The sequence below is a fragment of the Meriones unguiculatus genome, chromosome 5 (genome assembly GCF_030254825.1).
Source record: "Meriones unguiculatus strain TT.TT164.6M chromosome 5, Bangor_MerUng_6.1, whole genome shotgun sequence".
Classification (NCBI taxonomy): Eukaryota; Metazoa; Chordata; class Mammalia; order Rodentia; family Muridae; genus Meriones; species Meriones unguiculatus.
Window position 1 is genome coordinate 19,681,681 of NC_083353.1, and position 72,089 is coordinate 19,753,769.

The window sequence follows — 72,089 nt, forward strand, 5'->3', positions numbered from 1 at the left end:
ACCACAAACTCTGCCACCACTGCTGCAGCACATCTTACAGAGAATAGGTTGTGGCTAGAAGGTTTTGTGGCTGAGTTAGTGTCCCAGTCCCACAAGTGGGAACTTAACCTGTTTACCTGTTTATGTTCAGGTTCTATATACTCTATTACTAGGAGGGTTTTTTAGGTTCACCCTCATAGGTTCCCAGAAGATCCCATTGCACCAGGATTCTATGTTACCGCCTAAATGTTCAGAGACTCAAGTTGTCTCTCATTATACTCTCTCCCTCTGCCTCTTTCTCACTTTCTGTTTCTATCCCCACCATGCGCCCCATTACCTGTCTATCCTCAATATTTATTTTATTTCCACTTTCCAAAGATATCCATGCTATCCAACCTAGAACGCTTCCTTTTACTCAGCTTCTCTTATTGTGTGGATTGCAGTGTGATTATCCTACACTTGACAGCTAATATCTTCTTCTAAATACATATCATGTTTGTCTTTCTGTGTATGGGTTACCACATTCAGGATAATTTTTTTCCTAGTTTAATTCATTTGTGTGTGAATTTCATGGTCCTTATTTTATTCCACTAATTTATTTGTTCATTGTACATCACAATTGCAGGTCTACTACCTCTTCCCCATTCCAACCCTCCCATCCACTTTCACTATCCCCCTCCCCCTTCTTACTCAGAGAATGGAGTCTCCCTGCACAGCATACCAATCTGCATTGGCACATCAAGTCTCATCAGGACTAAGTGCCTCCTCTTCCCTTGAGGCAAGACAAGGCCCTGCTAGGGGAAAAGGATTCAAAGGCAGGCAACAGAGCCCAATTTAGAGATGCCCCACCTCTAGTTGCTAGAGAACCCACAGAAAGATCAAGCAGCCCATCAACTTTATATAATTCATAACTCAGGAAGATTTTTTTCAGTTCCATACATTTTCCTGCCTATTTCATGATCCTATTTTTTTTCTAAAACCTGAGTAATACTCCATTTTTAAAATATACCACATTTTCTTTATCCGTTCTTCCATTGAGGAATATCTAGGATATTTCCAGATTCTGGCTATTATGAATTAAAGCCATTATGAATATGGTTGAGCAAGTGTCCCTGTGGTAAGATGGAGTGTCTTTTGGCTATATGCCCAATAGTGGTATAGCTGTATCTTGAGGTCTCAATTACCAAAATTTCTAAGGAACCACCAAATTGATTTACATAGTGGTTGTAAAGTTTGCTTTCCCAACAAAAATGAATAGGTGTTTGCCTTTTTCTACATCTTTGCCTGTCACTTGTTTTGTTGATCTTGGCTGTTCTGACAGGTGCAAGATGGAATTTCAACTAGTTTTGATTGGCATTTCCCTGAAGGCTAAGGATGTTTCTTGTCCATTTAGATTTCTCTTCTGAGAATTCCCTGTTTATTTCTTTGCCCCATTTTTAATTGGATTGTTTAGTTACTGGTTGTCTAATTTATTGAGTTCTTTTTTAAAATTTGTATATTAGCCCTTCATTGCATGCACATTTGATGAAAATCTTTTGTAGGCTGCCATGTTTTCTAATTGATGGTGTCCTTTGCATTTCAGTATTCAAGGTACCATTTATTAATTGTTGATCTTAGTGCCTGCCTGATCAGTATTCTGTTTAAGAAATTGTCTCCTGTGTCAATGTGTTCAAGGCTGTTCCTTATTTGCTCTTCTGTCAGGTTCAATGTGTCTGTTTATATGTTGAGATTTTGTTCCACTTGGACATAAGTTTGTGCAAATATTGATCTCTTTGAATTCTTCTACATACATATATATATATATATATATATATATATATATATATATATCCAGTTATATCAGCAAAATTTCTTGAAGATGCTTTCTTTTCTCATTGTTTCTTTTTAGCTTCATAATAAAAAAGCAACTGTCCTTAGGTGTGTGGATTTATGTGTGGGTCAATGATTTAATTTTATTTAATTGACATGTCTGTTTTTATGCAAATGCCATGAGATTTTTATGACTATGACTTTGTAGTGCAATTTGAAATCAGGGAGGGCAATAACTCCATAAATTCTAATATTGCTCAGGAATGCATTTAGCTATCCTGTTTTTTTTTTTTTTGTTTTGTTTTGTTTTGTTTTTTGCTTTTCCATATGAAATTAAGTATTGACTTTCCAAGTTTTGAAAAGAATTGTGTTGAAGTTTTGATAGGAACTATGTTGAATCTATAGATTGCTTTTAGAAGGATGGCCATTTTTACTATGTTAATCCTATCCATTCATGAGCATGAGAGATCTTTCTGTCTTCTGATATTTCTTTAAATTTCATTTGCTAAAGATAAAGAAAAGTTCTGTAACATTTTTGTCATAGAAGTATTTTGCTTGCTTAGTTAGAGTTACCCCAAGATATTTTATATTATTTGTGGCTATTGTGAACAACTGTGTTGTTTTCCTGATATATTCCTCAGCCTATTTTTCATTTGTTTATAGGAGAGCTACTGGTTTTTGTTTTGTTTGTTTTTAGGTAATTTTGTACCCAGCCATTTAGCAGAAGGTATTTATCAACTGTAGGAGTTCCCTGACAGAATTTTTGGAATCTCTCATATATATTATCATATCTTTTGCAATTATTGATATTTTGACTACTATTTTTCCAATTTGTATTTCTTTGATCTCTTGCAGTTTTCTTACTGTCCAAGCTAGAACTACAAGTACAATATTAAATAGATATGGACAGAGGAGACAAACTTGTCTTGTTCCTGATTTTAGAGGAATTGCTTTGAGTTTCTCACCATTTAATTTGCTGTTGGCTATAGGCTTGCTGTAAATTTCCCTAATTATGTTTGTGTATACTCTGTGTATTTCTACTCTCCACAAGACTTTTATCATGAAGGGGCATTGGACTTTCTCAAAGCCTTTTTCAGCATATAATGATTTGATAATGTACTTTTTTTCTTTCAATATATTTACATGGTAGATTGCACTGACAGATTTTATATTTTGTACCACCCCTGAATTTCTGGGATGAAGCCTACTTGAATATGGTGAATAATCTTTTTTGATGTGTTTGTAAAATTGATTTGAAATTATTTTATTGAGTATATTTTATGTATATTTATAAGGGAAGATTTTTTATAATCCTCTGTCTTTATGTAATCTTTATGTAATCTTCGTGTAATCTTTGTGGTTTGAATATCAGGGTGACTCTGGCCTCATAAAAGAATTTGGAAATATACATTTGTAATATTTTGGAATAATTTGAGAAGTGTTGGTATTGGCTCTTCTTTGAATGTCTAATAAAATTCTGCACTAAAACCATGTGAATGTGCAAGTCTCTGGGTTTGGAAATTTTTGTGTTGAAATGTTTGTAGTTTATCCTCAGTTAAAAACAAACTCATGAAGGGACACATCATCTTGGCCAGCTGAAAACTGACACATGAGAGAGCCAGTGATGTTTTGCTAGAAGCTGTCCTGTGCAAGGGGCATGGCATGTTCAGGTTGTAAAACAGCTTTGTGTGGGCTATGATAAACAGAAGCCCACAGACAGGGAGACATGCATTTGTATTGCTACTCATTGCTGGTCTTCATTTTTCTAAACTTTTCAAAGAGAAACACTGCAGAGCAGACAACTTCTTGTAGCAATCCAGCTGAGTCTTGCAGCTTTTGCTGACTCTGTTTTTTTTGGGAGTCTTGTTTTCTTTGCTGAATTGTGCCAATTCATGTTGTTGTTGGGTGTTGTCTATTGGATAGGAATGCTGGTATCTGGAAAGCATAGAGTGTATTTGCCCCAAGGAAATACTGCTTAAAAAGGTCCACAAAATCCTTTATTCTAAGAACTTTCTTTCTCCCCTTCCTATGATCAGTGGGATAGAAGGTAGGTAGAAGAATTTAAAAACCCTAAATAAACTAGGGTTTTGGAAAATCAAAGGGTACAGATTTTAATGACTGCCTCTGTTACAGATTATAGATCTATTTAAATTTTGTGTGTGTGCGTGTGTGTGCATGTGTGTGTGTATGTGTGTGTGTGTCTGATTGAGACGTAGCTTTGGTAAATGGCATCTATTGGGAAATCTATCCATTTCTTTTATTTTTTTCAATTTTATGGTATACAATTTTTTAAAGTATGATCTGATTATTTTATGGATTTCTTCAGTGTCTGTTATGTCTTTTCATTTTTGATTTTGTTAATTTGTATATTCTCCCTTTGTCTTTTAGTTAGTTTGGATAAGGGTTTGTCCATCTTCTTGATTTTTTTTCAAAGAGCCAGGTTCTTGTTACCTTGATTTTCTTAAAAATAATGTTCTCGGGCGGAGCCAAGATGGCGACTAGCACACACAGTTTCTGAGCAGTGGGATACCTGATCTTCTGAGTTGGAGAATGGAAGGACCCCCAACCCAGGAAAACCACAGCGAGGCTTTCTGAACACCAGAGAACATCGCAGGAGGTGAAAACTTTGGCCTCCGGTCACCCGGAGACTTGCTTGGGGAGGGAGAGAAAAGATCCTTTGTTCTTGCTGCACTCCCTTCCCCCAGACCTCCTTCCTCCTGGGCACAGCGGCACAGCGGACTCATCTTTCTCAGCCGGACTCATCTTTCTCAGCGCAGACCTAACTGCCTGGGGTATACAACCGCTGAGACGGAGCCCCAATCACGTTAGCAGTAGACAAAAGCCAGCAGTATGTACCCCGGAGTCCCAGATTCGCGCAGCGGCTGCACCATCCTCCCAGGGCGCGAATCTGCTAGACACCATACTAGCTCCGCAGGATCGCCATCACTGACGGTACAACCCGCCCAATCCCACAGTGACAGAGAATACGCTATATACTCACCGAAACCAGGCAGAAACGTCATACAACCTGGACACACCAGGCACTGGGCCTCCCAAGCTTGGAGAGCACAACGAAGAAATCCCAGGACTTCCCAGAAAGCATTGGAACTAGCAAGCCAGTCTCCAGTTACAGCAGAACATGGCAGCGGAGCAGTACTGAACTGGCGGGGCACCACAGCCCTCCAGTTTAAGACTAACCAGGGCCAAACCAGAGAACAGAGAGCCTGATTACCCCATCCCTGCTGAAGTGACCACCCTGAAATCTCCAGCTGCAGCAAGACCTCAGAACCTGGCAGTGACAGCAGCACAGAACTGGCGGAACACATCAAAGAAGCAGGGCCAAACCAGAGAGCAGAGAGCCCCAGATACCACGATCTCGGCCAAGAGACCTGCCTGTAAGTGAGTGCACCCTTGAGAATCTGCAGTTCCCCAGATCCTGGGTCCTTCTAAATCAGAAGCCAGGCATCGAACCCCCCTCCCACCCACATACCCACTTTGGGAAACAGAGTGGCACTAGGGACATTGAAGTTCCTGCCCTGTGGGCCTGATTGAGGAGCTAAGACAGTTAATACCAGAAATTGCGCTGCGATCATCATTAGCGCCTGCGATATATACAGTACAGAGCCCCTCCCACACACTCAAGGGTTCAACATTAGCCATCACTCTGTCCCTCGAGAAACTCATCCACGCACACTTACACACACAGACACACACGTGCGCGCGCGCACACACACGCTTGCATTTGCCCCGTTTGCGCCTGTGTACTTTCCTCCCACAGGTACAGCTAGTCCTCAGCACACGCTGAGAGTGCTCAGCTTCCTGAAGAACTCTCCAGACACCAGAGAGAGACAGCACCAGTCTGATCTGCAGAATCCAAAAACAAAAAGTGAAGGTTTCAGATAAGCCAATGGCCAGAGGTAGGCGAAAGAACACTTTCAACATAAATCAGGACATCATGACTTCACCAGCAAAACCCAAAATCGATGGATACACCAATTCAGCAGAAGCACAGGAAAATGATTTTAAAGCCATGCTTGCCCAATTATTTGAGGCTCATAAGGAGGAAATGAACAAGTCTTTCAAAGAGATGGCCAGTCAATTGGAGGCAAAGAAAGAAGAAATAGACAATATCCTTAAAGAAACACAGGCAAACATAGCCAAACAAATAGATACACAAGTAGAGGAAAAATTAGTGGCATATAAGAAGGAAATGAAAAAAGAAATAGAGGCCATCGTAGAGAGACAGGAATCTAAATTCAAACACATGAAAGAAATGGTGCAAGGCATGAAAACAGAATTAGAATCAATAAAGAAAACACAAAATGAGAAAACCCTTGAGCTGGAGAACTTGGAGAAAAGATCAGGAACCACAAAAGTAAGCATCACCAACAGAATACAAGAGATGGAAGAGAGAATCTCTGGAGCTGAAGACATACTTGCAGAAATGGATACTTCTCTCAAAGAAAAAGTAAAATCAGAAAAGTTCCAATCACAAAATATCTAAGAAATCAAGGATGCTATGAAAAGACAAAATCTAAGAATAATAGGAATTCACGAAAAAGAAGACTCCAGACTCCAAGGTCCAGAAAATATTTTCAAGAAAATCATAGAAGAAAATTTTCCCAACTTAAAGAAAGAGATGTCCATAAATATACAAGAGGCCTACAGAACTCCAAATAGACTAGACCAGAAAAGAAACACATCACGTCATAGGCAAAACACTAAATCTACAGAACAAAGAAAAGATATTAAAAGCAGCAAGGGAAAAAGGCCAAGTAACATATGAAGGTAGACCTATCAGAATCACGCCGGACTTCTCATCAGAAACTATGAAAGCCAGAAGGGCCTGGGCAAGTATCATAGAGACTCTAAGAGATCACAAATGTCAACCCAGACTACTATACCCTGCAAAGCTTTCAATCAACATAGATGGAGAAAACAAAATATTCCATGACAAAACTAAATTTATACAATATCTACACAGCAAACCATCCCTACAGAAGATACTAGAAAGAAAACTCCAATCCAATGAAAACAAATTCACCCAAGAAAACAGGGCATACAGATAATGTCCCAACAAAAATGAAAAGAAAACAAGCAATGAATCAGGGTTAGATCATCGACTCCATTACAAAAGGAATTAACATGCATTGGTCACTATTATCTATCAATATCAATGGACTCAACTCACCAATAAAAAGACACAGGCTAACAGAATGGTTAAGGAAACAGGATCCAACATTCTGTTGCATCCAAGAAACACACCTATGCAACAAAGACAAACACTACCTCAGAGTAAAGGGCTGGAAAACTGTTTTTCAAGCAAACGGTTCCAGAAAACAAGCTGGAGTAGCCATCCTAATATCTAATAAAATAGACTTTCAACCCAAGTTAATCAAAAAAGATAAGGAGGGCCACTATATTCTCATCAAAGGAAAAATCCACCAAGAGGACATCACAATCTTGAATATCTATGCCCCAAATACAAGAGCACCGACATTCGTAAATGAAACATTATTAAAGCTTAAATCATACATTGATCCTAATACCTTAATAGTGGGAGACTTCAACACTCCACTCTCACCAAGGGACAGATCAACTAGACAGACACCAAATAGGGAAATAAAAGCACTCACAGAATCCCTAAATCAAATGGACCTAATAGATGTCTACAGATCATTTCACCCAAACTCAAAAGAGTACACCTTCTTTTCAGCACCCCATGGAACCTTTTCCAAAATAGACCATATAGTGGGCCACAAAGCAAGCCTCAACAGATACAAAAGGATTGAAATAATCCCTTGTATACTATCTGACCACCATGGACTAAAGCTCGACCTCAACAACAACAGAAACAACAAAAAGCCGACACGCACATGGAAACTAAACAACTTACTACTCAATGACAGCTGGGTTAAGGAAGAAATAAAGAAAGAAATTAAAGACTTCCTAGAATTCAATGAAAAGGAAGGCACAACATACCCAAATTTATGGGACACACTGAAAGCAGTGCTCAGAGGAAAATTTATAGCACTAAGTGCCTGCAAGAAGAAATTCGTAACATCACATACAAACAACTTAATGGCCCAACTGAAAACCCTAGAACAAAAAGAAGCAGATACACCCAAAAGGAGCAGACGGCTGGAAATAATCAAACTAAGGGCTGAAATCAATCAAATAGAAACAAATAAAACTATCCAAAGAATCAATGAAACAAAAAGCTGGTTCTTTGAGAAAATCAACAAGATAGACAAACCCTTAGCCAAACTAACTAAAAAGCAGAGAGAAACTATCCAGATCAGCAAAATCAGAAATGAAAATGGGGAAATAACCACAGACATTGAGGAAATCCAAACAATTATTAGGTCATACTACAAAAGCCTATATGCCACAAAATTTGAGAATCTAAATGAAATGGATAATTTTCTTGAAAGATTCCATCTACCAAAACTAAATCAAGATCAGGTAGAAAGACTGAATAGCCCTATATCTCCCAAGGAAATCGAAGCAGTCATTAACAGTCTCCCCTCCAAAAAAAGCCCTGGACCAGATGGCTTCAGCGCAGAATTCTACAAGACCTTCAAAGAAGTGCTAACTCCAATTCTCCTCAAGCTATTCCACAAAATAGAAACAGAAGGAACACTACCAAACTCATTCTATGAAGCCACAGTCACCTTAATACCTAAACCACACAAAGACCCAACGAAAAAAGAGAACTTTAGGCCTATCTCTCTTATAAACATTGACGCAAAAATACTCAATAAAATACTTGCAAACCGAATCCAAGAACACATCAAAGATATCATCCACCATGACCAAGTAGGCTTCATCCCAGGCATGCAAGGGTGGTTCAACATACGAAAATCCATCAATGTAATCCACTACATAAACAAACTGAAGGAGAAAAACCACATGATCATCTCCTTAGACGCCGAAAAAGCATTTGACAAAGTCCAACACCCATTCATGTTTAAAGTCTTGGAGAGATCAGGGATACAAGGCACATACCTAAACATAGTAAAGGCAGTATATAGCAAGCCTATAGCTAACATCAAACTCAATGGATTGAAACTTAAATCAATCCCACTGAAATCAGGGACAAGACAAGGCTGTCCATTGTCCCCATATCTCTTCAACATAGTACTTGAAGTCCTAGCCAGAGCAATAAGACAACTAAAGGAGATCAAGGGGATACAAATCGGAAAGGAAGAGGTCAAAGTGTCACTATTTGCAGATGATATGATAGTATACATGAGCGACCCCAAAAAATCAACCAGAGAACTCCTTCAGTTGATAAACACCTTCAGCAAAGTGGCAGGATACAAAATCAACTCAGAAAAATCAGAAGCCCTCCTATATATCAAAGACAAAAAGGCTGAGAAAGAAATTAGGGAAACAACACCCTTCACAATAGCCACTAATAACATAAAGTACCTTGGTGTGACCCTAACCAAGCAAGTGAAAGACCTGTTTGAGAAAAACTTCAAGTCTCTGAAGAAAGAAATCGAAGAAGATATCAGAAGATGGAAAGATCTCCCGTGCTCATGGATTGGTAGGATTAACATTGTGAAAATGGCCATACTGCCAAAAGCAGTCTACAGATTCAATGCAATTCCCATCAAAATACCAACTCAATTCTTTACAGACCTTGAAAAAAAGATTCTCAGCTTCATATGGAGAAACAAAAAACCCAGAATCTCCAAAACGATCCTGTACAACAACAGATCATCTGGAGGTATCTCCATTCCTGATCTCAAGCTGTACTACAGGGCAACAGTAATAAAAACTGCATGGTACTGGCATAGAAACAGAAAGGAGGATCAATGGAACCGCATAGAAGACCCAGAAATAAATCCACACACCTATGAATACTCGATATTCGACAAAGAAGCCAATTCCATTCAATGGAAAAAAGACAGCATCTTCAACAAATGGTGCTGGACCAACTGGATGTCTACATGCAGAAAAATGAAAATAGATCCATATTTATCACCCTGCACAAAACTAAAGTCAAAGTGGATGAAGGACCTCAACAAAAAATCAGATACCCTAAATCAATTGGAAAAAAAAGTGGGGAACAGCCTAGAACTCATTGGCACAGGACACAACTTCCTGAACAGAACACCAACAGCACAGGCTCTAAGAGCAACAATCAATAAATGGGACCTCATGAAACTGAAAAGTTTCTGTAAAGCAAAGGATACCGTCATCAAAACAAAACGACTGCCTACAGATTGGGAAAGAATCTTCACTAACCCTTTATCTGACAGAGGACTAATATCCAGTATATACAAAGAACTAAAGAAGCTGAAAAGCAGCAATCCAAGTAATCCACTTAAAAAATGGGGAACAGAGCTAAACAGAGAATTCTCGACAGAGGAATATCGAATGGCAGAAAAACACTTAAAGAAATGCTCATCCTCATTAGCCATCAGGGAAATGCAAATCAAAACGACCCTGAGATATCACCTTACACCCATCAGAATGGCCAAGATGAAAAACTCAAGCGATAACACATGCTGGAGAGGTTGTGGAGAAAGGGGAACCCTGCTCCACTGCTGGTGGGAATGTAAACTGCTACAACCACTCTGGAAAGCTATCTGGCGCTTTCTAAGACAAATAGGAATAGTGCTTCCTCAAGACCCAGCTATACCACTGCTAGGTATATACCCAAAGTTTGTTCAAGTACACAAAAAGGACACTTGCTCAACCATGTTTATAGCAGCTCTATTTGTAATAGCCAGAACCTGGAAACAACCCAGATGTCCATCACCGGTGGAATGGGTACAGAAATTGTGGTATTTTTATACAATGGAATACTACTCAGCAATCAAAAAGGAGGAAATCATGAAATTTGCAGGCAAATGGTGGGATCTAGAAAAGATCATTCTGAGTGAAATATCCCAGAAGGAGAAAGACAATCATGGGATATACTCACTTATATAGACCTATAAGATATGATAAACATAATGAAATCTATACACCTAAAAAAGATAATCAATTGAGCGGACATGGGGTAAGATGATCAATCCTCATTTAGAAAGACAGATGGGATTTGCATTGAACGTATGACAGGAGTCTACTGAGCGCATCTGAAAGACTCTAACTAGCAGTGTTTTCAAAGCAAAGACTCATGACCAAACCTTTGGCAGAGTACAGGGAATCATAAGAAAGAAGGGGAGTTAGTCTGATGGGGAAAGGATAGGAGCTCCACAAGGACCAAATATATCTGGGCACAGGATCTTTTCTGAGACTGACATTCAACCAAGGACCATGTATGGATATAACCTAGAACCTCCACTCAGATGTAGCCTGTGGTAGCTCAGTAACCAATTGGTTTCCCAAAGTGAGGGGAACAGGGACTATTTCTAACAGGAACTCGATGACTGGCTCTTTGGTCTCCCCACCCCCGAAGGGAGGAGCAGTCCTGTTAGGCCACAGAGGAGGGCTTTGCAGCCAGTCCTGAAGATACCTGATAAAACAGGATCAGATGAATGGGGAGGAGGTCCCCCCCATCAGTGGACTTGGAAAGGGTCATGGTGGAGATGAGGGAGGGAGGGAGGGAGGGAGGGACTGGGAGGGAATGAGGGATCCGGACACGGCTGGGATACAGAGTTAATAAAATGTAACTGATAAAAAAAATAAAATAAAATGGGGAAAAAATAAAAAATAAATAATAATAATGTTCTCTTTTTCCTATTCCTTTGGGTATGCTTGCTTCTTTAGTTCTATACTTTTCAGATGAGCTGTTTTTTTTTTTTTTTTTTTTTTTTTTTTTTTTTTTTTTTACGTAGTCACTTAATGATATTAAGTTTCTTTTTTGTACTACTTTCATTGGGTCCTATATGTAGGGTATGTCGTGCAGTCATTTTTATATTCTAGGAAATCTTTAATTTCTTTCTTTATTTCAATGTTGACCCAATATTCATTAAGAAGTGAGTGGTTCAGTTCCCATGAGTTTGTAGGCCTTTTGTTGTTTTGTTGTTGTTGAAATCTAGCTTTAATATGTGGTGACTAATTGGATACTGGAGGATATTTCAATTTTCCTTTATCCGTGGAAACTTCTTAAGCAAATGCATATGTGGTTAGTTTTGAATGAAGTTCCACAAGGTACTGAGAAGAAGGTATATTCTTTGGTGTTTGGGTGCAATGTTCTATGGAACTCCATTTGGTTTTTAATATATGTTAGCTCGAGTGTTGGTTGGTGAAGTTAGGGTGATAAAGTCTTCCACTACCAGTATGTAAGGATACATGTATGGTTTAAGGGTAAGTCATAATTTTGTTTTTGTTTTTGTTTTCAGATATGGGTATCCTTGCATTTGCAGCATAGATGTTCAGAACTGAGATACCTGCTTGCTGTATTTTTCCTTTGATGAATATGAAATGTATTTTCCAATTCCTTTTGGTTAATTTTGGTTTAAAGAGTATTGTGTTAGATATTAGTAAAGTTACACCAACTTAATTCTCAGGTCCACTTGGTTGGAAAATCTTTTTTCCAATCCCTTTTTGATATTGACGTGTGTTTCTTGTATGCACCAGAAGGATGGATCCTGTTTTCACATGCATTCTGATAGTCTGAAGTTTTTATTAGGGAATCGATGCCTTTTATATTGAGAGATATCTGTGACCAATGGTTGTTAATATCTGTAGTTTTGTTGTTGCTGGTAGTAGTTGAGGTGTGTGTGTGTGTGTGTGTGTGTGTGTGCATGTGTTTGTGTGTTTTTTTTTTATTTACGTTTTGCTGGTGTGAGATTATTTATTTCCTGTCTTTTTGTATGTATAGTTAACCTCCTTTGTTTAGAGTTTTTCTTCTGACACTTTCTGTAGGGCTGGATTTGTAGATAGATGTTTTTCTAATTGTGGAAGCTCTTATTTTCTCCATCTCTAGTGATTGAAAGTTTTGCTGGGTTTAGTAATCTTGGCCGGTATCTGTGGACTCTTTATTCTTTAGTACATCTTGCCCAAGGCTTTCTGCCTGTTACTGTTTCAGTTGAGAAGTTAGGTGTAATTTTCATAGGCCTATCTCCAGATGTTAGTTTTTTTTTTTTCTCTTGCATGTTTTAATGTTCTTTCTACATTTTGATTATTAGGTTGTGAGGAGACTTTGCTTTCTGGTTCAATCTAATTGGTGATCTGTATATCTTCTTGTATATTTATATATTTCTTTTTTTAGTTATGAAAATTTTCTTCTATGATTTTGTTAAAATCATTTCAGTGCCAATGAGCTTCTATTCTTCTCCTTTCTGTATTCCTATTATTCTTAGATATAGTCTTTGCATGATATCTAAGATTTTCTGGATTTTTTGTCATTGGAATTTTTTAGATTTAACATTTTCTTAGACCAACACATGTATTTGTTCCATAGTTTCTTCAGTGCCTTATAAGTACTGCCAATTGAACTCACCTGCTTTAGAAGTCCAAAAAGTACGTTTGATTCTCAAGACATATCTTTGGTTCTCTTATGTTTTTTTTTTCATGATCTACATATACATTGCTTTATTTTCATCTATCCATTTCAAACTGGTTAAACATGCATTCTCTTTTAGTAGTATCTTATTAATAGTTTAAACTGTGAGTATTCATATTTCTGGGAGATAAAAGCAGAGCTAGAGTGAATGCATAACTTTTTTAATGACTTCAGTGAGACCTTCAAATTTTTTAATTTTTTCTCTAACATTTTCATTTATTTAGTTGGTTGATTGGTTAATTTTTGTTTGTTCCTTAGTTTGTTTGTTTATTTGGTGGGGATGAGTAGGGACAAGGTCTTAACATACACCTCAGGTTGTCCTTGAACTCATTCCATAGCTTAGGCCTTCCTCCAACTCAATGAGATACATCTGCCTCTAACTCCTGAGTGCTAGGGATAAAGGCATGTGCCCAAATAACCTGCTTGCCCATGTTTTTTGTTTGTTTTGCTTTTTTGTAGTTAGTAATTGTTCATACAACTTCTCTGATGTGTACTCATTATGATTGATCTGTTGGTTTGTTTTTCTTTTTCTATGTCTATATGTCTGTTAAGAGGAACTTCCCTTGCAAAGCTCTATCCTATTCAAAGAGCACAGAAATGACAGGAATGAACCACCTCTTCTATTTCATGTCATAGAATAAGTATGGAAATCACCTGAATCATTTAAACTTAGTTGTAAAAGATGTATATATTCACAATATTGTCTGAATTATGCTTTCTGTTGGACACATCTTTGGGATATTTTAGGATGTAATGACCTATAATGATGTGCACATAAACTTCACTCTGGAAGACTGTGCTTTGCTGAATCCTTCCAGAAGAGTGTCCATGTAAATATCATGCTAGAGACCTACAGGAATCTCACTGCTATAGGTAAGACTTTGATTTTCTTCTACTTTTTAAATATGGGGGAAAGGTTTTCTTGATTATCAATGCTCTTCTATAATTTTGATTGTGAAAAAAGCAGAATGTGGTAAATAAAACAGGCATAGTTCTAAGGATCACTGAGGATAGTAACTTAAATTTTATGTAATTATCAGTCGTGTTCATTTTCTGGTAATTTATTTTAGGTTACAAATGGAAAGACTAAGATATTGAAGAACACTGTCAAAATTCTAAAATACATGGAAGGTGAGTTTCATGTGCAAGATGACATAAATGTGCTTATAAAGATATTTTAATGTGTTCTGGAAATTTTAAGGAAAAGCAACAGTGTAAAGGAGCACGGCTTTAAGTACATTGATGAGTAGTAAATATTTCATATACCTCAGGGTCAAGTAGCTGATTCATGTTTGCAAGGAACAAGACAAGGAATCAATGATTTAAGAGCTATCAACATTGTAATCATCACAACATAAGATCTACTCTGTAGAACTGCCAATTCATTTAGTTTGATGCTACTCAGATATTGCAGTAGACCTACACAAAAATTACATGTACAAAACCTTCTAGTGCTCAATTAGTTTATGCTGAGTCCCATGTTACTCATGTACTTGTAGTGGCTTATGAAAGTTTACTGAGATGGGCAGTTTATGAGATGCAAAAATGTTTTTGTGGAGAAACCTTAATCTTTATATTATATGTCTGTAATGAGTAATAAGTTAAACTGTATTAATCCAATGTGGATAGCACTTATTTGTTATTCTTGCTTTAATATGTATATCACAGGTCACATTAGATACAAGCAACATGAACATTAGGGATATGGAGAAAGGCAAGATTCCACTCTCTCTCCCAGAACAATTAGAAGATATGACATTGTCACCACTCTGAAAGATTTTGTAAATGTATAAAATTAATCGTGTTTCAGACTTTATTGGGAATACATTAACAAGCTCACACTGCAGTAAAACCCTGTTATTAAATTATGAAAATTCTTCCATTTGTGTTGTTCCAAATACAAATATAGTCTGAGTCGTATTATAGGAAAACATTATGAATGCAATCACTGTGGTAAAGCTGTGAGTTCTTCCAGTTCTCTTCAAAGATGTGAAAATACCTGCTTGGAAAATGGATGCTGTATATGTGAACCACATACAAAACGCTCTACTCTTCACAAATTTATTTTCAGACACACAAAAGACACCTAATAAGTAGGTACTTCATAAATGAAACAATGTAACAAAATCTTAAGGTCTGTTTCTTTTCTACAATTAGACAAAACTGTGAAATTACACAGTTAGACAGATTCATCAGTCTAAGCAATGTGGTAAAAGTTTACACATTCTATTTATCTTTCCAGGCACGAAATAATTCATTCTGGAAAGAAACCCTATGAATGTAGTCAATGTGGTAAAGCCTTCTTTAGTAATGGTAAACTTCAGAGTCATGAAATAATTCATTCTGGAGAGAAACCCTATGAATGCAGTCAATGTGGCAAAGCCTTGGCACATCGCTCTCATCTTCAAAGACATGAAAGAGTTCATATGGGAGAGAGATCCTATGAATGTAAACAATGTGGTAAAGCATTCAGCATTAATAGTAATCTTCAATGTCATGAAAGAATTCATACTGGAGAGAAACCCTATGAATGTAGTCAGTGTGGTAAAGCCTTTGCATGTCACAGCTATCTCCAAATTCATGAGAGAATTCATACTGGAGAGAAACCCTATGAATGTAGTCGATACGGTAAAGCCTTTGCACATCATACAAGTCTTCAAACTCATAAAAGAATTCATACCAGAGAGCAATCCTTGAAATGTTATCAATGTGGTAAAGCCTTTGTATGTCACACCTTTCTTCAAAAACATAAAAGAATCCATTTGGAGAGAAACCCTATGAATGTAACCAATGCGATAAAAACTTTGCACTTCACAGCCATCTTCAAAGTCATGAAAGAATTCAGACTGGAGAAAAATCCTATGAATATAGTCAATACGGTAAAGCTTTTTATACATCAGAATACTCTTCCAAATTGTGAAAAAAAATCAAACTGGAGTGCAACCCTATGAATGTAATCAATGTAGTAAAGCCTTTCCATGTTATATAAAATAATGCATACTGAAGGGAATCTATGACTACAAAATATTTAGTAAGATTGTTAGCCAACACACTTGTTTTAGTTACTTGGGATTATTTATTCTGTATTTAAAAGAATCTGACAAGTGTCAGTAATCTGTTCAAGCCTATGTCCATTTTTACTTCATGTGTACCTACAAACTCATGTGGATAAAACATTGTAAATTTACATGATGAGGTAGTTCATTCTGATTTCACATTTCTTTTATTTTTATATGCAATAACTCACCCAGGATGTATATTAATGCCTTTTCCATTGATGTGATAAAATATAATATCTAGGGCAACTTATCAAAGAGTTTAATTTGTTTTATGGTTCCAGAAGGACATGGAATCACCATCAAACAGGCGTCAGCTAAAGCAGCTAAGCAGTTCAAAGCTCACATCTTCAGGCCAGACAACTAGTCACTAGAAGTGGGGTCAGGATTTAAACTCAAAGCCCATCCCCTAGTGACATATTTCTCAATCAAAGTGGCAGTTACTAAATATTCACAAATTATATCACAAGCTGAAAAGGGTTGATTCTCTGATTTCAAGCCTTCCTGCCTGCTTTTTGTTATGTGAACCAGTTCATGGGAAGAAAAACCCTGTTGGTGAGCCACAAGGACACAGGCAGATAAGGTGAATGAATCTAGAGTTTATTCCTCCTGTAATGGAGGAAAAGCAATTTGCAGGCTGACTTGTCTGACAGAAGCAGAAATCTGCTTCCCTGCTACCTACGAAACCCTTAGTTAAGAGTCCTGAGTGTAGTGCTGATTCCAGAAGACATTGAGTTTGGCAGAGGTTGTTGAGGCTGAACTCGAAGTCTGGGGGTAATTGAGAATTTACAAAGAACTATGGAATATGGAGACAATTTTGAGTATACAAAACGTAAGACAAGAGGACAATTGCTGGAGTGTGTGCCAAAGGAATAGCAAACAGCTCTAGAATGCATGGAATGCAATCAACCAGTTAGCAGAGCCATGATGGGTTTGTCTCAGTTTGTGGCAGAGCTCAGAAGTACAAGGAAGTACAATTTCTAGGTCTTTCATGCTGTTATGGAACCATAGCTCTGCTTATTACCCTTGTAGCCTTATAATCCTCCTAATATACGAATCATATGAAAACTGTAATGGAAATTCCAGCCCCTGACTATGCAGCGTATCTGGCACTTAAAATTAAGAATGCTTGATCTCTTTTAGGCAAGGTTGTTGGAGACGTTAATGATTTAATTTTAACTACCACCTTTGAGGAGAACCTTCAGATGCAGATTGTTAGCAATGGCCATTAACTTTACAATGAGTTTGGAAAAATAGATTTATTTAGCAAGGTTAGGAAAAGATGCTTTTGCCAGTGGATATGATGTAGAAAATTTTAGGAAAAAACAGAGTGTTTAGCAAGGTTAAGTAAAGATATTTTTGTTAATGGCTGTGATGTAAATTATCTTAGAGAACATTCTGAAGTTCAGGAAAGTACACCTTAATAGTAAGGCCAGGGACTTTTAAAGGTTGGTGAGTGAGAACAATAGCCCAAGATAGCACTGGCTGAGGTGACATTCTCAACAAAACAATTGACTTCCTTATACTTGCTTTTGCTCTCAGCTTCCTGATAGTGAATTAAAACAAAATTATTAATGTGTAGATGTACACCTTAAAGATTTAAAGTAGAGATGGCTGGTTGGTTTTTATTATATAAAAGTTTAGATTTGTGATTCTTTTAAGACTTTTGTGAGAGATTACTTTGTAAGTTAATTCTTTCTTTGTAACTGTAAATTGCAGCCTGCTAGTAGAGAAAAGTAGCTAAGAAATTACCTTGTTTGCTCACCTTGTTAATTTATAACAAGTTGTTTAGTTACAAATGTATATGGATTCTTGAAAATAACTTGTTTTGCTTTTTGGTTTTTCACCCAGAATATGTAAAACCTTGATCATGTGAAGGTATTGGGGAATATATTTTTCTTACATATACTCATTGTAATTCACTTAAAGAAAAATAACATGTAATCAAATTGTAATTTTTATTTTGTTTAAAAGAATTTTCTTGGGTGTATAAACTGGGAGAAAGAAAAGCTAGAAAAGCTTGTTGAAACCTACCTGCTGGAGTCTGTCTTACTTCATCAGGTGTAAATGTGTGTGTGTGTGTGTGTGTATGTGTGTGTGGTCTTTTCTCTCCTTCCTTTTCTTTTTAAGACGATGCTTTGCCACTTTCAGTGGAGCACCAATGCTAGAGCCAATAGCCATCTCCGATGCTTACACGGTAGATGTAAGACCATGCTACGAAGCTACCAGCACTGGCCTGGCCTACACCAGTAATCTAATTCTGCCCCCTCAGTTTGCCACTGTCAGTGGAAGCCATAGTTGGTAACCATCAGTTGCAGCCTGAAAAATTAGCATCAGAAAAAGCCTGCTGGATTACCAACCAGGCAGCAACTGGGGATCTACACTCTGACTTAGTTTACCCCTTTGGTTTTGAAGCAGGACTTTGACAGAGAAACACAATGTGCAGTTTGTATCTTAGGACAAATTGGCTGATACTGTCTGCTCTATTATAAGCTTCCTTATGAGGTTCTAGGTATTACTCTAAGGTCCTATGGAAAAATAGTATGTGTTCAATCTTTTCAAACACTTCATCCTCTTCCTTATGCCTCCCAGAACCATCTGCTCAAAGGTGGCATTGTACACAATGGGCCGATTCCATGAACACCAAACATTGCTGAAGAGAATGACCCGGTAGATTTACATAAACACTAATCTGGTGGAGGCACTTCCTCAAAGGGGGCTCTCTCTTTCCACATGCTTGTAGCTTAAGTTAAGGAAAACAAACAAACAAACAAACAACAAAAAAAAAAAACCTAACCAACTAACCAGTACAGGACAGAACACAGTTCAGGCACACAAATAAGGTTACTTAAACTTTGCATTTTTGTAATAATGCTTTACATTAAGCAAATGTTACTCAATATATGCTGAAATGTTTTATACTATATTAGTGTTCTTAATGTAATGACAATAACTGAGTTATTTTTTTTTCTTTTTATAATACTGTAGGTTATGTAGGGGGATAAATTTGTACGGTTGTAAAAACATTTGTGTTAAATTTTCTTTCCACAGTGAAATTTACTAGAGATGCAAGCATCCCATCCATATCCATACACAAGGGATGTAGAGCTACTCAGTAATATGAATGTGCTATTATTTTATTAAGCCTTATCGGAAACAGCGTAAATAAATAAATAAGTGAATTAGAATGTTGGCTGCCACAAGGAGTGGCAATAGCACATTATCATTTTACAAATTTTGAACTGAATTCATATATTGGAAGTACAGGAACAATGAGGTCTGTTAGTTTAGACAAGCAAACTTGAGATACTCAATGTTTATGATAGGAGGTGACCTGTAGAGGCTGCTCCAAATGAAGTAGCAGGAGTTTGCACAAAGCATCTGGGGACACCATGACAAGTTGTGGATTAGAAGCTTTTTGAGCATATAGTAGAGTCCACAGAATCCTCAGGAATACTCACAGGGAATCTTCTTCCTGTAAGTACATCTACTTATCTACTTTCTTTGTCTTTTAAATTGCTTTGTGTTTGATTTTGCATTTTTTTTTTTAGATTTTCATGAAAACTTCCTTTATACTTTGCCAAAATCTCCATTTGACCATAATAAACTAAAGTGAATGTGCTTTCCTATTCTAGAAAATATTCCGGACACTATACGAACAAGAAACAATTATGGCCACCGAATTAGAATGTTATCTTAATTATCAAATCATGTTGGTATTAGATTTGTTTTCTAAAATGCAAGGCAAATGTTTCAAGGTTGACTAGTATAGATTCTTTGTCCCACTAGCATGACCTTTCCATTTACAAATGCTCCAAGGAAAGTGATCAAATGGAATGATGAAATCAATGCCTAATGATGAAATGCTGACATTGGCTAATTTTTTTTCCTGAGTGACATATAACACATAGAGGGATTATATTACCATTCTTAGTGTTCATCGATGGCACCCATGGAGAGACTAACATTGTTATGAGGTCCTATCTAAACACAATGACAGATACTTTTCAATTTTAATGTAACTCCCCTATGAAATGCATCAACTAATTTATTTTAGATATCCTGATTCATAACATTCTTTCTTTTGTTACTGCAGTTTAAAGGAAAAAGTTAAAAAAAAAACTTCTTGGGACTATTATATGGAACATGAAGTTTGGGTTATTATAGTATCTTACAAGACTATGGTAGACTATGGTCACATATATTAGGTCCTGTAACTGTTATGTTTTCAATGTAAAAAAAAAAATCCTCCTGAAAATTTCTGTTGAATATTGGATCCCAAGGTGGTGATGCTATTTTTCAGTTTGTAGTACCTCTAGGAAATGGAGTCTCCTTGGAGGAAATGAATTACTGTGGAGTATGTGAGGTTTTACACCTGTGGAAATTTCTATTTGCTTGTGAACCTGGCATTAGACCCAGTTCTGGAGGTATACTCCCAACACTGTCCTCATGTCTTTCCCAACATAAGGAAGTATTTCTGTTGGAGTTATAAGCTAAAATATAATTTAATTCCTTACATCACTTGTAGTCAGATATTTTTTTTGAGGAAGCAGGTGTGCAGTAGAACTGGCCTGAAAGACATTCTGTGTGTTACAAGTGACAGAGCCGCAGAAATGGGAACACCTTTGTTTCTTTCTTTGTGGAATGGCAATATTTAGTCTGTGGCATTGTATGTTGGAAGCATAACATTCTCACTTAAGTGTATGGTAGGGTTTGTGCAGATGAAAAGTATTAAAGAAATGTGTGGTGGTTTGAAAGAGAATGACTCCCTTAGATTCAATTGTTTGAATACTTCTTTCCAATTCGGTGGAAGCATTGGAGGTATGGCTGTCTTTAAGGATCTGTGTAACATGAGTAGGCTCTGAGGTTTCCAAAGACTGCACTATCCCAAGTGTACTCTCTCCTTCCTGCTTAGCTTTGGATTTGAACCATCAGTTATTCTTGCTGCCATACCTTTAGTCCCTCATCAGAAATTTCAACTCTCTAGAACATAAGTCCAATTTAATGCTTCCTTTTTAAGTTGCCTTGATTGTGGTGGTTTCCTCACAGTAACTGAGATACCCAAAACAGAATTGTCTTGTCGAAGTTGAGAAGGTGAAATGGTTCCTCTTTCAACTACAGAAACTGTGTAAGAATTTGTTCTGATATTATCTCTACAACAGATACCATAAATCTGTGCCCTTGAGGGTAGAAGCAAACCTGAGATTCACAAGTCTAGATGGCCATGAGAAAGCAACCTTGTTGAGAATGCTCTTCATTAGTTCCACTAGTACTGCCATCATATTGCTTGGAAACTTCCCCTTCTATGGATGACTGCCATTCTAGGATTCATGAGCCAAAGATAAATAATTATATATCAGTATTCATCTTAAAATATTTAATATATATTAAATATTATAGTTTACATAGTTCATCAGTGCAGCTCTACCTGCTGCCTGTATATCTGGATGTAGAACTCTCAGCTTTTATTAACCACATCTCTGACTCTGTGCCACCATGGTCTCCACCATGAAAACAATGGACTAAACATCTGAAACTGTAAGCAAGCCCCAATTAAATGCTTTCTTGTACAAGAGATCAATGGTCACAGTATCTCTTCACATCAATAGAAGACTGACTAAGACTTCAGAAGTTGGTGACAGGAACTGGGGTATTGCTGTGACAGGTCTGAATATGCTTTGGTTTTGAGGAATATAGAACATGTTGGAACACAGGACTAGATAAAGATTGGACATTTTATGAGGGCCTTAATGGCCCATCCTAGTTTGCACATGGCAGTCAGTAGGGCTGAGGGTGATGTGAACCATGAGGGTCAGTTTCAGGGGTAACAATATTAATATGTGGCCTAGAGTCCCTTGTTATAATACTCTGGCAAAAGATGTGGCTGATTTTTGCCATTGTCTAAAAACTCAGCCTGAGGCTAAACTAAAGACCCAAGGGCAAGAATTTGATTAATAGAATTAGCAGAGGACATTTCAAAGCAACCTAGTATTGAGTGTGCTGCAGCATTGTTAATGGCCAGTCTTATGCAGATCTATAATGAAAAAGGTTGAGCAAGGAAAAGTACAAAGTATACAGTTCCAGGAAAAAGAGGACCCAAGGTAATGTAATAGAACTAAGTTCTTCATTAAAGGACATAAACAGATGAAATAACATTCTATACTGTTAAATGGAATAAAGGGAGTGGTGATGTTAGCTCAAACTCCAAGTTTTATGAATACATAGCCTGGGGATGATGAAATGCTGACATTGCCACAGTAGTCATCTCGCTGCATTAATATTTCTCTACAGCATGCCAAAGCAATCAGCAAACTTTTAATAACTAACTTAGAATCGTTTGGGGCCCCTGGTGGGCTAAACTTCTAATATTTCTTGCAAATATTCCCTTGACCCGGTTCTCCAAATTCATAATCTGTTAATCTCTGTTACATTTTTTAATCTAGATATGAGTCATGTATGACAGCACTCAAGTTAAATTCCCAATTTTAGAGATGGATTTCTATAAGTCAGGCTGCCTGGGTTAGGGAATGCATGGTATAATTTACCATATGCTTTCTTAGACTAAGTACCTATAGGACATAGGATATAGGACACAGAAAAAACATAATATAATGGAGCAAGAAATTATATTAGCATGTTATTTTTTCTATAGTATGTTTATATCATAGCAACTAGAGATGAAGGCAAGAGCATGGGTTTGGAGGGCCTGTTGCAGCACACACTAGTAGGCAGTGAACTGGACCAAAGGAGTCCCAAGTATCTGAAAGAAAAAGAGGTTAGGAGAGTCCATGAGGAGGGTGGGGCTGGGACAGCACATGAGGACTCAGCACTGCCTGAGGCTACAGCCTCCAGCTGTCATGGCTACAGGGGCAACAGAGTGTCTGAAACCCACCAACCTATTATTTTGATTCCTGTTGGATGTTTGCTTCCCAAGACTGGCTCTGTGCTGATGCAAATTACCATGAGCCTTCCTAGTCAAAACATGTTAAGTTTCAGCATCCTTTGATTGTTATCTATCACTGGAGGCACATGACTAAGAAAATTCTTTAGTAACCTGTGAAAGTCAGAAAGTTTATCACAGAAAGCAAACCACCAAAAATAAAATACAGCATATATACACCCTGGAAATCTGGTGTCACCTTCTTAGTGGAAATGGGGTAACATCCTGATGGCTCAGTCACACCAGAAAGTTTATAGCTGTTCCCATTTTGGTTTATGTAAAAGTGGTTACATCACCCACATTGGGCTTGGCACTCCCTCATCATTCACTAATTAATAAAGTGCACTGCATGCTTGCGTAAAGCTACATGTTATGGAAGCCTTTTATTAAGAGTCCTTCCTCTCAGATGACTTCAGCTTATGTGAAGTTGACATAAAACTATTCAACACAATCACTGACTCAATGTTTTCTCAAAAATGTCAGCTCCTTATTTTTTAATTCTGCCTTTCTGTTTCTCAGGACATGGGCAGAATACAGACAGATTACAGGCAGAATACAGACATTAGAGAAACGACCTTTCTTGGTTTTTGTTTTTCTCCTGTGAGGAGACACCATTGCAAAGCAACACTTACAAGAAAGCTTTTTATTGGAGGCTTGCTTATACTTTCAGAGGATACTTCATTATCCTCATGGGAAAAAACAATGGCAGTAGGCAAGCAAGGAGCTGTTGCAGGATATTTGATTCCATTGTGAACCCTTATATTGTAAAGTATAAACCCCTGTTTCTAATTGTGGTATGGTTCAAACTTTAATCCTAGGGCTTTCTTTCTTCTGTAAATACTAACCCATGGAGCAGCTCACACCCCTCATCCAAGAGCCTTCTGTAAACAGGATTAAATACAGTTAGCCCTAGACCAAGAGTCAGACCAAGTAACCAGCTGATGCTGTGTCTCGACTTTTTGTTTTTAGCTGTCGGCTTTGGGCTTTGCCATCTGAGATGTAAGCTGAAGGTCAGCTAGTTGCTTTCTCTTTCCTCACTGAGCCAGCAAGTTCTCAAGCCAGCATCTAGCTCATGAGTTTGTATTGGTAAAATCGAACATCTGGGATTTTCTGATCATTAAATCAACATGGAGCTGAAAAGGTACATCTAGATCTGCAAGCAGCATGCAGAAAAAGAAACTCTGATCCTGGCATTGATTTTGAAGTTTCAAAACACGTTCACTGAAAGAGCTCCTCCAACACAGCATTTCTACTGATATTTCCAAATCTGTTCCACTAACTGAAAATTGAGTGTTCAAATATATGAGCAGATCTGGGCCATTCCAACCACATGGTCTCTAGTCTAATTGTTAATGTGCTCTTTTCCCCACTGAATCTTCCTCACTGTGACCACTATCTTCTTAAGCTCAACACTTTCATTTTCCAGTTTCTCCTTAAATGGCTCATTGCATGCATACTACAGTTCACAACACATGAGAAGAAACAGAAGCCATGGAACAAAACACTTCTCCAAGTAAGACAAACTCAGAAATAAGGCCTGAATCAATAATTACCTGGAACATTTATACAAAAGAAAAAAAAACAATGCGAGAATACAGTCTATAAAGAGATCCATGATGGCTGATGGTGTCACCAACCATGCAGAGATCTGAACAGCAGCTCAGGAGTGAGAGCACAGTGACCAGCAGGGAATACTGTGGCCCTCAAAACCTTTACATCTGTTCTTTGCAGGTGAGAGAAGAACCCACAGGGAAACTCAAGGGTCCACCTTCAGGCCACCCTGCTATTCCCTGGAATAGTTCCCAGGCTTCTGCCTGGCACAGCCAAAGTGATAGGCTTCCTGCCATAGCTCACTGTCTGGTACTGGTGGTTTGCAGCTCTTACTTCAGGTGCTTACTCTCACTGACCATGCAGTACATATCTTCCTTCCAGTACCTGGGTGAGGCTCCAGAGCAGAACACACACTCTCACTGTCCCATAAATACCTTCTGGGTATTCTGGTTTATGGCTCAAAACTCAGGTGCCTACTCTCAGTGTCCTTAAATGGGATACCTTACAGTACCAGGGACACCCAGCTCCAAACTCAGGGACCACTCTCACCATTCTGAGCACCTGGCTCCAACCATGGGCCTTCTGACACTTGGGACCCACAGAAGAAACTAAGACACTGCTCCAAGACACACTCAGTCTTCCTATGGAGACCAGCAGAACCTCTGAGCTCACAGGTTCTCTAGAAAGGCTACATACAGCAAGCACATTGTCTAAGCACAGTGACTGGGCTCACTAACTTAAGAGAAATAAAGGCAGTAGTAGAGTAGCTGACTCCAGGTCTTCCCTGTGAGAGGAGGATCCTTGAGTACCTGAGGAGTCCACATGTTCCCCAGGATCAAACATCTGATGATTCTGACTGGAAATTCCTTGAGAGCCACCCACCAGTCTCAGGTTATTTCCACCAAACTGAGAAGGGCTCCTGCAGGAATATCCAGTTTCTTGTCCAGGATTATTTCCACATCCCTGAGCACTTCAGTAGGCAACAGGATCTAATATCCAATGCCAGAGTCAGCCAGTTGGCTGAAGGTCAGTATAAAAACACAATCAACAAAAGCCAAAGCAATATGGCCTCCCCAGAACCCAGTGGTCCAAAGGGAAGTAACCATGAATGCCCAAATACAAATGAAACAGAAGAAAATAACCTTAAATCTATGCTTATGAAGATGATAACAAAGGGAACAAGTAAAATCCATAATGAAATACAGGAAGATAGAGAAAAAAAGTCTGAAACCTTTAGAGATAGAAATAAATTAATCACTGAAAGATCAGCAGGAGAATTCAAAGAGATGAAGAATATTGGACAGATCATCTAATAAAAAAAACAGGAAAATACAAACAAACAGGTGTAGGAAATTAACAATACTGTGCAAAAGCTGAAGATGGAAATGGCAACATTAAAGAAAGCACAAATTTAAGAAATCCTAGAGAGGGAGAACTTAGGGAAGAAAGCAGGAATTACAGAGGTAAGCATTAACAACAAAATACAAAAGATGGAGGAAAGAACCTCAGGTGTAGAAGACACAATGAAAGAAATTGATGCTCCCAAAGTGAGGGGAACAGGGACTATTTCTAACAGGAACTCAATGACTGGCTCTTTGGTCTCCCCACCCCCGAAGGGAGGAGCAGTCCTGTTAGGCCACAGAGGAGGGCTTTGCAGCCAGTCCTGAAGATACCTGGTAAAACAGGATCAGATGAATGGGGAGGAGGTCCCCCCTATCAGTGGACTTGGAAAGGGGCATGGTGGAGATGAGGGAGGGAGGGAGGGACTGGGAGGGAATGAGGGATCGGGACACAGCTGGGATACAGAGTTAATAAAATGTAACTGATAAAAAAAATAAAAAATAAAAAAAAATCTAAAAAGAAAAAGAAATTGATGCATCATCCAAACCAAAAATGTTAAATCCTAAGAAATCTGTGACAGAAAACATCAAAGAAATCAAGGACACTGTGAAAAGGAAAAACCTAAGAATATTATAAATAGAAGAAAGAAAAGATTCCCAGGTCCAAGGACCATAAAATATTTCCAACAAATTATAAAAGAAAAATTTCCCAAAGTTAAGAAAGAGATGCTTACAAGGATACAAGAGAACTACAATAAATTAGGCCAGAAGAGAAAATCATCTGGCCGCATAACAGCTAAATCACTAAATGAACAGAAGAGAAAATGAAAATTGAATGCTGAAAGGGAAAAGGGCCCAGAAAAAAATTTAAAAAAGGCAAACTTATCAGAATCACAAGTGACTTCTCTATAGAGCTCATAAATGAAAGAAGTGTCTGGGCAGATATCTTGAACACCACCCCCCAGAAAAAAAAATAAATAAAGGATACTGGTCCATACTACTATACCTAGCAAAACTTTCAACATATACGGAGAAAACATACATGGAGAAAAGAAGATATTACAGAACAGAACAAAATTTAAATAATATCTATGCAAATACCCAGTCGTACACATGATACTAAAAGGAAAACCACCACTCAAGGTTAACCATACCCTCCCCCCACCAAAAAAAAAACAAAAAAACGGACATAAATAACTTCACTATAGCAAAACCAAAAGTAGAAAAGGACACAAACACACTATTGCAACCAACACCAAACTGAAAGGAACTTACAGTCACTGGTCATTAATACCTCAAAATATCAATGAAGTCAACTCTCCAATAAAAAGACACAGACTAAAAGAATGGATGAGTGACCAAGCTTTCTGCTGCATATAAGAAACACAACTCAAACACATCTCCACCAAAGACAGATATTACCTGAGAGTAAATGTTCCCCAAACAAATGGACAACAAGAAGCAAGCTGCAGTAGCCATTCTAATATCTAATAAAATACTTTCAACCAAAATAAATCAAAATGAATGAAGAAAGACACTTCATGCTCAAAAGAGAAAAATTGTGCCAAGAAAAAATTCAATTTTGAACATCTATGCCCCAAATTCAAATGCAGCCACATTTGTAAAAGAAACATTAATAAAATTTAAACCACATATTAATCCCCATACATTAATAGTGGATGACTTCAACATCCCACTCTCATCAAAGGACAGGTCAAGGAAACAGAAACTAAACAGAGAATTAATAACACTAACAAATGTCATGAAACAAATGGATGTAACAGACATCTACAGAACTTTTCTCGCAAACACAAAAGAATATCACTTCTTCTCAGCACTGCATAAAACCTTCTCCAAAATAGATCACACAGTTGGTCACAAAGCAAGCTTCAACACATACAAAAAGACCAACATAATCAACATATACAAAAAGACTGAAATAATCCCTTGTACCTTTCAGACCACCATAGACTAAGCTGACTCTCAACAACAACAGAAATAGAAAAAAGTCGACATAAGCATAGAAACTGAACAACTCTCCACTCAATGACAGCTGGGTCAGGGAAGAAAGAAGAAAGAAATTAAAGACTTTCTACAAATCAATGAAAATGAAGGAACAGCATATCCACACTTATGGAAAACAATGAAATCAGTGATAAAAAGAAAATTCATAGCATGAAGTACATTCATAAAGAAATTAGAGACATCTCATACAAGCAACTTGATGTCACACCAGAAAAAAATGGAAGCAGGTGAACCCAAGAAGAGCAGACAGCTGGAAATAATCAAATTCAGGACTGAAATCAATAAATTAGAACAAAGAAAACAATTCAAAGAATCAATGAAACCAAGAGCTGAATCTTTGGAAATTCAACAAGATAGAGAAATCCTTAGCAAAACTAATGAAAAGGCAGAGAAACACTATCCAAATCAACAAAATAAGAAAAGAAAAGGAGGACATAATAACAGACACTGAGGAAATTCAAAGAAACATTAGGTCTTAATTCAAAAGGATGTATACCACATAATTTAGAAATCTAAATGAGATGGGCAATTTTCTTGATACATTCCACTTACAAAATTAGAATTAAGATCAGATAAACAAGTTTAATAGTCTTGTGTCCCCTAAAGAAATAGAAACAGTCTTCAAAACTCTCCTATTCAAAAAATGTCCAGCACCAGATAGTTTCAGTGCAAAATTCTACCAGACACTCAAGGAAGAGCTAATACCAACACTGTTCAAACCATTCTACAAAATAGAATAATTTTCCTAATGAACACTGATGCAAAAAATGCTGAATACTTACAAACCAAATACAATAAAACACATCAAAGGTATACATCATGACCAAGTGTGCTTCATACCAGGCATGCACTGTGGTTCAATATATGTAAATCTGTCTGTGTAATAGAGCATATAAACAAATGGAAGGACAAAAAACACATAATCATCACCTTAGATGCTGAAAAAACATTAGACAAAATCCAATACCCATTCATGTTTAAAATTTTGGAGAAATCAGGGCTACAAGGCACATACCTAACCATAGAAAAAGCAATATACAACAAGGTATAGCCAACATCAAGCTAAACGGAGAGAAACTTAAATCAATTCCACTGAAATAAAACAGGCAAGACTGTTCACTCTTGCCCTATCTCTTGAAAATATTACTTGAAGTCCTAGCTAGAGCAATAAGAAATATAAAGGAAATCAAGGGGATAGAAATCCGAAAAGAAGTCAAAGTATCACTATTCAGAGATGATATGATAGTATACATAAGTAACCCCAAAAATTCTACAAGAGAATCCCTACAGCTGATAAACACCTTCAGCAAAGTGGCTGGATAAAAAATTAACTCAGAAAACTCCGAAGCCCTCCTGTATACAAAAGATAAAAGGGGAAAGAAGGAAATTAGGCAAACAGAACCTTCACAACAGAAAAAACAAAAACAAAACAAAACAAAAAACCATAATGTATTTTGGTATAATTCTAACAAAGCAAGTGAAAGACTTGTATGAAAAAAAAAAATTCAAGTCTCTCAAGAAAGAAATCGAATAAGATATCAGAAGATAGAAAGATCTCCCATGCCCATGGATCAATAGGATTAACATAGTGAAAATGGCCATTCTAGCCAAAAGAATATAGATTCAATGCAATTCCCATGAAAATACCAACAGACTTCTTTAAAGATTTTGAAAAAAAAAAAAAAAAACAATTCTCAATTTCATGTGGAAAAAAATAGCTAAAACAATCCTGTACAATCAAAGATCCTCTAGAAGTATCTCCATCCCTGATCTCAAGTGGTACTACAGAACAACAGTAATAAAAATGGCATGGTACTCTCATAGAAACAGAATAGAGGATTAGTGTAATTAATGGGAAATCCAGAAATAAACCCAGACACCTACAGATATTTAATTTTTGACAAAGAAGCCAAAACCAAACAGTGTAAAAAAAGACAGTATCTTCATCAAATGGTAGTGGCCTAGTTTGATGTCTCCATATAGAAAAATGCAAAAAGACCCATATGTATCACTCTGAGAAAAACTGTAGTTCAAGTGGGTCAAAGACCTCAACATAAAACCAGACACAATGAACCTGTTAGAAGAGAAAGGAATGAAGAGCCTTGAACTCATTGGCCCAAGAGACAAGATCCTGAATAGAACACCAAAAACACAGGCTCTAATATCAACAATCAATAAATGGTATCTCATGAACTGAAAAGCTTCTGTAAAGCAAAGGACACTGTCATCAGAACAAAATGACAGCCTACAGACTGAAAACAGATCTTCACCAACCCTACATTTGACAGAAGGCTAATATGCAAAATTTATATAGACTCAAGAAATTAAACACCAAACTGGGATACAGAGCTAAACAGAGTATTCTCAACAGAGGAATACTAAATGTCAGGGAATGACTTAAAAAGGGCTCACTGTCCTTAGTCCTCTGGGAAATGCAAATGCAAATGACTCTGAGATTCTATTAGAATGGCTAATAACAATAACTCAAGTGACAACACATCCTAGCAAGGATGCAGGGAAAGTGAAACCCTCCTCCGTTGCTGGTGGAAATGTAAACATGTACAACCACTTTGGAAATCAAGATGGCGCTGTCTCAGATAATTCGGAATAACTACCTCAAGATCCAGCTATATTACTTCTGGGCATGTACCCAAAAGATGCTCCACCATACATAAAGGACATTTGCTCAACTATATTCACAGCAGCTTTATTCATAATATTCAGAATCTGGAATCAACCTATATTTTTCTCAAGCAAAGAATGGATACAGGAATTCTTATACAATTACACAACAGAATACTATGCAGCTAATAAAAACAAGGAAGTCATGAAACTTGCAGGCAAATGGATGGGACTAGAAAAGATCATCCTGAGTGAGGTAGCCAGAACTAGAAAGATATGCATGGCACATACTCACTTATAAGCAAATATTAGCCAGTTAATATAGGATAATCATACTAAAATCCAAAGACTTAAAGAAAGTAAAGAACAAGGAGGACCCTAGGGAGGATTATGAATTCCCATTAAGAAGGGCAAACAGGATAGAAACCGGAAGTATGAAGGAGAGAACAGGACAAGAGTCTAGCACAGATGTTCTCTGAAAGTCTCCACCCAGCAGAAGATGGAAGCAGAAGCTGAGAATTACAGCCAAACTCTGGGCAGAGCACAGGGAGTCTTAAGGGAGAATGGGGAAATGGAAGGGGGTCAGAAGCTCTACAAGGAGACCAAAAAAGTTAAAAATCTTGATCCAAGGAGCCCTGCCAAGACAGATGGGCCAACCAAGTCCCATACATGGAGAAGAATTAGATCTCCTACCAGGAAGCAGCCCATAGGCACTCAGTCTCCATGAGGGTTCCCAATAAGTGGAGCAGGTGTTATCTTTGATATAAACTTTGTTGCCTGCTCTTTGATCACTCCCTTCTGGCAATGTGGCCTTACCAGGACACAGAAGAAGAGGATCCAGGCAGTTCTGATGAGACTTGATAGACTAGGGTCAGATGGTAGTGGAGGAGGACTTCCATTTTCAGTGGATTAAGGAAGGATGTAAGGTGGAAAAGAAGGTGAAGATGGGAATGGGAATTGATGTGGGAGGGGGCTACAATTGGGATGTAACGTGAATAAATTATTAAAAATACAAATAAATAAATAAATAAACAAATAAACAGGTAGCTAGCTAGCTAGATAAATAAATAAATAAATAAATAAATAAATAAATAAATAAATAAATAAGAATACGATCTATAACAGCCAGGTCGATATATTCCACTGGCTATCCTACTACAGCAAGCCCTGAATAGTCCAACAAAGCAGAAGTACATAACATATAAAATCTGTCAATGTATTCTACCATATAAACAAACTGAAAGGAGAAAAAAAAATAACATTATGAGATCATTAGATGCTGAAAATGGCTTTAACAAAATCCAACACCCCGTAATGAGAAAGCATTTGTGGAGAGTAGGAATATACAAGACATACATAAATATAATAAGGGAAATTCACAGCAAGCCTACAGCCAACAACAAATTAAATGGTGAAAAACTCAAGGCAATTCCACTAAAATCAGGAAGAAGACAAGATTCTTTCCTCTGCCCATATCTATCCAACAGAATACTTTAAATTCTTTCTAGTGAGGGCAATGAAAAAGATCATGGAAATACAAACTAGAAAAGAAGTAATTAAAGTATCGTTAATTGCAGATGATACCATAGTATCCATGAGAGATCCCAAGAATTCTACCAGGGAACTCCTACACCTGATAAATACCTTACACAAAACAGCTGGATACAAAGTTGCTTGAAACAAACAAAACCAAATAGAGAAAAAGAAATCAAACAAACAGACAAAAAAACAGTAACTCTCCTATATACAAATGACAAACAAGCTGAGGAAGATATGAAAAACCACACAGTTCACAATAGCCACAATTAATATAAAATATCTTGGGGTAATTCTAACCAAGAAAGTGAAATTCTTGTACAGCAAGAATGTTAAAGAAGTTTTTTTTTAGGGTCTTTCTAGACTGTTTAGAGAATTAAAGTGAAAAAGATACCAGAAGATAGAAAGATTTCACTCATGGATAGAATTAATATAGTAAAATGGCCATCCTACCAAAAGCAACCTACGGATTTAACACAATTCTCGAATTTCCACACAATTATAATCAAATCAAAGACCCATATATAAATCCACACACCTATGCCCATTTGATTTTTGATAAAGAAGGTAAAAAGACACAACAGAAAAAAGAATCCTTCTTTAAGAAATGCTATGGATTCCATGCACTCTGCCCAACAGTTGGCCATGAGTCTCAGTGTCTGCTTTGATAGTCTGCAGGGCAGAGCTTTTCAGAGGCCCTCTGCAGCAGGTTTCTAGGTTGTTTCCTGTTTTCTTCTTCCGATGTCCATCCTTTTTGCCTTTCGGGATGTGGATTGACCATTTTAGTCAGGATCCTCTCTCTTGATTAGTTTCTTTAGATGTATAGATTTTAGTAGGTTTATCCTATGTTATAAGTCTATATGAGTGAATATATACCTTGTATGTCTTTCTGCTTCTTGGACGGCTCACTCAGGATGATCCTTTCCAGGTCCCAACAATTGCCTGCAAATTTCATGATTTCCTTATTTTTCATTGCAGAGTAATACTCCATTGTGTAGATATACCACAATTTCTGCATCCATTCTTATGTTGAGGGTCATTTGGGCTGTTTCCAGCTTCTGGCTATTACAAATAACGCTTCTACAAACATGGTTGAGCAAATGTCCTTATTGTATACTTGAGCCTCTTTTCAATATATGCCTAGAAGTGGTATGGCTGCATCTTGACGATATGCTATTTCTAGTTGTCTATTAAAGGGCCAGATTGATTTCCAGAGTGGTTGTGCTAGGCTGAAAAGAAATTTAGGTATATAGTTAACAGAATATGACAGTAACAATAGTGTTCCACAGATCTTTGCCAATTCATGAAGAAAAAAAAATGATCCAACTGGAAAAAATTATGATTCTCTTATCCCAAGAAAAGGTCTTTGAACATAACTATTACTATTATCTTTCTGATATTATACTGCAAATGAAACTCATTCACCAATTCTCTGAAGGCAATTCCTCAAATAAATCTTTTTTTTTAATTTTTCATCAATTACACTTTATTCATTCTGCATCCGCCCATAAGCCCCTCCCTCCTCCACTCCCAATCCCACCCTCCCTCCTCCCTCTGCATGCATGCCACTCCCCAAGTCCAATGATATCGGAGGTTCTCCTCTCCTTTCTGAACTTAGTCTATCAGTGCACATCAAAAGTGGCTGCATTGTCCTCTACTGTGGCCTGGTAAGGCTGCTCCCCCCTCAGGGGGAGGTGATCAAAGAGCAGGCCAATCAGATTATGTCAGAGGCAGTCCCTCTTTACATTACTATGTAACCCAATTGGACTCTGAACTGCCCTGGGCTACATCTGTGCAGGGCTTCTGGGTTATCTCCATGAATAGTCCTTGGTTGGAGTATGAGTCTCTGGGAAGTTCCCTGTGTTCAAATTTTCTTGTTCTGTTGCTGTCCTTGTGGAGACCCTGTCCTCTCCAGCTCTTACTATTTCCCAGTTCTTACATAAAATTCCATTCAATCTGCCCAACAGTTGCCCATCAGGCTCAGCATCTGCTTTGATAGTCTTTACGGCACAGGCTTTCAGAGGCCCTCTGTGGTAGGTTCCTAGGTTGTTTCCTGTTTTCTTCTTCTTCTGATGTCCATCCTCTTTGCCTTTCCGGATGGGGATTGGACATTTTAGTTAGGGTCCTCTCTCTTGCTTAGTTTCTTTAGAGGCACAGGTTTTAGTGGGTTTGTCCTATGTTGTATGTCTATATGAGTGAGTATATACCATGTGTGTCTTTTTGCTTCTGGGACAACTCACTCAGGATGATCCTTTCCAGATCCCACCATTTACCTGCAAATTTCATGATTTCCTTATTTTTCATTGCTCAGTAATATTCCATTGTGTAGATGTACCACAATTTCTGCATCCATTCTTCAGTTGAGGGGCATCTGGGTTGTTTCCAGCTTCTGGCTATTACAAAGAAAGATGCTACAAACATGGTTGAGCAAATGTCCTTTTTGTGTATTTGAGCCTCATTTGGATATATACCCAGGAGTGGTATGGCTGGATCTTGGTGAAGCGCTATTCCTAGTTGTCTGAGAAGGCGCCAGATTGATAACCCCAGAAAATAAATCTTTTTTATAGGCCATATAAACAGAAATGAACTGGTTTGTAACGTTTCCATTTGTTTTCCTACAGAATAAACTCATTACAATCATCCTATGAAAAAATAATATTAAAGATTTAATTGCCTGTGCATATTAAATATGTTTAAATTTAGGAAAATAAACATTTTGAAGTTGAAGAAAAAAAAAGAAATGCTATGGATATATGAATGCAGAAGAATGCAAACACACCAATATTTACAATCCTGCTCCAAACTTATGTTCAAGTGGGTCAAAGATCTCAACATAGAACTCTGAACCATACAGAAGAGAAAAACAGGGAACACTCTTGAACACACTGACATAGGAGACAACTTCCTAAGCAGAATATGATTCATGCAGGCACTAATAACAACAGTTAATAAATGGGACCTCAGCATAGTGAAATATAACGAACATCATCAAAAGACAAAATATCAGCCTACAACAAAGAAAAAGATTTTCATGAAATCCCCATCCTATAGAGTGTTAACATTCAAAATTAAAAAAAGCCAAACAAACAAAAAAAAACTTAACAAATTAATCATCCACAAACTAAACAATCCAACATTTAAAAAATGAGGCACAGAAATACATAATTCTCAGTATGTGAATCTCAAATGGCCAGGAAACACTTAAAGAAATGTGGAATATCCTTAGCCAACAGGGAAATGCACATCAAAACTAGTTTGAAATTCTGTCTCGCAAATGTCAGAATAAAAAAGATCAACAAAATAAGTGACAGGAAATTTGCTCTTGTTGGGAGCATAAATTTTACAGCCACAATGTAAATCAATTTGCTGGTTCCTCAGAAAGTTGGGAATGGAGAACTCAACTGCCAGCTATACCACTATTGGGCATATGCCCAAAAGACACTCCATCTTATCACAAGGACACTTGCTCAACCATATTCATAACATCTTTGTTCATAATGGCCAGAATCTGGAAACAACCAGGATGTCACTCAGTGGAAGAACAGATAAATAAAATGTATATTTTAAGATGGAGTATTACTCAGGTGTTAGAAAAAAATTCTGAAATTCTCAGGCAAATGTATGTAACTGAAAAAATCTTCCTGATTGTTGTAACCCAGACCCAGAAAAGCAAACATTGTATGTACTCTCTTGCAAGAAGACATTAGCTGTTAAGTGTAGGATAATCACACTACAATCCACAAAACCAGAGAAGGTAAGTAAAAAGAAGGGTTTTAGGTGGGATAGCAAGATCTCCCTGGAAATTGAAAATAAAATAAATTTGGGGGGAGTAGACAGGTGGCAGGGTACAGAGAATGGAAAGAAATAGGGTGAACCAAATAGAGGAGGGAGAGGCAGAGAGAGAGAATATGACCAGAAACAACGTGAGTTGCTGAGCATTTAGAGGATGATATGGAATCCTGGTGCAGGGGAAATTTCTGGGAACCTATCAGGGTGACTCTAACAAAGTCTCCTAGCAACAGAGGATATGGAACCTGAACAGACTATCTTCTGTAAACAGGCTATGCTCCCAGTGGTGGTACTGGGACACCAACTCAGCCACAAAGCCTTCTACCTTCAACCTATCCTCTGCAAGATGTGCTGCAGCAGTGGTGACTCATAGCTTGTGGGTATGAAAAACCCACAAGCTGGCCTAAGTCCACAAAAACTGGCCTAGCTTGAGGCCCAAACCATGAGAGAGAGAGCCCATGCCTCACACTTCCTGTATCACCAGGAACCTAAAGGTGGATACCTCAAAGACCTAGGGTTGAACCACATAAGACTAACATTAATAAAAAAGTCAATGAAATAGTATCTTATGATATCCTGCTGTATTCATAGATGCTGCCTAGCCCAATAGTTATCAGAGGGGGATGCCCCAGAAGTGAAAGGAGCAGACACAGTCATCCACCCAAACATTAGACTAACTCAGGAACCCGGGGAAAAGAGGAGAAGGGAGGATTGTTGAAGCCAGAAAGTTCAAGGACACCATAAAAACGTGGACCACTGAGTCAGCTAAGGAGGGCTCATAAGGGCTCACACAGACTGAAGCAACAATCACGGAACCTGCATGGGTCTGAGCTTGGCCCTGTGTGTACATGCTGTGGTTGTTTGATTTGAGTGTTTTTGTGGAACTCCTAAGAGTTGGGGTGGTAGTATCTCTGACTCTTGGCTGCTCATGGAACTCTTTTCCTCCAACTTTGGTGCTTTGTCCAGCCTTGATATGATGGTTTATGCATACTCTTATAGCATCTTGTTATGCTTTGTTCAGCTGATATCACTGGAGGTGTGCTCTTTTCTGAAGGGAAATAGAGGAGCAATGGACATGATTGAGAAGATTGGGGGTTTAAAAAAAGAGGAGGAAGGGGACCATTCAGTCAGGATATGTAAGAAAAGAATAAAGAAAAAAATTATAGACAAACTCCACAACTACCACAAAATTAACTCAAAGTGACTCCTAAATTGTTGGGTTTGACCCAACACCTACTGATATTTCCTATAGTGAGAGAGAGTGACCATGCTCTAGAGCTCTCTCTCAAATGGATAAGATCAAAAGCTCTGCCATGGATTGGTAGCCCCACATGTCCCCTTGTGGATTCATGCAAACCCAGACCCACTGAAACTCACAGACAAAATGACATTAAATATTTTAATGTCTATTTTTTGCCACAAAATCTATGTCACAAGATGTGGAATTTGCCTTAGCCACCCAACCCCATGAACACCTGGGAAACCTCTGCAGCTCAGAAACTCCTTTTGTCCTTGGAAATGAATTTCTCTGAATCACAGAAACATAAAAGGATTTTTATTTTATGTTTTATTTTATTTTATTTTATTTTATTTTATCTGTGATTTGGTTGTTGAGACAAGGTTTCTGCATGCAACTTGAGCTATCCTAGAACTGACTGTGTAGACCAGAGTGGTCTTGAACTCCGAGCTCCAGCTGCCTCTGCCTCTTGAGTGTTGAAATGAAATGCATATGTCAGCAACACCTAGCTTTTCAAATATTTTAAATTCTTGTGTATATGAAGAATTGTGTATGTGTGCATTTGTGTGTGTGTGTGTGTGTGTGTATATATATACCCAGTGAAGTAAGAGTAGATCATAAGGTCCCCTGGAGGTGTGGTTGCAGGTAGTTGTGAGCCACATGCTATATATCCTGGGATATTAACTCTGGTCTTATCCATAAGTGCTCTTAACCACTTAGCCATCTCTCTAGCCATAGTATTCTAACCAAGCATTGCTGTATTGTTGAAGTGTAACCCCTGTCACCTATTTACTACCAGTTTCTAAACCCTTCACAGAACTTGTAACACAAACCTAAAAGCAGAATGAAAAATTCAGAACTTCTATAAAAAAGACCTTCAATTTTATAATGTCTTCTTCCTATAATACACCAAAAGCAATGATTGTTTATGCACTATGTAGTGATGTATGTACAAGCACCACAGGGTCCCACAGCCATGGATGCAGAGAGCCTCCTTCTTCCAAAGAATCCACAATCAGCGAAGCTCAGAGGCCAAGGGCCACTGCTCAGGTCACCACATGAACAAACCCACAGTCTGTTTCACAGTCCATCCCAGTACCAGCTGCTCTGACAGTTCAACGGGCCTGCTCCTCCTGACCTAAGAAAAGAGTGACCACAATCACCATGGTGTGGCTTGTGGTCTCCTGCACAGATCCCTAGAGCAGAACCAGGGATGAATCGAGGAAGGAACCTGCAAGCTAACGTCCATTAGAGCTTCTGTTGGCTAGGCCTTTCCAGAGTCTTTCCTAAGCAAGGACCACCAAGGTGGGGTTTGGGGAACAGTGTTTCCCTTACTGGGTGAATAGAAAGCAAATGACTCAGACAGCACAGGTCTTCCTAGCTCTGCCCTTGTACCCTTGGAGCAGACAAGATTTTAGTCTGGAAAAATCTATTTTAATAGAAATTCTTCCAATGTCCCAAAGCAGTTCCTGTTCCAGGACATGGGTCCTTGTGTGACTTTTCATTTCATATTCAATGTCCAAGGGAGCCATTTCTTGGCTTACTATCTGGGAAATCCTTGAGCAAAACTTAAGTAAAATTCAACCAGTAACAATAATTTAACCAAAAGGCCATGAAATTGAAGGCAAGGAGCAGTATATGTGAGGGAGAAAAATGAATTTGGAAATAACGTAATTAAAATTACAAAAATTATATTCTAGATGTACAGATTTTAGAAGGACTATCCTATATTATATGTCTATATGAGTGAGAATATACCGTGTGTGTCTTCCTGCTGCTGGGACAGCTCACTCAGGATGATCCTTTCCAGGTCCCACCATTTACTTGGAAATTTCATGATTTCCTTATTTTTCTTTGCTGAGTAATATTCCATTGTGTAGATGTACCACAATTTCTGTATCCATTCCTCCACTGAGGGACATCTGGGATGTTTCCAGCTTCTGGCTATTACAAATAAAGCTGCTACAAACATGGCTGAACAAATGTCTTTATTGTGTACTTGAACCTCTTTTTGAAATATGCCTAGGAGCGGTATGGATGGATCTTGAGAAAGCACTATTCCTAGTTGTCTGAGAAAGCACCAGATTGCTTTCCACAGTGGTTGTACAAGTTTACATTACCACAAGCAGTGGAGGAGGGTTCTCCTTTCTCCACAACCTCTCCATCATGTGTTGTCACTTGAGTTTTTGATCTTGGCCATTCTATGGTTGTAAGGTGAAATCTCAGGGTGGTTTTGATTTGCATTTCCCTAATGGCTAGTGACTTTGAGCCTTTCTTTAAGTTTTTCTCTGCCACTCGATATTCCTCTACAGAGAGTTCTCTGTTTAGCTCTGTTCCCCATTTTTTAATTGGATTACTTGGTTTGTTGCTTTTCAGTTTCTTTAGTTCTTTATAAATACTGGGTATTAGCCCTCTGTCAGATAAATGGTTGGTGAAGATTTTTTCCCAATCTGTACGCATTCATTTTGTTTTGATGACAGTGTCCTTTGCTTTACAGAAGCTTTTTAGTTTCATGAGGTCCCATTTATTGATTGTTGCTCTTAGAGCCTGTGTTGTTTGTATTCTGCTTAGGGAGTTTTCTCCTGTACCAGGGAGTTCTAGGGTCTTTCCTACTTTTTCTTATAACTGATTTAATGTTTCTGATTTTATGTTGATGTCCTAACTAATCAAGAGGGAGTCAACCCTGACTAAAATGCTCAATCCCCATCCTGAAAGGCAAAGAGTATGGACATCAGAAGAAGAAGAAAACAGTAAAGGGTCTCTGAAAGGCTCTGCCCTGCAGGCTATGAAAGCAGATGCTGAGACTTATGGCCAACTCTTGGGCAGAGTGCATGGAATCTTATCAAAGAAGTGGTAAATAGTAAGATCTGGAGAGGACAAGAACTCCACAAGGAGAGAAACAGAACCAGAAAATTTGAACACAGGGGTCTTTCCAGAGATGCATACTCCAACCAAGTACCAGGTATGGAGATAACCTAGAACCCCTGCACTGATGTAGTCCATGGCAGTTTAGTGTTCAAGTGGGTTACATACTAATGGGAAGTGGGACTACCTCTGACATAATCTGATTGGCCTGCTCTTTGATCACCTCCCCCTGAGAGGGAAGCAGCCTTACCAGGCCACAGAAAATTACAGTGCAGCCACTCCTGATGAGATATGATAGACTAAAATCAAAAGGAAGTAGAGGAAGACCTCCCCTATCAGTGGACTCAGGGAGGGGCATGCGTGAAGAAGGGGGAAGGAAGGTGGGATTGGGAGGGATGGGTGAGGGGCTTATGGGGAGATTCAAAGTGAGTAAGGTTTAATTAATAAAAGTATAAAAATTTATATTTTAAAGTTGAAACCAAGCTGTGGCAGTGGTGACACCTGTAATCTCAGCACTCCAGGGGACAGAGGCACATGGATTTCTGTGAGATCAATGCCAGCCTTCTCTACAGAATGAGTCCAGGACAGCCAAGGTAACACAGAGAAACTCTGTCTCAAAAAACAAAACAAAACAAAAAACAAAACAAAACAAACAAACAAAAAAAAAAAAAACAAAGCAAAGCAAAACAAAAGCTGAAACCTGCTTTATGGCCCTATATGCCCCAGGAACAAGCAGTCTATAGAGAAGCACACCACAGAATACTCACAGCTTTTCTCTCAGGATGTACATTTTTAGCCAGAAAAAATAACAATCCTGTCATACAGTGCCACATCAGTTTGTCCAAATCTCCTGTTTTAGTTGAAGTAGTGTAACTACAATAATTTGTTTTCTAGAAATACATTCAGTTTTTTAAACAGATTCTTGACTGCCTGGTTCATGGACCCAAGACATGAAGAGTCACCATCATAGAGTAGACTATTTCATTGTGCCTATAGCACAGGGGGCATCCCTAGGAGTTATGCTATTTGACCATCACACAGAGGTTATAAAACATTGGTCAACACATTATGTTTATTCCTAGTGACCTCCATATAGAAGCCATCACATAGTGATGATAAACAGAGACCATTACATACTTTCCACTCCAAGGTGGCCATCGCACAGTGACCATCACAATATGTCCATCACAAAATGATGATCACTCAGTGAATTACTCACAGCTGTTCATCACAATGACTACCACAAACTGGTCATCACATTGTGGCCATCACATGCTGGTCACAACATGGTGGATTTTACAGTACCCATCACCCAGATATGACCACACAGATACCATCACACAGTGACCATTATGCTTTAACCATAAAACAACAGCTATCAATCTGCTTTCATATTGCAATGATAATGAAAATGTGGACAGTATAAAATGATAACCATATATTGACCAACACAGTGATCATCACATCATGGCCTTCACACAGTGTCTCTCACACTGTGACCATCACAGAGTATGCCATCACCATGAACATTGACATTGGCCATCACTATGTATCCATCACATGCCATTTTTAACACTCTTGGCATCGCCATGTTTATGACATAATGACTATCACACAGTGGCCATCATATAATGAATATTACACAGTGACAATAAAACAGTATCAACCAAAATGGTCATCACAGATTAGTGATTATACAGTAACCATTATGCAATTAAATCACACAGCTAACCATCAATTATTAGCTAGCACAGAATGGCCATCACAAAACAACTATCAGTCACAGGCCATGATAGTGAAAATCATGTATTGGCGATGAAGCACTGATCATTGCCCAGTGAACAAAACTCAATGTCAATCACACATTGTCCAGCACAAAGTCAAATTTACACAGTGACCATCACACCATATAAAACACATAGTGGTATATCAAACAGTGACCATCAGGTAATGGCCATCACAGGATGACCATCACAGTGGCTATCAAACTTTGACCATCACATAGTGGGATCCCACAGAATTTATAATTCAGTGACCAACACACACAGGCCATCATTAAGTGGCCAGCATACAGTGACCATCAACAGTGTCAAAAACAAATTACTGTCAATAAGAGGCCCTCAAAAAGTGGCCATAACACAGTAACCATCACAGAGTAATCATCACACAGTGAACACAACACAGTAGCCATTAATTATTACCATTTCACAGGGGCCATTACATTGTAGCCATCACACAATGATAATTAAACAGAGCCCTCACCCAAACATCACATGGATGCAATTAGAGTGAACACCACAAACTTGAACATCATGACACAGCCATCTCATAGTATCAATCAATTCATGGTCATTCATGGTCTCTGTTACATAGGGAAGACTACATTAAATATCAAACAGTGATAAAAATTACAATGGCCATCATACCGAGGGATATATATATATATATATATATATATATATATATATATATGCTAATTTATACATACATATATATATATATCACAGCATGCGTCACACAGGTGCAAGTTACCTGTGATATATATACATATACATATAAATGTACGAATGTATATCATACACACACACACACACACACACACACACACACACACACATATATATATATATATATATATATATATATATATATATATATATATATATATGTTTGATAAGCCTGAACCTGGGCACGCAGAAGAGGATTCCTAGCCTGGGAAACTAAACCAGAGCCAGATTGAGAGCAACACACATGCAAATGAAGGAGTTACAAGAGCTGAGGCTGCAAACCCTGAGAGCCTGCAAACAGAGCACACAAGTGTAGAAGCTGCAAGGATGTAGACAAAACAAGATGGTCACTTTCCAAATACAGGCAAAAAGACCCATCCAGAAGGAGGAGAGTGAACCTCAGGCGAGAGGTGGGGACTCTTCTGACAAGCACTTCCTCCATGAAGCCTCTACACACAGCACATGCCAGATGGATCCCTGTCTGCCCTATAGGGAAGGCCACAAAAGCATGAAGCAATGTAAGAAGAGACCAGGTTCTCTCATGACTCCAAAGTTGGAGACCCACAGATGTGGGCAGGTTAACCCAAGAGTACCAAAAAGATCATACAGAAAAACACATTTGACCAGAGAACGTTTGGAGGCAAGGAAGGGCTGTGAACCCCATGGAGTCAGCTAGAGTTGGCTCTGAGATCTGAAACAGGCTTCCTGAGCTATGGAGGAGGCATGGCTTTCCAGCAATTTCACCTGAGATTCCACTTCCTGTTCACGGGCGACCTTTCTAGAGAAACTCTCTGGAAGCCTCTCTGCCTGATCTCAACACCATTGGATGTGTTCCCCCCACCCGTGACAGCCTAGGCTGCAGACATCTTTCCAGAGCAAGTACTCCATCTTGCATTGTCCAACCAGACAGGCGATACCCAAGGAATCTAGCAAAGGCTCAAGGTCTAGGCTTCAGGGAGAAAGACCAGCAACAAGACCTCAAACTTTGGCTATAGCCATGGAGACCATTGCAGCCCATGAAGCTGATACAGCCGAACAAACTGCTCTCCAAGGAATCTCCCAAGCCAAGGACGCCTTCCAAGCCAACACAGCCCAAGCAGCCCAAGAGGAGGAACCTCGTCACGCAGGGGACCAGACTGAGACCCACAGTCAGACTGAGACCAAGACAGAGCAGTAGATGGAGGAGGCAGACCAAGAGGTGAAGCTGCAAGCCCTCACAGCCCGCATCCGGAGGACACAGGCCAAGAAGCTGCAAGGCCTCGAACGTACTCAGACGGTCATGTTCTTCCCCCAGGCCAGGACCCCAGGCCAGCATTAGGAGCCCGGACCCCCGGCGCGGGGGCCCACCTCTGAAAGGCACCTCCTCCAGGAGGCCTCTGGACACAGCCTATCCAAGCGGGCTCTCTGCATCAAGATCCAGGCTAAGAAGAGACCTGCCCCCCTCATGGCCAAGGCTCTCTGGGAATATCGCAACCGGTTCTCTCGCAGGAAAACCCCAGAAGGACACTCTCTGCTCAGGCATATGTTTGGATGGCACGGGATTGCACACACCCACTCTTCCCTCACGGAAAACCCAGGCCTTCCAGAGCTTGCACCTGGGATCCTACTTGGAGCTCTGGAGACACTCTCTGGAGGCCTCTCGGCCTGATCTCCACACCCTTTGGGCGGGTTCCACCCACTCATGAGAGCCTAGGCTGCAGCCATCTTCCCAGAGCAAGCACTCTCTCCTGCATCGGCCCACCAGACACCCACTACCCAACGACTCTGGCGAAGGCTCAAGGTCTAGGCTTCAGGAAGAAAGACCAGCACACACACCTCAACTCACACCTAGGCCTTCACCTCCCCATCGGACTCACTGCCAGACATGCCCACTCCTGCCACTTCCTGATGCACACCTGCATGAATTGGAAGGGAAGGATGGATTTCCTGGAATTCTCACCTGCTCTTCTGGGTGGCTGTGCCTCAAAAATCATTGACCTCACTTCTCATTGCTAGTTCTCCAGTGCTTGCACAAATCTTCTATCCAGAGTTAGTTTTCCACACTTTAGGGCTCCGCCCATGCCAAGGTACACAACTGCCTGGGGGAGAACTGTTTAGGATAACTGTCAGGTGTGTTAACTTCAGCACTAATGAATATTGTGTTCATTTCTGTCCTTTGTATACATAGATGTTCATGAATAAACATTTGTGTGTATATAGATATGTTTGGAAAGAGAGTCATTCATAGGCATGGACATAGAGAGTTGATAGCCTCTGTGTAAGTGTGCCTATGTGTGCAAGTGTGTGTGTGTATGTATGTAAGAGAGAGAGAGAGAGAGGAGAGAGAGAGAGAAAGAGAGAGAGAGAGAGAAAGAGAGAGCACACTGAGAAATAAACCAGAGCGAAAAAGGGATCAATTTGCAACCAAGAAAACCAAGACCCAGTTGCCAAGGATCAGAATGGAAATGAAAAGTTCTGGGTGACCTTTTGAGATCTGCACCAGTGGAGTTGGAAAGGTCATTGGTGTTTAAGGACACCCTAGGATTGCATTCTTTTGGTTTAGAAGAGGTATTGATCTATTTCACGGAGGTTGGGAATCCTCCTTCTTAATGTCATTAGAAGTTATGTCTCATCCGTCTTTAACTGCCTTTGAAAACCAAATAAACTTGAAGCACAGACGCTAAAGATGACAGAAAGAGATGATGAGGTTGAACAAACTAAAATTTAGGACTGTGGACCATCACGGAGAAATAGAATAAAATAGAATTGGATATATACCTCAAGTAGTTTTCTCATCCCTGGGAGTGGCACTTGTTCCCAGCTTCTATTCACTTAGTCACACTTCCTTTTTGAATTGAGCACAGATGAAACAATACAGCTCCCATGTCAGGCAGCTTTTCATTTGTACAACAAAAGATCTGTAGAACTACGCTTATAATAAGGAAACATTTATTTTACTAAATAACTGTGTGTGCTTACCTTCTGCTTTCATGTAATTTTGCATTTAACAACTTTTCTTAGTTCCCTGCATGCCCAAAGAAATCTTTGAACTCCATGGAATTAGACTTACATAATACTCAAAGCAACCATGATGTGCTGAGAACTCAACTGAATGCTTTCGAGTACAAACTAGTGCACTTATCAGTGAGCCATAAATCTAACACCAAAATATTTATTTTATTTCATGTAAAGCACAATTGAAACTTTTATTCATTCTATATGTTGCCTGCATGGAAGTTGCACACTGCTTGCATTGTGGTGTCCTTGGAAACAAGAAGATGGCAATGGATCTCATAAAACTGAAATTACTCATGCTTGTGAAATTACAGATGCTGAGTCTTCTGAGATAGCTGCCAATGAATATAACTTCTGACACACCACTTCACATAATAGTTTACCTTAACCTTGTTTCACCAAGGAATTTACTTTAAATTGTTTTACTGATTGTTTCAAATTTAGTATTGATAAGCTTATTTTTTCATTAAAAGCCTCAGAGTAAAATTTCAGGTGGTGCGAGAAAATTCCTAAGAAGAAAATATATTTTCACTTGTTAAGAAGAAAGCCAATTGAGACACAGGCAGAGAAAGATAGGACACCTGCATTCCCTCTAATACCAGAGCTGCCTACCAGTTGCCTCACAGTGGGGCTTACTTCCTAAAGCATAATTCCCAAGTAAAATCCTTAAAGATTTTATGATTAGCATATATGTCTCCTGAGGATAGCAGCCACTAAGAAGTTGGACATGATAGATTTGCAAACAGAAAGGGTACAAAGTTCAGTAGGAATAGGACTGAATTTTAAAACTGAATAAAATTTAAAAATATAATGCCATAATGTGCAGATGCAGTCTGATAAGACCCTTTTTGTGTTTTTTGTCAAAATGAGAGACAAAAACCTTTTAAGAAAGTATGGGGGGTGCCTTCTTGCAAAAAAAAGGTGCAGAAGAGCTGGCCCTGGTGGCATGATTTGCAGGAGAGTTGGCAAGCTGACTAAGCCAAGACCCAGATCCAAGACTTTGAGCTGGCCCATCCCAACATCTCCATCTATGAACTTTTGGAACATGTGAAGAGGCTGGTCCTGAACACCCAAAGCTGCTGGAAATCCATGGCTAGGTACAACAGGAGGATATCCAGAATATCTGAGAGAGTCTCTGAGAGGATCTATTATTGATGGTGTAGCACAAAACCATTAGGCTCTGCACCAGAGTATTGACTCATTTTAGTGAACATCTGCAAACGGAGATTTGTGGGTTTGGGGTACATGATGGAAAATTCACAAAGAATCAATAAAATCATATGTTAAAAAAGAAGGAAAAGAAATAAAAAGAAAGGAAGGGGTATATTTAACTAGCACCTTTCAGGAATCAGGGGCACAAAACAGAAGTCATGATACATTGCAGTAGTTAAACACAAGTTATGACACTCGCATCCAGGACTCTTCTTGGCTCTATTCAGCTACCAAGCAACTGGCAACCTAAAATCCAAGTCTTAATAAAAATTCACGTTCAGTACAAAAAGAACAATGAAATATAATTTTCACTCTTAAGTGCTATTAATGATTTTCTTTTCTAAACAGTTCTATTCATATATATTCCTTTATGCAGTCAGAGAAGAAAACAAAGAAGGATCACTATTCTGAACTATTTGTGTATGAAACAAGAAAATTACAGCCGCCATTGTTACTGCCATCTCATTGGCGGCTGTTGGAGATACCACTGCTGCATTAGCCATGAGTCATACTATGCAGACTGCTCAGACCCTAAATAATATTTTAGCCAATGTAGCTCATGCTTTAGATGTACAAAAAGAAATTAATGCTCAACAAAAAGGATACTTGATGGTGTTCAATCAGAGGATTGACCTCGTGCAGGAGCAAATTGATACCCTATGGCAAATCGCTCAACTTGGCTGTCAATGGAAGTATGCTGGACTTTGTGTCACTAGCATACAATATAAGATTTTTTTCCGTGCTTTAAATCTGTCTAAACAATTGTCTAGCTATATTTTAGGTAATTGGACTAAAAAATTCGATACTATGGTGGAGCAGCTGAGAGTGGCCATTGTTACGGCAAATTCTACCAGAGTGGACGCAGGACTAGCCAGAGGATTATCATCATGGATTGCTGCAGCCATGAATCATCTGAAGGAATGGGCGGGCATGGGAGTGTTAGCAGGCCTTCTGGGGTTGGTCTCCTTGGTTTGCCTGTGGTGTATATGCAAGATTAGAGTCTCACAACAGCGTAATGCAGCCATGATCATTCAGGCCTTTACAGCCATTGAAGCAGGACAGTCTCTCCAAACATGGTTGGCTACCATAAAAAGCTAAAATGTTACGCTCAGGATGCAAAGCTAAGCACTGCACTCAGGGTCAGCTGCTTTCGACCCAGAGAAGAGCATGTCTGATTGCATGTGGGTTGATGCCCCAGGTCCCGCCTCTGAGAAAAAGGTATCAGACGGGTCTGATGCTCTTTGGGTGGATGACACCTAAAGGAACATTGGTACAAAGTCCCAATTTATTCCTAATATCAGAGATCAGACCTCTACTCTTGCCTGATGTGTCTAAAACAAAAAGGGGGAACTGTAGAGAGCTGTGTAATGCCACGACTTAAAGATGGAGCTGGTTTCTGCCTTCCACCTTCCCGATGGTGAGTGCTCTCTGTCACAAACAACTCCATATTTGGCTAAGGCTGAGGATCAGGCTTGCTTCCGTGTATGTGGACCTATCTGCATTGCCCACGAGGCACTCTGGGGTTGGCTACAAAGAGGTTATTTTAAGCTGTGGGCTGGCTTTAACCAGGGTCAGAAGATTGTTCAAGGTTCCTGAATAAACTGCATTGAGAACAACAACAACAACAACAAAAAAAAAAATCAGAAAGAAGGACCTCCCCTATCAGTGGACTTGGGGAGAGGCATGCATGTAGAAAGGGGGGGAGGGTGGGACCAGGATGGGAGGAGGGAGGTGCCTATGGTGGGACATAAAAGGAATAAAGTGTAATTAATAAAAGTTAAATAAAAAATTAAAAAAAGAGAGAATACAAAAAAAAAGAATATCATCTAAGTGTGATATTCCTGAAAATTATTTCTTTGCTACCTTGTTTAAGACTGGTAAATTATTTTTGGTTGTGAGCCTAGACTTTACCTGCTGAGCTGGCAGGAGGTTCTCACCTGTCACAGGACTTAGGGAAGGGGCAAAGAAGGAGAAGAGGGAGGGTGTGTGGTTCTAAGAGGAGACCAGGGCGTGGACTGCAGTAGGGAAATTTGAATAAATTGTAATAAATGAATAATTTTTAAAAGCCTGGTCAAATATAAAATGAGGTGTATCATGGGAAGAAACATAAAAGTTAAACAAAAACAGTCATTGTTGTGAGGCTACTGAAACTTTTCCTTATTTTACTGACTATACATTAAATATGTGCCCATACTATTCTTACTCTTTTCGTGGGTTGATACCTGCATGTAGTAACTCCTAATTTTTTTGTCATTTCAAGACTCTGGTATCAAATTTGTAAACAATGTGAAATGACAGAATCTAGTTTCTGTACTGTTGATTTACAGGTTTCTCTTATAAAAATTCTCAGAGAATATTTTCCAAAGATCTTTGAAGAGGATACTACTACATTGTATAAAGACATGCAAAGGAGTGTGGAGGACATCAAGAACTCCTCTGGTTTATAAACTGCTGTTGAGAAGTCTTGTGATAAGGCTGATGCCCATAACCAAAGTGACAATAACTTTCCAAATGATAATACTGAAGAATTAAATCTTACATCTGTTCCTTCTCAGGAGGACTTTCTGACAGGTAACAGGAAGATTTAAAGTAGTAATCAGATGAATGGAAGGATGACATCCTCTCCTGATTTCACAAAACTGTAATTAACATCACAGCAGTATTGGCACACATCTTGATATTTTAGCATGGAAAAAGTCTTTTTTAATTAAATATAATTAAACAGCATAATTAAAAAATATAAATATAATCATACTTACATATTGACCTTGAACACATATACACATGCATGTTTATACTCACATATATGCATGCATGTATGTATGACAGATGTCCTCCTAATTCAGCCCCTGAAAGGATTCTAGAATATTACCTGCTGTGTTTCTCACCTTTCCTTCTCCTGGTCCCTGAGTCAATGTAGGATATCTTGGTTACCAAAGTATTACTTTTGAAAAGATCACTTAGAGACAACGTTTGGATTCAAAAACCCCTCAAATATTCTGGAAGATTAAGCCCTGTGCCACTGTCAACAAACTGTGCAATCCTCCTGCAAAAACAGTAATGTTGGTTGGATTTCTTATGAGAGATAAATCTTATCAATGCTTAGCATTATGTAACTACTGGATTCACAGGATCAACTACAACAAATACATGAAGAATGATAAATAGGAAAAACATATCTGAATCAATAATAGGACCTCTCAAAATCAGATATGTTGTAAACACATGAAATTTTCTGTGTAGAGTTATAAAAATAGACTGAAAGACTCATTTTGTCTGAGTTGAGTGGAATCTGTCTTCTGAGAATGTTTTTTATCATGATTTTTTTTTGTTTTATTGACAGTGAATATTGGAACAATTTTCTTCTCCAGTACAATTGATCATCCTGTGGAGGATGATAACTGAAGAAGCTTTTGGATTGTCCAAGCAACCTTACTTCCCTTCAGTTTCTTATTAAACTGAATCATGGAATCCCACAATTCCATTTGCCTACATCCTTCCTTCCTTTTATAGCTCATTATAATACATCCCTAATGTTCTCTATTTTACTTTATTATTATTTACAATGTTTCACTTCTATTACATTTATGTTGTATATTAAATACTTTTATTGTTGTAATCAATGTCATCTTTGGAAAATGCCATTTGGCAGTCTTCTCCTCCCTCTCAGTTACTTAGGAAGCTGCTTTCATGTGATAGAGCCACAAGAATCAATTTATTAAATATTACAAACTCCCATCAGAAAGACATGTTAAGTTCTGCTTAAAAAATGAAAACGGGACATTTCTCTGACCAAATTCTTTCAGACTCTAGCCGCCAAAAAGTCCCAAAGGCAAAGAATCAACTAAGGGGGTATACCACAAAACCTGACTCAACCTGGGCATTATAAGAACATTTTTATTTGTAAGTTATTTCCCTCTTGGTGTGAAAAAGAGCTTTAGGATATTATTTACATTAGAAATACATTTGGCTCAGTGTTTGTAGGCTTATGGTAGCGCTATAGGGCAGGACTGATGTCAGGAGGTCACAGCAAGTGAAGTGGCTGACTTAGTTAAGAAACAGAGGACGCAGAAGATGACAATGCAGCCACTCCTGATGAGATCTGATAGACTAATTTCAGAAGGAAGGAGAGGGAGACCTCCCCTATCAGTGGACTTGTGGATGGGCATACATGAAGAAGGGGGAGGGAAGGTGGGATTAGAAGGGAAGGAGGGAAGTGTTTATGGGAGGATACAAAGTGAATAAAGTGAAATAAAGAAAAAATAAATAATAACAAAGAAGCAGAGGACAATGACGGCTCATACTCACTGAGCTTTCTCCTGTTTATGCATTCTGGAAATCATGTTTGTAATTTCACAGCCCAATAATAGTTGATATAGTTTTCTCACCGTGATTACCTAATCCAATTAATTGCTCAGAAGCATGGACAGAAGGTAACATAATTGAAATAATCCTGCAGAGTTGTGCTTAGGGAACTGTATCATAGATGGTTCCAGACAAAATACCATTAACAATCAAAATTAAGCATCACACATGACAAAGTTGGAAGTAGATTCCAATTGTAAGAATGTGCACAATGGCCTGAAAAGGTGGCTCAATATCTAAAGCAACTAAGATACAAACTTTGTAGCTGACGTGAGTACTGATCTTCAAAACTATAATTAATATAAAAACTAAAAATTGGTGGCTACACCTGGGATACAATTGAATAAACTGTAATCAATTTAATAAAAAAATTATTAAAAATTTGTTTTAGAAATAAAGCTTTAGAGAAAGGAGTGTCTATGACATAGTGTATCTTAGTTATTATATTATATATTATATTATTATATAATATATTATATAAAAATATTATTATATAATATATAATATATAATATATTATATATTATATATTATATTATATTATTCCTTGTGAATACCAGGAACAAAAATTGGAAATAGGGGTGTCCTACACATATCTATAAGATTTTTTTTTTATTTTCTGTGCGCTCACAGAACTGGAGATCATGACTCCAACCACAAACCACTCAGATAGAATTTGAAATAAGAGGTATCCTACACATACTATAGAAGATTTTTCATTCTCTCTGTTCTCAGGCGTGCTTCTTGAAGTACTGGAGATCATGAACCCAATCACTAAGGATAGACATTTACAAGAGGTTATTCCAAGGGGACACTGTGTCCATGTACACCAATTAGAAATAGAAGGCATGATCATGGGTATAGTGATTCAGTGAAAACAGAACAGAAATTAGAATTCTGAGTGATTCATTTACGTAATTTCTTCCTTCAGTTGGTTCATTGCAAATGTCAATGAGAAAAGATAACACACATGGTTTGAGATTAATCTACTTTACATAAACCAAAGTGAATGTTTGGTTTATAGCATGAGAGAAGTCAATAATGTCTACCAAGGTCACAAATGAGGACGGAAGACTTTTAGAACAGAGTCAAGAAGTAAGAAGTTAATTACAGTTTTACTCAGAAATCATAAAATGGCAATCAGTTTCCCTTCAGGAAAACAAGACAAAGGGCATGAGCACCATGGTTATGTTATACCATAATCATGAAGGAGACCCTGCGTAGCACAGTCATGTAGTGTTTAGCCCACGAAGAGATACCAGCAGTTGCTAGTTAGGAGTTAAAATCACATTCTCTCCAAGGACATACTTCTGCGAGCCTTTATTCAGCAAGAGGCTGTCTGGATGTGACAGTGGTTTCATAGAACCCTTCCTTCAAAAAACCTGGAGCTTCTTCCAGTGGATAACTTTGATTGTGTATTCCTCAGTATTTTGGTAAAAACAAACAAAAGAAAAGGAGCATATTGCAAAGTACATAAGAATCAATTTGGGAGTAAAAAATATTTTCCAAAACAAAACAGCCTGAAAATTATAATATAAAAATAACACAAATATAATTAAATTACCTGAAATATTTGACATATCTAAAAGTAATTCAGAATGAAAAAGTTATAAATTACTAAATAAGCATAAATAATTTACAACAATTTAAAATTCAATGGAATTTCATACAGGAATTTAATATGTTCATTCATTAGAAACAAACTAAATTTTAAGTAGATCCTTTATTACTTAATTAGTTAAAACAAAAAGACAATAAAATTTTTAATTAAGTTTTTGTTTTTTATATTAATTACAGTTTATTTACATTGTATCCCAGCTGTAGCCCCCTCCCACATTCCCTCCCAATCCTACTGTTCCTTCCTCATTTCCTCCCTGCCCTTCTCTAAGTCCACTGATAGAGAGTTCCTCCTCCCCTTCCTCTGACCCTAGCTTATCAGGTCTCCTCAGGACTAGCTGCAATGGCCTCCTCTGTGGCCTATCAAGGCTGCTCCTCCCTTGGGGTTGGGGGGAGGTTAAAGGTCCAGCCACTGAGTTCATATCAGTTTCAATCCCTGTTTAACTTACTGGGGTATCCAACTTGGATACTGAGCTGCCTTGGGCTATGTCTGAGCAGGGGTTTTAGGTTACATCCATGCATGATCCCTTGTTAGAGAATCATTTTTAGAAAAGACTCCTGTGCCCAGATATGTTTGATCCTTGTGGAGCTCCTTTCCTCTCCAGGTCTTACTAACTCACCCTTCTTTCATATGATTTCCTGTACTCTGCCCAAGGTTTGGTTATGAATGTCAGCATCTCCTTTGTACTTGTAATAGCTGGAACCTGGAAACAACCTTGTATGGCCCTCTATGGAGGAATGGTTACAGAAATTGTGGTACATTTACATAATGGAATACTACTCAGCAATTAAAAACAAGGAAATCATGAAATTTGCAGGCAAATGGTGTGGTCTAGAAAAGATCATCATAAATAGGGTATCCCAGAAGCAGAAAGAAACACATGGTATATATTCACATATAAGTGGATACTAGACCTAAAAGATAGGATCTACATACTAAAACCTATATACTTAAAGAAGCTAAGCAAGAAGCAGGACCCAGGGTAAGATAATCAGTCCTCATCTAGAAAGACAAATGGGATAGACATTGGAAGTAGGAGAAAAAAAGAAACACGACAGGAGCCTACCATAAAGGGTCTCTGAAAGACTCTATTTTTTCTAGCAGAGAAAATAAATTTCTGATAGGAGGATTGTTATATAAATATTTCTAATTTATGTAAAACACATTTGCACATTTAAAATTATATTAAATAAAAATGTTTTCAGGAAAAAGGTTAAATCTAGTGAGAGAGAATACAAATTAGACTACACATATAATTGTCATTGTATAAAAAGAAATATAATAAATACAAATGAATAAGTACCATCAAATACCATTGATGAAAATCAATACATGTTATTCTAAAGGTGAAGAAAAATCTAGTCTAAGAATAAAAAGAAAACAGAGAAATCAATTTGTCACTTGGATTGTTTATGAACATTATTTTGAAATTACATAAAGACAATGATATTTAGAGAAGGTTCTGATAAGAGAATTTAAACAGATATAAATTACACTGGTAGATTATGTTTTGTCCTCTTCTAACTCGCTTTGAAGAGTGAAAACATGGTAACATGTAAGAAAAGCTTAAACAGGTATTTTAGGATGAACTCTTAGGAGAAACTTAAGAGTTCTTAGGAGAAACTCATTATCTCTTGAGAATGAGCTACTGCTTTCATGAGATTGCACTGCTTACCCTGTGAATTGGTTTAAATTGTCTGCCCACTTGATATGATCTAGAATCTCCAAAAGATAAACCTCACCAGATGCCTATGGGATGAGCCTCAATTAGATCAACTGAGATGGAAAAACTTCTGAAATAGTCTAAGTGTAGCACTTTAGCAATGGTTGGCTTCATTACATGGGTTGAGGTTCTAGATATACTAAAGCTCGAAAACAGGCTGAGCATGCTTTTCCCCCAACCTCCTCTTGGCCATGATGCATTAGCTCCCTTCAAACTGTGAACCAGAATTTACTGTCCTCACATTAAGTTGCTCTTATTAGTTATTTTGTCACATCAGTGAAACAAGGAACTAATAGAATATCCAAGGGCTTTGTAATAAAGCAAGTCATGTAAACAAATTTTCAGTTTCTATTTGTCCATTTTTCCTTCTCCTCCTCAGCCATCTTGTTCCTCTTGGCAAGCTCTATGATAAGCTCCAAGATAGGGAGGGACTCTATTCCTGTACCAACAGTAGATTTCCATCAGTGAATATGTATAAGAATATAAAAGCATGAAGACAGAAACTATGTAATATTAATCATACTAAAATGTATTCAGAAAGTTAGACAATGATTCTAATCCATAACACTGGATAAATGAATCTTGTGCTTTAAAAGCTTAACTATTTATTAAATGGTTTGGTAACCATGACAAAGAACCTCACATACACAGATTTCCTATCTATGCATTCATTCTTAGGACTTATTAGCCCATTATCATAAAAGTATCTTCATTAATTAGTTACAAGAGTAGGAGGAAAACATGTGCAGAGCAGTAGAAAATTAGCTTAAATATTTTAATAAACAAAGTAAAATTAATATTGGCAAAGATTTTAATGAGAATTATTAAAATAGTCATAATGAGCATCCAAGATAACAGCACCAGGAGGACACTGTTTCTGACCAGCAGCACAGCAGGGACAGAGAGTGACCAACACACAGAACTCTTGGCCTTAACACACCAAAATTGTGCTTGCCAGCTGAGAGGAAAGCCCATGTTGTGGGAATCAATTTGGTTCAGTTCACCCAGCTAAACTCCTGGAAGAGTACCCAGTCCCAGCTGGCACTTGGTCACCAGCCCAGAGGCGCATGCCTGCATGCCTGAACTGTGGGCCCCACAACACCTGAGACTGGGATTTCCAGTCTGGAGAAAACCCCACGGTGAAGGAAGCGATCAGGAACCAACCCCAGGACACTCAGACAACCCTTGCAAAAGGTACTGGGGTCCAGCTGATAATCAGCTGCCAGCCTAGAGAACTGCTGTGCACCTGACTCATTGTCCCAGACAGAATTCTGTCCCAGACAGAAATGTGGGCCCCAGGGCAACAGAGACTGTCATTTTCTGTCAGAAGGAAAACCGACAGTGTGGGAAAGAGCAGGCCCAAACTCAGGGCACCACAACTCCCATCCACCCACCCCCAACCCAGCCAGGTTCCTCTGGGAGCCCAGTCCATAACAAGGCAGAGTCACTCTGCCTGCACTCTACTTGCCATCCCAGATGAAACTGTGGATGCCAAAACACTGCACACTAGGTCTTTTTGTTGGGAGGAACACACAGTGGTAGATACAACTGGACCGACCACAGGAAAACCACTTCCAGAAGAGTTTCTGGGTTCCCGCTGGGTTCCCCCTGGGTTCTTTCTGGGTTCTTGCTGAGGTCCTGCTGGGTTCTTGCTGGGTTCCCACAGGCTCCAAGCTCTGGCCTCTGGCTGCCCACATGAGCACTGTACTCAACTGCCATGTTTTACCACTAAGGTACTGGGGCACACAGCTCCAACCTCAGACCTACAGAAGCCTGAGACCATTGGATCAGCCCCCAGATACTGCTCCAAAGTGCAACCAGTTATCTCTAGCTAAACTGAAGAAACCACTGCACTTCCTGGTTCTTCAAGTGGACTATGCTCAGAAAACAAAATAAAGGAGCAAAGGTAGCAGCTCAATATGTTCTAAGCAAGAAACACAGAGAGGCAGCTGTCTCCAGGACTTCTCTTGGAAAGAGGAGAGCCTTCCTGACTACCAAGAACCATAGTTACCACACAGGTCCTTCAACTGGGTTGAATTGTGCCAATTTTGGAAAAGCACCACCAATCCATTGATCACACTCAAAGAGCTGAGGACGCTCCCTTCAGAACCCTACCAAGGGGATTCCCTCCACCCCAGGATTCCAGCAGGTACCAGAAATTAACAGCCCATACCTGAGACACCAAGATGGGTAGAGGCTACTGTTAAAGCACAACCAACAAAAGGCAAAGCAATATGCTATTCCCAGAACCCAATTATCCAGGGACAACCAGCCCTGGACATCCTAACATAAGTAGAATTTAAGAAGATGACTTTACATCAATGCTTAAGAAGAAAATAATGGAGGAAACAAATAAAATGTTTGAAGATTTAGAGGGAGATAAAGTCAAACAGATTACGACCATTAGTAAAGAAATGCAGGAAACTGTAGTAAAACAGCTTGTTGCTTTCAGAAAGAAAATGATTAAATCACTGAAAGAAATAAAAGAAACAGAGGAATGTTCAAACAAACAGGTGAAGGAATTGAAGGAAGATACAGTCAGACAGGTAAAGGAAATAAAAAAAATGGTTCAGGATCTGAAAATAGAATTGGAAAAATTAAAGAAAACACAAACAGAGGAAACCATGGTGAGAAAGAACAAAGAAAAGAACACAGGAACTACAGAGGTAACCATAACCAACAGACTACAATAGATGGAAGAAAGAATCTCAGATATGGAAGATACAATGAAATAAATGCATGTAGCCGTTAAAGAAAATACTAAATCCCAAAAATTCCTGACACAAACCATCCATGAAATCCAAGAAAACATGAAAAGACAAAACCTAAGAGTAGACTTAAGGGTGGAGGGGCCAAGATGGCAGCACTGGGAGAATACTGTGTCTGAGAAGTGGGTAAACACTCTCCGTGCAGCGACCAGGAGACTGAACTCTGGGCCCTAAAACTAAAGCGTGTTTCCCAGGTGAGGGGAGGCTCCCACAGCATGGGAATCAGTCAGGTCCACTCTGAGGCGGCCAGCCAGAACCCGGAAGAGATCCCTGGTAACATGGGCTTTGGGTCTCTGTGCTGGAGTTGCACACCTGCACGTACCGATCACTTTCCCAGGCTGATTGGTGGGCACAAAGGGAGTCCCATTCGCAAGAAAACCCCACGGGGAAGCAAAGTTGCGAGGCTGATTATGGGTCACCCAGTCTTTCCCTGGAAGTTCTCGCTGACTGCGGGTACCCGCCTCCATCACAACTGAGCTCCAGCCATGCTCAGAGAGCAGCTGCGAGCCCAGCTCAAAATCCCTACTCCCTCTTCAGAGGAGGCAGGTGGTGTCTAGCAGAATCTGCCACAGACCACATTGTCTGTACCCCAACCTGAGATCGGAGCTGAGAAAACCCAATCCTTTCGGGCACTCCCCCAAACGCTGCCATAACCCTGCCGCAGTGGAGCAGAAGGACAAAGAGGCGCACAGGGGCTTCACCGTGCTGGCCGCTGCTCCTTGCAAATAAACTTCAGCTCAGGATCTGGGACTGTGATCATTCAACACGTCCTGAGACGCTCCCAGTTCCAGCACAATAAGGTCTATCACCATGTCCTATCACTGGCGACCCCCCCCCCGACTCCTGGCAGAGAAAACCCGGCTCAGAATCTGGACTGAGAAGTCCCAACCCCTTCTGGCACTCCCCTGAGAACACTGCCATAAGCTTGCCCTAGCGGAGGGGAAGATCAGAGGGGAAGGACAGAGAGGCAGCCTGCCACAGGACACAGTACCCCCTCTCCAGCTCACCCAGTGGCCCCTGGCAGAGAAACCCAAGCTCTGGATCTGAGGACACTCAACCCTACCTGGTACTCTCTCAGGATCAGCAAACATAGGTTCTACCACCAGGCTGCTTCTGGCAGAGAGTTCTGGGCCCAGGATATTGAGAACACTCAACCTAACTCTTTCCCGAGTTACCCCAGGACAAATCAACATAACCCCTCCTGGCAGAGGGAAAGGACAGAGAGGCAGCACACAGGAGAGGTGGAAATCGTGTCCTGCGGCCACAGTGTCACAGAGTTGACTGTTAGCCTACTCGCACATTTCCCGCAGCAGGACCAAATCAGAGAGTAGAGAGCAAGGGAAACCCCAGTGCATTCCAAGTGGTCCTGCAAGAGAGTGAGTGAGCCTTCTAGGGAGAGTTTGCCCCAGACCCAGGGCCTCTCCACAGAAGCAACCAGATGAGATCCCTGCCACCCAGACCCCTAATGTGGGCATCATAGGGATTCTTGGGATAGCGACCCCAACGTTGAAGCCTCTGCCTTGTGGGTCCACCAGTTTAATCCAGGCAAACAGTCCCTGGATCTCAGACATAATACTTCATAATAGTGGCCTGCAGGCCACTGCAATAGTCACAGAATCCCCACATGTACACTACGCCTGCTAAAAGTGCATGCAAATAGTGCCAGCGTCACATTCCTTACTTAGGCAAAACTGAAACCACAAGGCACACTCCCAAACCAGTGAACCTCTCTCATCTTCCTGAAAAAAACGTCCAGAAAACAGGAAGAGATGATCATTGTCTGAACTACAAACTCGAGGAACAAACAGTGAGGGTTATAAATAACCAGATGGCTAGAGGCAGACTTAAGAACACACCCAACACAAATCAGGACATAATGACCTCACCAGCAACCCCACAAAAAAATGGACACTTCAATTCACTAGATATACAAGAAAACAACCTCAAAACTATGTTTCTCCAGCTATTAGAGCCCATATAGGTGAAATGAACAAAGCCCTCAGAGAAATAGCCAAAGAAATCGAGATGAATCAAGAGGAAACAAATTGAGCTCTCAGAGAAATGACCATGAATATTGAGGCAAACAAAGAAGAAATGAACAAAGCTTTCAAAGAAACGTCCACACAAATGAAGGCAAATGAAGAAGAAATAAACAAACTCTCATAGAAATACAGGCAATTATACCCAAAGAAATAGAGGCACAATTAGTGATGCATAGAGAAGAAATGGAAAAAAACAATAGAAGCTGTCATTGTAAAGCAGGACTCCACATTCAAACAGATGAAGGAAATGGTGCAAGTCATGAAAACAGAATTAAAATTAAAAAAAAAAGAAAATACAAATAGAGAAAAACTAGGAGCTGTAGAACATAGAGAAAAGATCGGGAACTCCAAAGATAAGCATCACCAACAGAATACAAGAGATGGAAGAAAGAATCTCAGGCGCCGAAGATACACTTCCAGGAATTGACACGTCTCTCAAAGAAAAAATAAAATCAGAAAAGTTCCAAACACAAAACATCCAAGAACTCAAGGACACCATGAAAAGACAAAACCTAAGAATAATAAGAGTAGAAGGAAAAGAAGACATTAGGCTCAAAGGTCCGGAAAATATTTTCAAGAAAATTATAGAAGAAAACTTTCCCAACTTAAAGAAGGAGATGGCCATAAACATACAAGATGCCTACAGAACACCAAGTAGACTAGACCAGAAAAGAAATTCTTCACGTCACATCATAGTCAAAACACTGAACCTACAGAACAAAGAAAAAATTCTAAAAGCAGCATGGAAAAAAGGCCAAGTAACATATGAAGGTAGACCTATCAGAATCACACAAGATTTCTCAACAGAAACTATGAAACTATGAAGGCCAGAAGGGCCTGGACAGAAATCATACTGTCCTTAAGGGACCACAGATTCCAACCCAGACTACTATACCCAGCAAAACTTTCAATCAACATAGACAGAAATTCAGAATATTCCATGACAAAACCAAATTTAAACAATATCTACATAGTAACCCAGCTCTACAGAAGGTACTAGAAGGGAAACTCCAAACCAAGAAAACAACTACATCTAAGGAAACAGAGGAAATAGATAACTACACACACACAACACACACACACACAAAAAGAATACAAGCAATGAAACTCAGTGACACCACCAACCCCATATCAAAAGTAAGCAACAATTGTTGGTCACTAGTATCTATCAACATCAACTGACTCAACTCCCCAATAAAAAGACACAGACTAACAGAATAGTTGTGGAAACAGGATCCAACCTTCTGTTGCATCCAAGAAACACACTAACCAAGCAAGTGAAAGACCTGTTTGAGAAAAAATTCAAGTCTCTGAAGAAAGAAATTGAATAAGACATCAGAAGATGGAAAGATCTCCCGTGATCATGGATTGGTAGGATTAACATTGTGAAAATGGCCACCCTGTCAAAAGTAATCAACAGATTCAATGCAATTCCCATCAAAATACCAACTCAATACTTTACAGACCTTGAAAAGAAGTTTCTCAGCTTCATACAAAGTAACAAAAAAACAGGAATCTCCAGAACAATCCTGTGCAACAACAGATCATGTGGAGGTATCTCCATCCCTGATCTCAATTTGTACTACAGAGCAATAGTAATAAAAACTGCATGGTATTGTCATAAAAACAGAAAGGAGGATCAAAGGAACTGCACAGAAGACCCAGAAATAAACGCATACACCTATGAATACTTGATTTTTTACAAAGAAGCCAAAACCATTCAATGGAAAAAAGAAAGCATCTTCAACAAATGGTGCTGAACCAAATGGATGTCTACATGCAGAAAAATGACAATAGATCCATATTTATCACCCTGCACAAAACTAAAGCCCAAGTGGATCAAAGACCTCAACATAAAACCAGATACTCTAAATCTCTTAGAAGAAAAAGTGGGGAACAGCCTAGAACTCATTGGCACAGGAGACAACTTCATAAACACCAACAGCACAGGCTCTAAGAGCAACAATCAGTAAATGGGACCTCATGAAACAAAAAAGCTTCTGTAAAGCAAAGGACACCGTCATCAAAACAAAATGACTGCCTACAGATTGGGAAGGAATATTCACTATCCCATTATCTGACAGAGGACTAATATCCAGTATATACAAAGAACTAAAGAAGCTGAAAAGCAGCAAACCAATTAATCCAATTAAAAAATGGGGAACAGAGCGCAACAGAGAATTCTTGACAGAGGAATATCGAATGGCAGAGAAACACTTAAAGAAATGCTCAACCTCATTAGCCATCAGAGAAATGCAAATCAAAACGACCCTGAGATTTCACCTTACACCCATCAGAATGGCCAAGATGAAAAACTCAAGTGACAACACATGATGGAGAGGTTGTGGAGAAAGGGGAACCCTCCTCCACTGCTGGTGGGAATGTAAACTGGTACAACCACTCTGGAAAACTATCTGGCGCTTTCTCAGACAATTAGGAATAGCGCTTCCTCAAGACCCAGCTATAACACTGCTAGGTATATACCCAAACTTTGCTCAAGTACACAAAAGGGATATTGTTCAACCATGTCTATAGCAGCTTTATTTGTAATAGGCAGAACCTGGAAACAACCCAGATGTCCATCAATAGAGGATTGGGTACAGAAGTTGTGGTATTTTTACACAATGGAATACTACTCAGCAATCAAAAAGGAGGAAATCATGAAATTTGCAGGCAAATGGTGGGATCTAGAAAAGATCATTCTGAGTGAAATATCCCAGAAGGAGAAAGTCAAACATGGTATATATTCACTTATATAGACCTATAAGATATGATAAACAGAATGAATTCTATACACCTAAAAAAGATAATCAAGAGAGTGGACATGGGGTAAGATGATCAATCCTCACTTAGAAAGACAGATGGGATGTGCATTGAATGTCTGATAGGAGTCTACTGAGGGCATGTGAAAGACTCTAACAAGCAGTGTTTTCAAAGCAGATACAAAGACTCATGACCAAACTTTCGGCAGAGTAGAGGGAATCATATGAAAAAAGGGGAGTTAGTATGATGGGAAAGGATAGGAGCTCCACAAGGACAAAATATATCTGGGCACAGGGTCTTTTCTGAGACTGATATTTAATGAAGGACCATGTATAGATATAACCTAGAACCTCTACTCAGATGTACCCTGTGTTAGCTCAGTAACCAAGTAGTTTCCCATAGTGAGGGAAAAAAGGACTATTTCTAACAGGAACTCAATGACTGGCTCTTTGACCTCCCCACCCCCCAAGGGAGAAGCAGTCCTGTTAGGGCACAGAGGAGGGCTTTGCAGCCAGTCCTGAAGATACCTGTTAAAACATGATCAGATGAATGGGGATGAGGTCCCCCTATCAGTGGACTTGGAAAGGGGCATGGTGGAGATGAGGGAAGGAGGCTGGGATTGGGAGGGAATGAGGGAGCAGGATACGGCTGGGATACAGGGTTAATAAAATGTAACTGATAAGAAAAAAATAAAATTAAAAAAAAACTGAGTAATAGGAATAGAGAAAAAAGAAGATTCCTGTCTACAATGCCCAGAAAATATTTTCAAAAAATAATAGAAGAAAATCTCCCAACTTAAAAAAGAGGCCTATAAATATACAACAGACCTACAGAACACCTAATAAATTAAACCAGAAAAAAAAATCCTCCTGCCACATAATATTCAAAACAGAACAAAGAAAAAATACTAAAAGCAGCAAAGGAAAAAGGCCAAGTATTAAGTAACACATAATGGCAAACTATCAGAATCACATCTGACTACTCAACAGAAGCTATGAAAGCCAGAAGGGCCTGGATGGCTATAGTACAAACCCTAAGAGAACATAGATATCAGCCCAGGCTACTTTACACAGCAAAACTCTCAATCATCATAGATGGAGGAAACAAGATATTCAATGACAAAAACAAATTTAAACAATACCTAGACACAAATACAACATTACAGAAAACATTAGAAGGAAAAATACAGCCGAAGAAAAATAACAACATTAGGAAAACACAGGAAATAAATAACCTCAGTGCAGCAAAACTAAAAGTAGCTAAGCACACAAACCACAACCAGCAGCAAAATCAAAGGATCTAACAGCTACTAGTTATTAATCTCTCTTAACATCAATGAACTCACAAACTAAAAGAGAATGGATGTGCAAGCAAGACCCAAAAATTTGATGCATACAAGAAACACACTTAAGCCACAAAGATAGATATTAACTGAGAATAAAGGGTTAGAAGATGGTTTTCCAAGCAAATGGACCCAAGAAGCAAGCTGCAGTTGTCATTCCAGTATCTAATAAAATAGATATTCAACCAAAATTAAACATAAGAGACCGGGAAAGTTACTTAATACTCATCAAAAAAAAAAAAATCGACCAAGAAGACATCACAATTCTGAACATTTATGCTCCAAATAGGAGAGCACCCACAATAGTAAAAGAAAGATTAATAACACTGAAACCACACATAGATCCACACACATTAATAGTGGGAGACTTCAACACTCCACTCTCAACAAAGGACAGGTGAACAAACCGAAATTAAACAAAGAAACGATGACTCAAATAGATGCCATGAATCAAATGGACCTATCATCTACAGAGCTTTTCACCCTATCACAAAAAGAATTACCTCCTCAGCACCTCATGGAACCTTCTCCAAAATAGACCATATAATTGGGCACAAAGAAAACCTCAACAGATACAGGAAGATTGAAATAATCCCTTGTCTCCTATCAGACTACCATGAACTAAAGCTGGATCTCACCAACAACAGAAATAGCAAAAAGCCTACACACACATGGAAACTGAACAACTCGCTACTCAATGACAGCTGGGTCAGGGAAGAAACAAAGAAAAATAAAAGTCTTCCTGGAATGTAATGAAAATGAAGATATAACATACCCAAACTTATAGGATATGATGAAAACAGTACTAAGAGGAAAGGTCATAGCACTAAGTGCCTTCAAGAAGAAATTTGAAGCATCCCATAGAAGCAACTTAATGGCTCACCTGAAAGTTCTAGGAACAAAGAAACAGACACACCCAAGAGGAGTAGACAGCTGATAATAATCAAACTCAACCAAGGAAATCAATAAACTACAAACAAAGAGAACAATTCAAACAATCAAGGAAACCAAGAGCTATTTCCTTGAGAAAATCAACAAGATAGACAAACCTTTATATAAACTAACAAAAGGACAGAGAGACACTATCCAAATCAACAAAATCTGAAATGAAAAGGGGACATATCAACGGACATGGAAGAAATCCAAACAATCACTAGGTCTTTCTTCAAAAGCCTATATCCCACAAAGTGAAAAAATCTCAATTAAATGGACAATTTTCTTGAGTGATTCCACTTACAAAAGATGAATCAAGTTCACATAAATAAACTAAATAGTCATACATCCCCTAAGGAAATAGAACTTTTCATCAAAAGTCTCCCATGCAAAACGAAAGCCCAAGGCCAGATGGTTTCAGCACAGAATTTTACCAGACCTTTGAAGAAGAGCTAACACCAATACTCTTCAAAGTAATCCACAAAAGAGAATCAGAAAAAAATGTTACCATCTCATTCTTTGAAGCCATAGTCACCTTGAAATTTAAACCTTAAAAAAACTGGAGAGAGAAAGAGAATTTTAGGCCAGTTTCTCTTGTGAACACTGATACAAAAAATACTCAACAAAATCCTTGCAGACTGAATCTAAGAACACATCAAAGATATCATCAATTATGACCAAGTAAGCTTCATCTCAGGCATGCAGGGATGATTCAATAAATGGAAATCCATCAATGTAATCTACCATATAAAAAACGAAAGAAAAAAAAACACAAGATCATCTCCTTCAATACTGAAAAAGCATTTGATAAATCTAACACCCATTTCTGTTTAAAGTCTGGAGAGATCAGGGATACAAGACACTTACCTAAACACAGTAAAGACAATATACAGCAAGCTTATAACAAATATAAAACTAAATGGAGAGTAACTTAAATCATTCCAACTGAAATCAGGGACAACAGAGAGCTGCCCTCTCTCTTCATATTTCTTCACCATAGTTCGTGAAATCCTTGCTAGAGCAATAAGATAATTAAAAGAGATTAAGGGGATTCAATACAGAAAGGAAGAAGTCAAAGTATCATTCTTTGCAGATGATATGAAAGTATACATGAGTGTCCCCAGAGATTCTACCAGGGAACTCCTACAGCTGATAAACACATTCAGCAAAGTGTTTGGATACAAAATTAACTCGAAATAAAAGTACAGTAACCCTCCTGCATACATACGACAAATGGACTGAGAAAGAAATTAGGGAAGCAACGCCTTTCACAATAGCCACAAATAACAAAAAGTACCTTTGTGTAACTCCAACCAATCGAGTCAAAGACTTGTATGAAAAACACTTCAAGTCTTTAGGAAAAAAACAGAAGAAGTTATTAGAAGATGGAAAGATCTCCCATGCTCATGGGTTGGCAGGATAAACAGTAAAAATGACCATCTTACCAAAAGCAATCTACACATTCAATGAAATTCCCTTCAAAATAACAACAGAATTCTTTACAAAACTTAAAAGGAAAATTCTCAACTTCATAAAGAATAGGAAAAAACAAAAACAAAAAACAAAAAAACAAACAAACAAACAAAACAAACAAAAAAACAGAATAGCTAGAATAATCCTCTGCTCTGCAACAAAAGATCTTCTGGAGATATCTTCATCCCTGATTTCAAGCTGTCCTATAGAACAACAGCAATAAAACCTGCATAGTGCAGGCTGTGAAACAGACTGGTGAATCAATGGAATTGAATAGAGGATTCACAAATAAATCCACACAACTCTGAACACCTGATTTTAGATACCAAAATCATACAATGGCAAAAAAAGATAGCATAATCAACAAATAGTGCTGGTCTAACAGGATATCTACATGTAAAAAAATGGAAATGCATCCATTAACAGTATTAGAATTTTTGTTATTGAAAGTATACCCAGATGATTATCTTCAATGATTTAGAAAAGTGTAAAGTTTGACTTATCTGAATATTCAGCAAAATTGAGTTAAAAAACAAATATAAGACATTAAAAGCTCAAAAATATTTACAAATCCTACAAGCTAATGTACTTATTTTATAGAATTTGAATAAGTTGGGATAATTTTAAATTTGAGAAAAAAAACAAATGGAAAGTAGAACATCAAAAATAAAGCTCATAGACTTCCGAAAAATTTTATGAAGAAAGTTAAATTTAGTACATAATTCATAGGATAAAATACCTTCAGCTGGCTTAGAAATGCATCTGACTTAACTTTTTATATCTGTAGTTGGTTGTAAAAATAATTTTCTGTGAAGATATGTTTAATTCATACTGTGATTATTAATTTTAATATCACAAATTTTAAAATGTTTTAAAATTGTTGCACAGTTTATTATAGAAGAATATGTATAACTTATACAAAAAAATTCCTGGTAAATCTCAAATAATTATAACAGTCTTTATTATCATTACTAGCTGCTACATAAAGATAATATAGTACAAATTTACCATTAAAATTGTCATGAGAAGCTGGCATACAAAAGGAAAGAATCATCTTTCAAATGTCGTAAGCAGACTATAATGGAAATTTTAGTAGCTTAGTGTTTACAACTGTGCAGATTAAAATCTCTGACAATATCAGGACAATTAGCCCCAATGTCTACACCTCCAACTCCCAAAATAATCATTTAGAAAGATCCTTTCTCTAAATAAACTGAATGCAGAACTTTCCATCCATTCATGGAAACAGAAAACAGTGATGTTTGGCATTGGCTAGTGATCACAGTAACATACAGTTCTGAGAACCCAAACCAGACTTTCTCTAGGTAACTCCATATACTCACATTTTATTCTAGAGTGTATAGGCTCGAGTATCTATTTTAACTAATATTTTTATATGAAATAAATCAAGAAGAAATGGGATTTAATTTTGTTCTGTATTTATTTTATCTTACTTGTATTTCCTAAAGTTTTCCCTATTTGTTCCAGTTTTTGCTCTAGTCCTTTACTGTTGGCATGCAGTGATACCATGATATATTGTTAAAAATGTTAGGCTGAAAGAACAACTGGAATCTTTTGGTTTGGGAATAGACAGCTTTTCCTCAACATTTGTATCTGATTTGTTTTTGACAGTGTATCCCTTAGGTAACCCAAACTGGTCTCATACTTAGTGTATACTCCCAGCTACCTTTGCTCTTAGAATTCGGGTTGCCTTGGCCTCCAGAATACCTGAGTTTATAAGCAGGTGCCACCACAATGAGCCAGGAATTTTTTGTGTGTAGCATTGTACTATGTAGTTTACATTTTCTCTGTCAATCAAATACAATTTTCTTTCTCTGTGCCACATTATAATGAACTTAAATATTTAATGGAATAAAGGGGTATTTAGAATAATGCATATTTAAGATTATTTCCTAATTCAAGTCAATTTTTTAATTTTATCCTATAATACTTTCCCACCACTTTAAGATGATTATATTCTATTCAGTGAACAGGACATTTTACATCTCAAAATGAAGTCATGTTTGCTCATTGCCACTCTAAATGTTATCATGGTTCATCACAGTACAACAAATGGATTTTAAGGAGATTTTCAAAAGGGAGACACTACAGAGAATACAAAAAATTTGAAATGAGGACAATCAGAAGGACACACTGTAAGAAACACTCTTCCTGTGTCTGGATTAGGAGATGTAAGAGGGCTACAAAACAAGACATATAAATGGTCACCATATACTGAAAAGGCAGGAAATCAGAATGTTTCTCTCCCCAGAAGGAACTGAAACTTGATGCCAGATTGATTTTAACTTATCAAAACTATTTGGATCTCGAGCACATAGAAAACAGTTTTTTAGCAATGACGATAATGTGTTATGACAACAATAAAGTCTAACACAAGCATGTTTTGTATGCTATGTAAGTGTATACATTTGTAAACATATAAAGCAAGTAGGGTCAAAATTGGATATCATCTTCAAATGCTTCTCTAATTTATTTTTTGAGACAGGGTCTCAGTCACCCATGGTATGAGTCAGTGTTCTCTAGAGAAAAAAAAAACTTATAGGATAAGTATATGTGTGTGTGTGTGTGTGTGTTTATTTGTGTGTGTTTGTATATATGTATGTGTATAAAAGAGAGAGGGGGAGAGAGAGAGAGAGAGTAGTGGGAAATTAACCAGAGTGAAAAAGAGATCCCTTTGCAACTCAGAAAGCCAAGTCCCAGTTGCCAAAGAAGAAAATGGAAATGAAAAGGTCTCCACGGGCTTTTGGGATCTGCACCAGTGTGAACAGCTGTGAAGGCCCAGTTGGTGAAAAGAAGGAGCCTGGAGGCAAGGCAGTGTGGCAGGTGTATAACACAGACCCAGTTCCCGAATATGAAAAGAGAAAGGAAAAGCTCTGGGCAGGCGTTTGGGATTTTCACCAGGTGTGTTAGCTTCAGCACTAATGAATATTGTCTTCATTTCTCCCCTTTGTATACATGGATGTTCACGAATAAACATTTGTGTGTATATACATATGATTGGAAAGAGAGAGTCATTCATAGGCATAGCCATAGAGAGTTGATAGCATCTGTGTGAGTGTGCATGTGTGTGCAAGGGTGTGTGTATGTGTGTATGTGTGTGTGTGTGAGAGAGAGAGAAAGAGACAGAGACAGAGAGAGAGACAGAGAGAAAGAGTGTGTTTGGGACAGAGAGAGACAGAGAAAGACAGAGAGAGCGCAGTAGGACAGAGTCGCCTATGCATGGAGATGGAGCCACGCAAGCTCTACAAAGCCCTGAAGAAACTCGCCTCCATGCCCAGCCTATCTGAACGTCTGGCAGAGATAGGCTTCAGGCAGACCATCAAGATCTTGAGGAAACAGCAGCTGCTAGTACCCTTCACCAGGGACTTGGCGGCCAAATGGGGGGACAGTTCCCCGCTGGGTCCCAGGTCTGAGCGGGACCCACTCTCCCCTGACTCTGCCGTGGTGCTGAGCGAGAAGGCAGAGCAAGGAAGAACATCTCCGGCAGAGGAGACCCAAGCATCCACGTCTAGAGGAGCCCAAGACAAGCGGGCAGAGGCCTTGCAGCTGAGCAGCAGCAGGCCAGGCCCGAGCAGGAAGGGAAGCACATGCAAGACGCCAGAGGCAAGTGACTTTTGCAGTGAAAGCCTGGACCCAGCAGCCAAGAAGATCCGAAGGTGCAGACAGGACGCCCTCCGCGGGTCCCAGGAGGATGGCCCTGCCTGCTCTTTGGGGGCTTGCCCCAAATCTGACTATGCCCGCTACCCCCTGGGTGTCCCGGAGCCCTCTTGGGGCCAGACTGACAGAGAAGTGCAGCTGGCGCCTGTCAGGGTGGATTCCAAGACGCCTGTCTACACAGGTGCCAGGAGGCCCGTTCTCCAGCAGGAATGGCCAGAAGGGCTCCTCCTTTCCCAAGATCTCGTGGGCATGTGGGAGGCTCACTGCCAAGCCAAGGAGGCCATTGCAGCCCATGCAGCTGATGCCACCGAACAACCTGCTTTCCAAGGAGTCTCCCAAGCCAAGGAGGCCTTTGAAGCCGCCACAGCCCAAGCAGCCCAAGAAGCGGAACATGGGCACGCAGGCGACGAGACTGAGACCCACAGCCAGACTGAGACCAAGACACAGCAGCAGATGGAGGAGGCAGACCAGGAGCTGAGGCTGCGAGCCGTCACAGCCCGCAACTGGAGCAGACAGGCCAAGAAGCTGCAAGGGCGCCGACAAACCAAGATGGTCACCTTCTTCATCCAGGCCAGGAGCCCAGGCCAGCCAGAGGTGCCCGGACCCCCGGCTCGGCGGCCCTCCTCCGAAGCGCACCTCCTCCCGCAGGCCTCTGGCCACGGCCCGACCCGGCGGGCTCTCTGCACCAAGACCCAGGCTAAGAAGGGACCCGCCCCTCTCATGGCCAAGGCTCTCCGGGATTATCACAACCGGTTCTCTCACAGGTGAACCCCAGAAGGACACTCTCTGCTCAGGCATGTCTTGGGACACCCCGACGGCACTGGACACACCCACTCTTCTCTCACGGAAAACCCAGGCTTTCCAGAGCTTGCACCTGGGATCCCGCTTGGAGCTCTGGAGACAATCTCTGGAGGCCTCTCGGCCTGATCTCCACACCCTTTGGGCGGGTTCCACCCACCCGTGAGAGCCTAGGATGCAGCCATCTTCCCAGAGCAAGCACTCCGTCCTGCATCGGCCTACCAGACATCCACTACCCAAAGACTCTGGCCAAGGCTCAAGGTCTAGGCTTCAGAAAGAAAGACCAGCACCCACACCTCAACTCACACCTACGCCTTCACCTGCCCAACGGACTCACTGTCAGACACGCCCACCCACTGATGCACTCCTGCGTGATTTGGAAGGGAAGGATGGATTTCCTGGAATTCTCACCCCCTCTTCTGGAGGGCTGTGCGGAAGCAATCATTGCCACTTCTCCAGTGCTTGGACAGATCTTCTTTCCAGAGTCAGTTTTCCACGCCTTAGGTACACAACTGCCCGAGGGAGAACTGCTTAGGGTAAGTGTCAGGTGTGTTAGCTTCAGCACTAATGAATATTGTGTGCATTTCTCTCCTTTGTATACATAGATGTTCACGAATAAACATTTCTGTGTATATACATATGATTGGAAAGAGAGAGTCATTCATAGGCATAGTTATAGAGAGTTGATAGCCACTGTGTGAGTGTGCATGTGTGTGCAATGGTGTGTGTGTGTGTGTGTGTGTGTGTGTGTGAGTGTGTGTGTGTGTTTGAGACAAACAGAGAGAGAGAGACAGAGACAGAGACAGAGACAGAGACAGAGTCAGAGACAGAGAGTGCACAGAGGGAAATTAACCAGATTGAAAAAGGGATCCTTTGGAACCCAGAAAGCTAAGACCCAGTTGCCCAGGATCAGAAGAGAAATGGAAAGCTGTGGGCCGGCTTTTGGGAACTGCACCAGTGTGAACACCTGTGAAAGCCTAGTTGGTTGAAAGATGGGCCCAGGCCGTCAAGGCGGTGTGGCAGGTGTGCAAGACAGGATTTCCAGGCTCCGAGCAGAAATCCACTTTCTCGACAGGCTCAACTTGCTGGGGTGAAAGGGATGTGTCTCCCACCCACCCTCCATGCACTGTGCGAAATTGGAGCCCAGAGCAGATTCTCGGCTTATTTATTTATTTATTTGTTTGTTTGTTTATTTACTTATTGATTGATTGATTGACTCGATTTTACTTCCCTCTGCTTTTGTGTGAGCATGTGCAGTCTCTGGCAGGCTCCCGAAGCTGGCGTCCTACAGCGGGGAGCAGACTATCCCGAGAGCCCCAGCAAAGACCTTGAGGAAGCCCCCATTTGCCAGAGCTCGCCTGGAAGCAAGGCAGGGCTGTGAACCCCCGGGATTTGGCCAGAGTGGGCTCTGGCGTCAGAGATCATGTTTCCTGAGCTGTGGATGGGGCGTGGCACAGGGAAGCAGAAGTCAGAAGGGGCGGGCCCAGAACCAGCAGCCTCGGCCGCTGACTGGGCAGATTTGAGCCAAGGCGTGGTCCAGCCCCTGTATATATATCTAGGGTAGGGATGCGCCCCTCCACAGTGAGGCAAAGAGAGGCAGCAGCTGGAAAACTCCCAGCAGCCTAGCCCAGAATCTGCTGCAGAGACACAGGTAGCCA